We start from the raw sequence: 70,988 nt of genomic DNA, 5'->3' as shown, positions 1-70,988 counted from the left end.
GGAGGCCGTGGACCCCGTGGTTCAGGGAAAGACCAAAGCTGAGCAGTTCTACTGCGGAGACACGGACGGAAAAAGAGTGAGTCTGACAGGAGGTACTCGGATACTTTGAAGTACTGATACTGCACTGTGAAAAATACTACATTACAGGTCCAGGTAGGGCTAAAGGTAACCATAGAGAGTTTTTCCAGCTCAGAACAGTCCTCAGGTAAGTGGCTGCAGTGAAGACAGAGATAAATAAAACTTCAAATAACAAAATAGGTTAAAAATGAATTTTGTGAATGTGTTTAGGAGAACTCTCGAGAACAATCACAGATTAATTTAGTCAGGATGATCAAAAAGTCTGAAGTTAAAACAAGCTTCTAAAATGTCATTTTTCTCATAAATGCACTGCAGGTCTTCAGTTTTAGGCCAGCAGGCTCACAGAGATCCACTTCACTGTGACGTGTAGCAGCTCTCATACCTGTGTGCTCTGTGTCCAGGTGATGTCCATCCTTCTCCACGGAGACGCCGCGTTCGCTGGTCAGGGCATTGTCTACGAGACCTTCCACCTGTCTGACCTGCCGTCCTACACCACACATGGCACCGTGCACGTGGTGGTCAACAACCAGGTAACCTCACAGTTACAGTTACATACACAACCTGCTAATGGGTCACACGGTTTGCCGAGCCATCACCTCCCTGTCGTCGTGTCCACAGATCGGCTTCACCACAGACCCTCGCATGGCCCGCTCCTCGCCGTACCCAACGGATGTGGCTCGCGTCGTCAACGCTCCCATCTTCCACGTGAATGCCGACGATCCCGAGGCCGTCACCTACGTCTGTAAGGTGGCGGCTGAGTGGAGAGCCACCTTTCACAAAGACGTTGTGGTCGACCTGGTCAGTAAAAACATGCAAACTGCTTTAAAGGGGCAGTTCACCAAAAGTCAGACACGTTCCAAGTCAGTGGCTGTAGAGACGTAAGCAGCGCTTATTTGTGTATGGAGAAAAAATCTGAACGGATACATAAACATGTAACTCAATTTCATCATTAATAAGTTAATAATTTTGATCCTACCAGTGATGGTAAAGTAAATCTCTGCATATATTAAATTCTTTCAATACATATTTTTATTTCCTTATATATTCATATTTGCATTAATTCCATCATTTATTTACTTTACCATTTAATTTTACAAAGTATTTATACACATTCATTTTTACCTAATTTATTTAGATTTTATTTTCTCCTGTATTTATTTCCCCAAACTTATTTATTTCTGTGCACTTTGCTCATAACAGAGAAATTAATGCATAAACGCATTAAACTCTTTATAAAGGAATTCATTAATGTTGGATACATGTAAAAGTATATTAATTTACTCATTGATTTATTTTAATATGAATTGTTTATTGGTGGTTTTTATCCTTCATACTTGGACACAAACGCCATCATTTTCATCTCGTTTGTTCAGCTCTTTATTTTTATAATCTGTACGTGAAGGTAATGAAAAAGCTGAATTCATCTTTGAGTTTTCTTTCATTGTTTTTTTTTCTTCTGTCCATTAAGTTCTTTGTTTTTGCTGTTTTTAGGCCTCAGTTTGACTATTTATTCTTTTTCATGTCTTTTCTTTAACGTCTTCAGCCTATTTTAAATGTATTTTCCACCTTGCTATAATTGTTTTTAAAAATATTTTTCTGTCACTTAGTGCCTTGGACCTTTTGTTGGGTGTATTTATTTTTATGTTAGCACATTTGCACTTTTGTACATGTACATATGTTTTGCATATAGGTATGAGCATGTGCATTTTAGTTTCTGTATTTGTTCCCCTGATATTATGCAGTCATATTATATTAATTTCATGACCCCTTAAATCATGACCGCAGCAAACAGCTGACTCACAGAAGCTCAGATGATTTCCATGATCTTGAATTTATTCTTACCTGTTCAGACACCTGGAAGCAGTCTTTACAGCGTGTCTGTATGCGCAGGTGTGTTACCGTCGGATGGGCCATAACGAGATGGATGAGCCGATGTTCACTCAGCCGCTGATGTACAAACAGATCAAGAAGCAGAAGCCTGTTCTGCAGAAATACGCTGAGAAGCTGATCGCAGAGGGAGCCGTGAGCCGGCAGGAGTACGAGGTAAAGCTCGCAGCGACACACTCGTCCACGCGGTCAAGTATTTGTTTTCAGCAGAAAAGCTTCAAATGATCCAGCAGCTTCTGCCCGGTAGCGGAGCCCAGGAGAAAGATGTTATCACTGACGCTGGTGACCGTGAAGTGAATCCTGCTGAGCTGTTTAAAGGTAACAGGTGAATGCTTGTCTCTCTGTCTGTCTGTCTGCAGGAGGAGATCTCCAAATACGATAAGATCTGCGAGGAGGCATATGCTCGCTCCAAAGACGAGAAGATCCTCCACATCAAGCACTGGCTGGACTCCCCATGGCCCGGTAAGAGAAGAAGAGGAGGGAGGGATGAGTCTGACTTCCATTCTGTGGATGTTGTAAAACTGATCCAGTGAAGTAAAACGTAAACAAAAAGCTGATACAAGTCTGAGGCGATGAAGAGAAACTTGAGAGTATTTCAAGTCTCTGGCGGGAGCGAAAAGATCCTGTTTGAATCTTGAACTACATCAGGCTGCATGGGTGTGGCTACTGTGACATCACCCATTTTAAAGCCTCTATTTTAGCTTGATGGCTGCTACTGTTGTTTTTTACAGCAGTAAATATATTTAGACAAAAGGGGGCATCACACAGTCACAGATACCTGCTGATTATTTCTTCTTCTTCTTTCTTTATTTTTCTTTCAAATTTCAAATTCAGATTTTATTTTTGGGTTTTTTTGCCCTTGACAGTTCAGCAGTGAAGAGTAGAACCTGAACCCGGGCCGCTGCATTTTGGCCATAAGACACATGGGCCCTACCTGCTACTTATTTCAATGTAACATCTGCATAAGATCATAGAATTTCACCAAAACTGGAGCTCAGCCTTCGTGGACAGTCTGTTAGTACAATTAACTGCATAGCAGCCATATTATTGGTCAGATAATTGCATTAAAAATACAAAGATGTGACTTTAGATGGAAGTATTTCCCACAGACTGTCGGAGGCAAAGACCAAAAACACTCCTGCAGTTGCGTTTGTGTCAGTAAGGTGAGCTGAAACTTGGCACGATTAGAAGCAGCGCCCCTTTTTTTGGTACTTTTGCACACCTCGTTTACCCGCTGCCATTAATCAACAAACGTTAGCAGCATATTTTAAATACAGCAAGATGAATATTATTCTTGCTTCAGTTTTTAAACTTTTGTTTTCAGGTTTTTTCACTCTGGACGGTCAGCCAAAGTCGATGAGCTGCCCCTCCACCGGTCTGACTGAAGAAGACTTGAACTACATCGGGCAGGTGGCCTCGTCCGTCCCCGTGGAGGACTTCACCATCCACGGAGGTCTGAGAACAGTGTGTGTTTCTGACTGAATAAACAGGAACAAACAAACAAAGCTGCGTTCCAGTGATGATGATCGTTTATCGCCGCAGGTCTAAGTCGTATCCTGAAGAGTCGGGCCGAAATGGTCAAGAACCGGATGGTAGACTGGGCTCTGGGGGAGTACATGGCCTTCGGATCGCTGCTGAAAGAGGGGATCCACGTCAGGCTGTCAGGGCAGGACGTCGAGCGAGGGACCTTCAGGTAAACCCGGAGACGGGCTGTGCTGGGCTGGGTCCAGGGTTCTGCTAGTCTTCAGTGATTCAAATATCTTTTTATGGTAAAGAACAAAGCTTAAAGTTGGAGAAATATTTTTGTAAATGAATAAAAATGTAAAAATAATGTTTAAGAAATAAAGTGAATTGAGCATCTGCTCCTCATCTAAAGGAGGTAAGAAAAGCTCCCACAGTCAGTTTGATGATCTCAGATCAGCACTGTTTATCCCCAGAGTCCTGCTGTAGTAGCTTTAATGAACACAAAGACTTCAGAAAGTAAATTTGGTCAAAAAGAAACAAGCTCAGTTAAACGGGGTTAAATTCAAGTGGCTCAATAACTACAAATCTCAGTAATGTGCGATAAAATGGTGCCTTAGATGAAATGAAGAAGAGGAAGAAGAAAAGCTCAGTGAGACGTTCAAGAGCAACATGAACAGCGCAGGGTTAAAATCCAACAAATATGCTTTACATAGTAAATTTAACGCTGCTGTTCTCTTCACAGCTTTCAAGAACAAATCAGAAAATAGTACAAATGAAGACAGATGTGACCATAACTCTGGCCCCTCCAAACCCTTACCTCGTTTATAATTTGGCTGATCTCCCTGATCACGCTTTTATTTTTTACTTTCAGCTGCAGTGGATTAGTAGATCTCGTACGTCTGAGCTGTCTGTAGCACGTTAGTCCCCGACTCTAATCAGAGTTCATATGAGAATGTTCACGGACCCTTTCTGTCCCCTCTCAGCCACCGTCACCACGTCCTCCATGACCAGAACGTGGACAAGAGGACCTGCATCCCCATGAACCACCTGTCCCCGGACCAGGCGCCGTATACTGTGTGCAACAGTTCACTGTCGGAGTACGGTGTACTCGGTGAGTCCTCGCTCTCTAAAGGTGAAACGTTGCCGTCATCATTGGCGGTTTTGTTTTTTGGGGGTGGATCATTTTTGTTTTTCTGATGATTGTTTCTGCGTCTGCAGGCTTCGAGCTGGGTTTCGCCATGGCGAGCCCGAATGCTCTGATCCTGTGGGAGGCTCAGTTTGGAGACTTCCAAAACACGGCACAGTGCATCATCGACCAGTTCATCTGCGCCGGTCAGGCCAAGTGGGTGAGACAGAATGGCATCGTGCTGCTGCTGCCACACGGCTTGGAGGGCATGGTGAGGACGCCACCAACGCAACCACAGATACATAAACCTCAAGTTTCCCCTGCTCCAGGAAAGCTCCTTCTCCCTTTTCTCCTCCCTCCTCATCTCAGACTGTCATTAATCAGATAATCAGAGGTTTGAGTCTGAATGTTTCCTCTTTTATTGAGTAAAAACTAAAATAAAATAAGAAATCCGGGTTGATTGGCGACAGCTCTGAACAACTTGAATATGGCTTTTCTGTATTTTGATATTTCCGTTCATTGATTGAGGATAATCAATACATCTTCCCTGGTCTTTCTTCTCTAACATCTGTGTGACTTCATGTTCACTAAATAAAGGAAATTTTGTCTTCAGGGTCCTGAACACTCTTCAGCTCGTCCAGAGAGATTCCTCCAGATGTGCAACGACGACCCAGATGTGTTGCCTGTGAGACAGACACACACACACACACGTACATACACATACAAACACAGCAGTGATGTCAGAGAGGGTTGTGTATTACGAAGCTGGTTTCTCTCCCTTAGAACATCACCGAGGACTTTGCCGTTCGTCAGCTCTACGACTGTAACTGGATCGTGGTGAACTGCTCAACTCCTGCAAACTACTTCCACGTTCTCAGACGGCAGATCCTGCTGCCCTTCAGGAAGCCCGTAAGACTCGTGCACACAGACACGCATTAAAGCTAATGCCAACCTGAACCTTTAAAGCCAAGTATTAACCAGCTTTAAAGTTTAAAGACAGAATAAAAGTGCTCTTTAATAACCTGTCATGTTTGTGTCTCCAGCTGATCATCTTCACTCCCAAATCTCTGCTCCGTCACCCTGAGGCCAGATCGAGCTTTGACGAGATGCTGCCCGGTAACCTCTCTGCTCAGACCTCTGCAGCTTTAACAGCATTAACAGAGACACACAAAGTCTGACCGCCACTGTCTGTTCTCTTCACCGTCCTCCTCTTTTATCCTTTTCCTCCTGCTTTTCCATCTGCTTTTTATCTCCTCCATTTTCTTCTGCTTTTTGTGCTGTTTCCTTTCTTCCTTTTTGTGATCCTCCTACTTCATCCTCCTCATTCTTTTCCTTCACCTTCTTTTTGTCTCCTCCTCCTGTTTCCCTTTCTTCCTCCTCTGCCTTTTTCTTCTCTCCTGTTCTTCCTCCTTTTTCTTTCTTCTCCTTCCACCCTACTTTTTCCATCTTCCTCTTTTTGTCCTTTTATTTTTATTCTTCTTCTCTTTTGTGCTGCCCCCTCCCTTTTCTTTCTTCCTCCTCCTCCTCCACCACCTTCTACTCGTCATTATCCTCATTCTTCTCCTGCTGCCTCTCTTTCCTTTCTTCCCCCTTCTCCTTTTCTATTCCACCTTCTTCTTGTTGTCGTCCTTCTCCTCTTCCTCCTCTGTGCAGGAACTCACTTCCAGCGGCTGATCCCTGAGGCGGGCGGAGCGGCGGAGCGTCCAGATGCGGTGACAAGGTTGATCTTCTGCACGGGGAAGATTTACTATGAGCTGACCAAAGAGAGGAAGACCAGAGGCTTGGAGGACACGGTGGCCATCACTCGCATAGAGCAGGTACACACACACACACACACACACACACACACACACACACACACACACACACACACACGCACGCGTGCAACAAGGAGGCTTCTGATTGGCTGCAGCCTGGTTACATTTTGGGAGAGGGGATTACGGAAAGTAACAGTAATGCACAGCGGCGTTACAAATGCAGCAGGCAGTAACGTGCTCGCCGTCTCTCCCCGCAGCTCTCCCCATTCCCATTCGACCAGGTGAAGGCAGAGATAGAGCGCTTTCCCAACGCCCACCTGATCTGGTGTCAAGAGGAGCACAAGAACCAGGGTTACTATGACTATGTGAAGCCTCGCATCAGGACCACCACTCTGAAAGCCAAGCCCGTCTGGTAAACCATCATCATCAGGCATCTGTCTGTCCACGATGGTGCAACCTATGGCCTTTGACCCCACCCTCTCTTTGTTTCAGGTATGCTGGCAGAGACCCGGCATCAGCTCCAGCAACAGGAAACAAAAACACTCACCTGACAGAACTGCGGCGTTTCCTGGACACCGCCTTCGGCACAAACGCATTCAAAGACCAGCAGTGAACATGTGAAATGTAACACCTGGAATCAGCCCTCATTTGTCTCACCTGAATTCACGCACACATCATACAGTTAGTCCTTTGTGTGGCTAATCACACTGCACAGGAGCAAACAGGAAAACAGCAGGAACTCCATCCAAAAAATCAGATTTAACAGATCACAGCAGGAGGTGGAGCGTCAAATATCTCCTTGGATTCAAATTTAAACTTTATTTTTCTGGTCTGTAACAGACAGAAACAGCTAACAAAAATATAACTGTATTCACATAATAAAAATAATAACAGATGAAATGAGCTGCAGTTTGTTTTTATCCTGATTTCTTCAGTTTGATGCCGGTAAAAGTGGCTGAATTCTCCATCAGAAGCTCCTCAGGTTGGGATCACGGTGCCGCTGAGGAAACCTTAAAATCAGTCAGATTCTCAGTGAACTCCTGAACTAAGTCTAAATATTTTTGAATGAACTTTGGTATTCTTCTACTCAGTCAAAAACGTCTGGGGAAAAATCTGGAAGTTGAACCTCATTTCTCATAATGACTAATAAAATTTTTCAGCTTTGTGCCGGGGACAGGACATTTGAGTTAGCATTGTTAGCGCTCCCCATTCAAAACTGATGGGAGCCCGGCTAGCTGCAGAGAGCAGGTGTTTTTTTGTTTTTTTTCCCCCACCTTTCAGCAGGTGTGTTCACTCACTGAAACTCAAATTAAGCCGACGACACAGAAATCAGACGTTTCAGAAGTCCATTGAACTGTCTGATTTTAGGCTTCCCTCAGTGTCACAGTGATCATTTGTACACGTGTTCATGTGAAAAAGGAGCTGTTGATGGAGAATTCAGCTGCTTTAAAAGCACCACATCAGGGTAAAAACAAACCCCAGAGAGAAAAATGGGAGCTCATCAGACCCCTTCCCTTTACTGGCCCTCATCCAATCTGAGTGAACCGGTACGGTATTAGTGCTGAGGTCAGCTTCAGGCTCAGCTTCACCACAAACAACGAGGCAACTCAGCTTCAGCATCTTCCTTTGATTCAGGATAAACATTCTGGGGAGTTTAAACTTTTTTTTAAGGTGATTTAAAATAAGAGGTTCTAAAACTCTAAAACTCTAAAACTGGAAAGCAAAGAAAGGATCGTGACACTGACAAAAACCTGTGAGGGTTTCAGAGGTTTAGGTGTGTTTGTGAATGTCCAAATGATAAAAGCTGGTCAGATCAGATAAGTGCTGAGTAAAATCTACTCTTAAATGGACAAACTGTTTACTGAAGTCTGGAAGGTTTCGATCAGAAGTCAGATTCATGTGCAGAGAATATGAATTTGTGACTTATAAAGTCGGACCTGAGAGATAAAAGATGAACAACATGTAGTCTTAAATTGGATGATTTTTCAATAGTTTGGTATGTTGTGCTCAAATATTTGAAATATTTGGCTAAAAAGCACTGTTGTAGTTACAGTTGGGCTTTTATTTATTCTTTATAGCTGATCAAATCCAGCTGTGGGGACACTTTTGTTTCCAAAATTTAAACACAAGAAGCAACGTGAGACCTAAAAGTCTAAAATTGGTAAAAATTTTCTATGAGTTCTGGTCTTTTCACCAGAATTCGTAGAAAATTTTCACAAGAGTGAAAAGGTTAAGCAGCCACGCAAAGATCAAAAAATAAGAATTTTGAATGCAAAGGCTAGATGCTCAGATCAAGTCTTCCTCAATAAAATGTCTTAAATTGGGGAAACTTTGAATGAAGTCTGGTGCAATTAGTTCAAGACATTTTGGTGATCGATATGCAGCCTCTGTCAACAGTTGCAACAAAAAGCTCCTTAGGCAACATTAAGTTTTTTTTTTGTTTGTTTTTTCCTTACTGATGCAGCTTTGCTTTAGAAAATGTTCTAGTGGAGTTGAGCCTGAACGACCTTTGACCTCACCGTTCTCACACACACACACACACACACACACACACTCTTTCACAATGTCAGGAGGTAATTACAGAACAAAGGTTTCCTCTCTAGTCCACCTTCATCCTCCTCATCATTATAGGAGCCGTTCTTCTTCTTTGCACAGAAATCCTGAAGAGTTGCAGAAACTTTTGATTATTAGCTTTTTAAAGTGCTCGTTGGCATCATCAGCGCCACCTGATGTGAACCAGAATCACTAAAGGCGACAGGTGGTGGTTTTTTACCTGTCGGCAGGTGTGTCCGTGTGTCATTAGAGGCAGCGCTGAACATAGATTTTATTGTCTTTTACTTTGAAGGGTTCTTTTACGCACTGCTGATAATTGATTTGACCCCCTGGCTTCTGTCCCCCCCCCTCCGCGAGCGTGCATCCCGTGCCAAAATGGACCGCGAGCGTTTTTAGTGTTTTTTGGCGTCCGGCAAGCAGTTGAGCGATTAAATGGTCCGCTGCTGGTGGCGTTCTGCGAGACAAAGAAAATGATTTATTTATTTTCATAAAAGGGGATTGAACTTCTCTGCATTATATTGCTTCATTCAATAAAGAAATCTGTATGTACTGAAGAGCTGCGCCTCCCTGTCCTTACACACTGCACACATCACGTTTCTGCACACACTTCAGTTTCCACCAAACAAGCTGCAGGAGTCAACATCTGACGGCGGTCACACATTGTACGTTTATATTACCACCCATATTTATTCATATTTTATGAATTAAGTCTAAAAAGTACAGCGCTGTGAATGAACTCTGGTGCTGTGGTTAATGAGTGTTTGCTTTCAGCGTGACGTGAAAATTAAAAAATCAAAGCTTTTTAAAATTTTTTACAGGAACTGACCGGGTTTCCAAATGAACTTTAGTTCCATGTGAAGGATTTCATGTATGAGTCCAAACATGTCAAAACACTGAATGATATCTGGTAATGTTTGATGAACAAGAGTGTAAAATATTAATTTTTACACCTAATAATCTGCTGCAATTCAACCAAAACTGCGAGGTTCCCTGAAGAAAGACGTATTTGCAGTTGAAAACAATCTGGTAAGTGAACCTTCACTGTGGACTATCTGACCTCATAAGTTTGCCATTTACACCGCAAAACAGTGGTTATAAAAAACAAGCAAATTCTTACTTTGCGAGTATCCTACACACAATTAAAATAAGTTAAAATGAAAGAATAAGCATATAAATAAACTACAAATACAGATGAAGGGTAGAGTGTGGTCAGAATTTAAAGTGTAATTATGCATACTATTAGAATGGTAAGACATTCAGAATGTACGAGTGTTACATAGGATTGTATTGTGTGCAAAATTGCAGGTGTGCAGGTCTGTTTTGAGAGTTAAGGCAGGTAATCGCAGTTCATTAATCAGTCAGTGGTTCAGCAGCCTGATGGCCTGTGGATAGAAACTGTTCTTTACTCTGGTTGTCTTTGCTTATACACTCCTGTAACGTCTGCCAGACGGCAGGAGTGTGAACAGTGTGCTGTCGGTGGTTACAGTCCTTCATGATGATGTGTGCCTTCTTTATTATCCAGGCATTATAAGTGCCTGCAGTGATGGGAAGGCAACTCCACAGATGAATTATGCTGCTTGATGACACACGAGGGCCTTCCTGTCCTGAATATTGCAGTTTCTATACCACACTGTGATTGAGTTTTACAGGAAAATCAGTAAGTTAATAATATATAAGTCAATAAGTTACTTTGCAGAGAGTTTGAGGGTTAAGAACAGGCGATGTGTTAGAAGTGAATCAGCTTTTGTTTGGCACAGTTTGAAACTGAATAAATCACATGCTACATTTTTGGAGAGTAGACCTTATTTACTTTGTTTATACTCCACTCTGCATTTAATCATTAATTGATATTAATCTCTGGGTCTCTTCCACAGCATGTCTTTCTCTCCCCTCAGCCCAACCGGTCGCAGCAGATGACTGCCCCTCCCTGAGCCTGGTTCTGCTGGAGGTTTCTTCCTGTTAAAAGGGAGTTTTTCCTTTCCACTGTCGCCAAGTGCTGCTCATAGGGGGTCGTTTTGACTGTTGGGTTTTCTCTGTATTATTGTAGGGTCTTTACCCACAATACAAAGCGTCTTGAGGCAACAGTTTGTTGTGATTTGGCGCTATATAAATAAAATTGAATTGAATTGAATTGAATAGTTCCTGCTTTCGCCTCATTTAAAGTCCAGAAATGGCAAAATTATGAATGAAGTCCTCTCCAATCAGTATGCGTCGGGATTTGATATTCGATCCTACGACAGTTGATCTTGAAGTTGTCGAGTATGTGAACAGTTTGTTGTGTTGAGGCGTGAGGCAAACTGTCTCCCAAAGCTCTGGAAGTTTGAGGTTGTGTCTCAAGATTCTTTATTGATTAAAAACAAAGTGCAGGAGGCAGCTTCTTTTTTTAATCTAAAATTAGCAAAATTTTGAAGGAAGTCTGGCACAGCTTCATAGCATGATAAATTAGGTTTGTATACAGTTATATAAGTGCACCATCCTTAAATGGCAAATTTTTGAATGAAGTCTGGCACTGTTTTGTGCCCATGGTTAGATTGGTGTGCAAAAGGACATTAATTTGTGGTTTCCAAAGTTGAGGTCAGGGATAAAAGTTAGAGAACTACACGTGAATAAACTTAAGTCTGAAATTAGCAACATTTGCTTTCAATAATTAAGTTTTTCTATAAAATAGTTTGCTGCATAATTAAAATGATAAATTAAACTAAGTCTAAAATTAGCAACATTTCAAATAGAGTCCTATGATTGTATTTCAAGTTGATGGATGGATGTACTGATTATTTTTGTGAGGACCTCATTTAAATCAAGTTGGAAAATGGTTAAATTAGGATGGAGTCTGGTAAAAGTGGATCAGCAAGTGTTGGTTTTTAATAATTCAGTTTTACATTAAGTCATTTGCTGTATTTAAGCCAAAAATGTGAGTTTTTATTCCCTAAAATAAAATGTGAACATGTGTATTTTACCAAAATTGTACCTGATTAAATAGAAATGGAATTCTAAAAGAAAAAAAATCTAATTTTGAATGAAATCTTGTACTACTGGAAGGACTAAATGACCAATCCAAAATAAACAATCAAAACATTCAATTAAGTTCGGTAATGTTTAGTTGGTGAGTGTCACCTTTAAATAATTCAGTCTTTCACCAAAATAAATCTGGCTTTTTATTGTTTAGAGTACAGGCAACTAAGTAGAAATGATGTGGTGTGAAAATGGGTAAATTCTGACATTTTGAATTCTGGTACTATGTCTATCTAGATTCCCAACACAAACATAACTAAATGCTAAATTAATTACATTTTGAATGAACTCTGGTGTTGCTTTGAAGATCAGCTATGCTGGAAGTGGGCAGAGATGATGTCAAAGTGGTTCTCAAGTTCATCTCATTTAAATAAAGTCAAAAACAGGTTCATTTTGAAAATAAAATCACATAATCACATAAAATTGTTGATAAATGAGCCCCGGTCAGGAGTTCCTGGTTTTACCGTTAGTGAAACGTCTCAGAGCGTCTTATTTATACACAGCCTGTAAAGAATCCTTAAAGCTCACAAGTCCAATGGAATGAAGTGTTTACTGCCACCTGCTGGGCACCTGATCCACCCCTAAGTATAAGCTTGATCAAAAAGGAAAGTTTTAAGCTGAATCTTAAAAATAGAGAGGGTGTCTGTTGTTGTGGAAATTTTAGTGCATTGAATAAAAAAAAAAAAAAAAAGAGTCTACTGCCAGAGTTGTCTTTAGAAAGTGTATTCTTGCTAGAAGGAATTCAGTCAATACATTGTTCAGCCCCTTCCAATAATCCTGTACAGGCCACACACAATTCAGCAAGATATATGCAGCAGTTTGGGCACACAGGTCTCATTGGTGTTGCAAATGGAGGTACCAAGACAGAAACCAGGACTCCCTCTGTTAGGGAGGTCCCACATGCCTGCATCCCCACTACATCCAGGGTCAAGAGATCAAACACAACAGAAAGTATCAGAAATAAAAAACCTGAACCCTTGGACATAACAAAGCAAGCTGGTTCTGTAGAAGAGGGGCCTGAAAACTGCCTCCCATTCTACTCTTAAGAACCACAAGTAAGCCAGCAGTCTGAGAGCAAAGTGCTCTATTGGGGTGATACGGTATTATGAGGTCTTTGAGATAAGATGGGGCCTGATTATTCAAGACCTTGTATGTAAGAAGAATTTTTAATTCAATTCTAGATTTAACAGGGAGCCAATGAAGAGAAGCCAATATGGGAGAAATCTGCTCTCTCTTTCTAGTCCCTGTCAGTACTCTAGCTGCAGCATTTTGGATCAGCTGAAGGCTTTTCAGGGAGCTTTTAGGACAGCCTGATAATAATGAATTACAATAGTCCAGCCTAGAAGTAATAAATGTGTGAATTAGCTTTTCAGCATCATTCTGAGAAAGGATGTTTCTAATTTTAGAAATATTGCACAAATGCAAAAAAGCGGTCCTACATATTTGTTTAATATGTGCATTGAAGGACAAATCCTGGTCAAAAATGACTCCAAGATTTCCCACAGTGTTACTGGAGGCCAAGATAATGCCATCCAGAGTAAGTATCTAGTTAGACACCATGTTTCTAAGATTTGTGGGGCCGAGGTCATCCAGGCCTTTATGTCTTTAAGTCATTCCTGCAGTTTAACTAATTGATGTGTGCCATCTGGCTTCATTGATAGATAAAGCTGAGTATCATCTGTATAACAATGAAAATGTATGCAATGCTTTCTAATAATACTGCCTAAGGGAAGCATGTATAGTGTAAATAAAATTGGTCCTAGCACAGAACCCTGTGGAACTCCATAATTAACCTTAGTGCGTGAAGAAGACTCCTCATTTACATGCATTTAAATGAACAAACTGGAATCTACTGGATGAATATGATTCAAGCCACTGCAGTGCAGTACCTTTAATACCTATAGTATGCTCTAATCTCTGTAATAAAATGTTATGGTCAACAGTATCAAAGCTGCACTGAGGTCTAACAGGACAAGAACAGAGATGAGTCCACTGTCAGAGGCTGTAAGAAGATCATTTGTAACCTTCACTAATGCTGTTTCTGTACTGTGACTGAAACTCTTCAAATAAACCGTTCCTCTGCAGATGATCAGTTAGCTGTTTTACAACTACTCTTTCAAGAGTCTTTGAGAGAAAAGGAAGGTTTGCCTATAATTAATTAAGATAGCTGTGTCAAGTGATGATTTTTTAAGTAACGGTTTAATTACAGCCACTTTAAAGGCCTGTGCCACATAGCCAGCTAAAAAAAGACAGATTGATCATATTTAAGATTGACTCATTAATTAATAGTAGGACTTCTTTGGGCAGTCTTGTAGGAATTAAACCTGCACATGTGAACCACACCAGGGGAAAACCAACCAGACTTGGAATTAAACCGACTAAACCCTGCAGATGTAAAAACACCCTCAGAGTATCACACAGACAGGTCACATGCTGCTCCCTGGTGGTGAATGTTTGTCACATAGTGAAGATGGAAACTACACAACGTACCTTTAAAGTGACATCCGCATAATAAATAAAAAAGATGATCTGCATAATGAGTGCTTTTACTATAGGTGTACTTTGATGCCAAACTGTTATACTATTAATTAAGTTGGCTTACAGTGTCTCTTGGTTTTAGGAGGTAAGATTGCAGCTTTGGGTGTGAGAGGTCCCAGGTTCAAACCCCACATGAGCCCCTGATGCTTAAACCCAGCCACGGGTGAAAGCAGTAAGGCAGGATCAGGAGAGATCAGGCTCACCTGTGTTCATCTGGAGAGAAGCCTTTCAGCTTTCCAGCTGATCTGGATTCAGTTTTAAAGGCAGCTGGTAAAAACTCCAAAGTATACTGACATCTGCACATCCAAAAGCTCGGCTTAACCTTTTTAAACAGGTATGATGTGAGCGCGTCCCTCCATGTTCACACATTAAGCAAACATCACATACACTGAAGCTGAAGACGAGGCTAACCGTGTGTTTGGCCTTCTGTGAACCTCTCCAGGTTTCTTCTCAGCAGACATGTTAAGCTGAAAAGCTGCATCTTATGTGTACCTTCAGCATGCAGACAGCATCTCACGGGAAATATCTGAATACGTCTGGAGAGACCCTCATTTTAAAACTCCTGGAAACAGCCCTGATTCAACGCACACCTATGCAGTCAAATATCTGAGATCTAAATGCCTGGTGTCTGACTGCTTTCTGCTGCTTGCTCTTTGCTCAGGTTCAGTTTGCAGGTTACTCACCTGTCTAGCCAGCACAGGTAAGTCTGATGGAGTCTGTGTGGATGTCTCTCTCTTTGTCTCTCCTGTGTGTGGATGTAAATGGACTAGTTCTTATGTAGCGCTTTTCTATTTTTCTGCGCTTATACAACACGTTTACATTTACTCCATTCACACAAGCACTTCCATGATTAAAAGCTAAGTGCTTTTTATTATATACATTCACACTCCAACGCTACCGCCGACCTTCCGATCAGTAGGTGACCTGCTCTACCTCCTGAGCTACAGCCACCCCATAATCTCTCTCTCTCTCTCCTGTGTGTTGATGTCTCTCTCTCTCTCTCTCTCCTGTGTGTGGATGTCTCTCTCTCTCTCTCTCCTGTGTGTGGATGTCTCTCTCGCTCTCTCTCCTGTGTGTGGATGTCTCTCTCTCTCTCTCTCCTGTGTGTGGATGTCTCTCTCTCTCTCTCTCCTGTGTGTGGATGTCTCTCTCTCTCTCTCTCCTGTGTGTGGATGTCTCTCTCTCTCCTGTGTGTGGATCTCTCTCTCTCTCTCTCGCCTGTGTGGATATCTCTCCGGTTTAACCTGCTGGCCGGCAGCGATCAGCGATGCAGAGGAACCAAACTGAAACGGCTCAACAGAGTAATTAGGCCCGCTGGATCGGCTCTGCTCTCCCGTGTGAAAACCTCCTGGAGCTGCGGGGGATGGTGTCTCCTCCTCAAACCGGATAATTGGACGCAGAGGCCGGCGGCAGGCAGCGCTAGCTGACCAAGCTGCGGGCTTTGAATCTCGGCCTCACTGCCAGGATTTTATTGGGACTTTTTTGCCGGATATTTGGGCCGTCTCTGGGGGAGCTCCCTGGCCGTGGACGCTTCGGGAGGCCGCAGTTCTTAATGCTCCGGAGGCTCCGAGAAGAGCAGATTGCGGAGCCCCGGAGCAGGGCACGGACAGCGGGGGAGTAAGGAGGTAGGCAGCTGCGGGGACCAGCTGTGACCGTACGTGTGTGTGGGTGACAGGCACGCGGCCTCGATCAGGGAACCGTATCGATAATCGGATCACTTTGGGGCTAATCGGTGCGTAGGTGCACCTCGCCGACCGTCAGGTGAGTGTTCTGTGGAGGAAGAAGCTAGCATGTGTCTTACAGTTAGCCTCGCCGCGTTCCATTGTCACAGATAGCTAGGCTAACGTGCTAGCTCAGAAGCAAGTATGGAAACGATAAAAATTCTTTGTTCCTGTTGGATTAAGAACACCAGCAGCCGTTTTCTGCCTCACGCTGCATCCATTTTAATAGCAGAACTCTGTGAAATGTGTCCCACTGCTTAGACGCAGAGGACTGCTGTCGGTGTTAGCAACGAATGCTAGGCGGCGGTGCTAACGAGCTGCGGCCGGAGGAGCCGCACTTCCAGGCGGCTGGAGCAGCAGCTGCCTGCTAGTTAGCATGTTAGCATCAGCGCCCCTCCTCCGCCTGGTTGCAACACCGCGAGGACTCAAAATGTCTTCTGACACTCATTTTGTTTCCATCCGTGCGGGCGGAGGGCTGACGGAGCCAGCGACAGGCGTTCGGCATGTTTTAGCACGAATTTCAGTCTTTGACCAGTTATTAGGCGCTTGCGTGCGCAGCGTGCACGCGAGCAGACTGAAACCGGTTTAGCTCCATTCATATTGTTCACAGCTGCAACCGCTTCAGGGCCGGAGCACGAATGTCAGAGACGCTGTTTAATAACTGCACTCAAAAGTCCATTAGCATTTAAATGGGCTGCTCCGCACAGGTGGAGGTACCTTTTAAAACTAGCACCACCCAAACACCTGCCCGCAGTTCCTCTGACGGCCAGCAGAGGCGCCACAGTGAGCCAGTCCCCATAGACTCCCATGTTAAAACTTTCCAGCAGAAATAAACAGGTTTACATCCTGATACAAAAACTGCTTTGGTCTCTGCAGCTAATTTCCCCCTTCATAACAGCTGTATAGGGAGAATGTGTCAATAACTCACCTGTTTAAATAAAGTTTGCATTATTGGGGTCGTGGCCTCTCTGATTGACAGGTGTATGGCGACATGGGCGGCTGTAGCCGCTAGCTGTCTGCTGGGCTTCACCTCAGCTAACTGGACTTCTGAACCGTGTTTGTGCTGTTGGGAGTCTTTTGTTGCATTTTTAATGCAACTATCTGACCAGTAATATGGCTGCGTGCGTTTCATTGCACTAAGAAGGCAGAGCTCCAGTTTGGCGCACAGTGAGATTTTAGGATTTGATTGTATGTGACTGATCAGCAGGTATCTGTGTGTGCGAGAGAGATGGTCCCAGCTAACTGAAATCATTCCTGATTTCAAAGTCTTTTGTGTTTTAGATTTAAGTGTGATTTATCTTTGAGGTATGAGTGAGAGTAAAACTGAGCTCAGGTGAGTCAGTTGCTGAGATAAACTGCTGTAATCAGATGGCTTCACCTGACTGAGTTCAGGTGTGTTTGTCAACTTTAAACTTTCCAGTCGTGTAAATAATTGCATTCATCCTTTTCCTTGCTGGACTTTGTTTACGTGTGAAACAAGCGGCTTGTTAGCTCAGGCTAATCAGAATTACTGACAGCTTACACACCTGGGTAATGTTTGTGACAGCGTGCTTTGTAGGCGAAGCTAAACTGGTGGCGTTGTCAGTTGTGCGGTGCCTTTGTGTTTTTTTAAAAAAAGTCAGGGTTTGTAGCACTCTTCCTGTTGGACACCTTCACACCAAAGTCCACGCTAATCTGCCAGTTAAAGGAGAGCGTTATCAGCAGGTGACTCCAGGTGTGTTTTTAACTCTCAGCTGTTCCTCTTCAGATAGTCTGCAGGGACAAAAATACTCTCACCAATCCAATGAAGCTCCAGCTGTTTTCTGCAGCTGATAATCAGTTACAGATGGATTATAGGCTGACATGTGGCTCTGGTGTTTGATGGCTCAGAATAATCCAGAGTTCAGCAGGTGAGTGTGAGGAATCAATGAGGTAAACTGACTGTGATCAACTGAGGAAGTTGTGAGAAATTAGAGCACAGAAACAAACATTTTCTACCTGAAGCTTCTCAAACCTCAGGATTTAAACCCAGGGCTACTGTGGAGAAAATTGTGATGACTGTAAGTGACTAAAAGACTTTATTTCACCCTGCTGAGTTTCCTGTGAATGTGTCAGTGGGTCAGGCTGACTTCAGTCACTCCACCTCCATCCTAGAGATTCAGAGAAACGAGGAGTTTTTATTTACCTGCCGACCCTCCAGACGCCTCCAGTGTACATCCACCAGCTCTTTGTTGTGGTTCTGCGAGGGGCAAACACCTGGAAGGACTTTCTGTCTCAGAGGCAGCTTTTACTCACTGGATGAAGATCTGCTCTCAGCCTTTTTTCTCACTGTAGCTTCACATGCTGGTTTCCTTTCATCATTGCTGGGGACACATTAAGGTTTTTGGGTTCTTCCTCCGGAGAGTTTGAGCATCAAACGTGTTGTTTCCAGCGTTCTGTTGAATTTCATGCATCAGTTTATGGATTTATTCAAACAGAAAAACCAGTTTAACCTGCACTGGAACCTAATGCAGTGATGCTCACAAGCTTTGTGTATTGCTCTGAAACCAGTGCACTTACAGTGCATCAGGAGCATTGGGGGGAACAAACATTAAAGGGTGTTAAATTCAGAGGAAACACTGAGAATTTTAACGGTTAAAGCTGTAAAAATGAGAGCGAGCAGGCACATTTACAAGGACAAAAAAGTCAGATTGTTTTTGATCCATGATGGGTTTTTTTTTTTTTTTTTTTTTAAGCTGAAGGGACTTTTTGTCGTGATAAACACTGTTTTGTCGAGTGTGTGGCGTCAGCCTGACCCACAGAGACACGCTGATCAGATTATTAAGAACACAGCAGAACAGTCCTTTAATGTATCGGCCTCAGGACTTATCTGTTTTTCGCTCTATCAGATTCTCAGCACCTTTTTCTCACTGATGTTAGCAGCTCCTCATGTGTGATCAAGAGCTGAGAGGTTTTCTTTTTTACAGTGAAGATTTCTTTGTTTCTCTGCCGGCTGGCATCAGCTGAAGTCTGCACACCCAGACGCTTCTCTGCCTTTGAATATTTGTTGAACCTTTGCGTGTTCTACTGTTGCTCCTCCTCTGCGATCTTTAATCATCTCCTCAAACCTCAGTTTGTGACTCAGGTTTCTTTCAGAGGAAATTCACCCATCATGCTGAAAGGGATGATGAAGGTGGTGGTGAATCACTGGTTATGATGAAGTTCAGGCCGAAATGCTTGAATTGCTGCTTCCTGCTGGTCTTATCAGATGTTAGAGACACACTTTTGGTTCTGGTCTGTCACCACATTACGTGACAAATCGTCTGTCACTGCCCACATTCCATCTACGGGGAAACAACATTAAAAAGAGTTTTCCTTTCATTTCCATCGTGTAAAACTTTCACGTTACAAACACACAAAAGTTTTTTCCTTTTGAACCCCTCTCCTTATTTTTCCACTTTTCCACCATCATGCTCTCCTCTGGGGGAGACACACATCCCTTGGGAGTTGCATCAGGAAGCATATCCAGCGTAAAAAAAAAAAAAATCTGCCAAATCAAATATGGAGCGACCTGCTGTGGATAAGGGAGCAGCTAAAGTAGCTTAAACTTTTCCACTAATTTATTTCTGGCCCCATCTTGAACCGGAAACACTTCCAATAAACGGAATCACCTTTTTGGCACCGGAAAGCTGTTGGACCCAAAGCTGGAACCTCTTGAGTTCCTGTTGAAAATGTGGGCTGGTTCCACATCTGGGCGCTCAGCCAGGAAGCAGCTCTGAGTTTGTTAACCCAGAGATTAGAGAATCTCTGGGTTTCCTGTTCCAGAAAGAAGGTTAACTTAAACTCTTGAGTCAGTCACCTTAGTAACAGACTCTGTGAACTTAACCTGCTCGCTGCCAGGTGTTCCTTCTGACTCCTCCCCCTCCTGCTGTACCTGAACTGGCTAACCGACACTCGGTTTCATTTCATCGTTGATAAGGTTGCTGTCAGAGTGGAGAGAATTCATCTGCACGAGTTTCTACAAACACTGAAACCCCATTTAGACGTTAGTCACGTGATGGCTTTAATAATCAGTCATCAGTGTACAACAGCAGTTCCATCAGTGATTATCAGCTAGACCTCTAGTTTCATCTTTGTAGCTGTGAGACTCTGGAAAGTAATGCAGCTGATTGTAATCTGATTACATTTAATGTAGAATCACTGTTTACATCACACTGATCTGAATAACACACTGAGACACTCCTGTCTCCCTCCCCTCACCCCCCAGCTGGTCGTTGCAGATGACTGCCCCTCCCTGAGCCCGGCTCTGCTGCAGGTTTCTTCCTGTTAAAAGGGAGTTTTTCCTTCCCACTGTCACCAGTTGCTTGCTAATAGGGGTCTGATTGTTGGGTTTTCTCTGTATTATTGCAGGGTCTTAACAATATAAAGTGTCTTGAGGTGACTGTTTTTGTGATTTGGTGCTATATAAATAAAACTGAATTGAATTGAATCAGTGACCGATCATCAGTCACACTGATGGATAAACGTGTGTGTGCTGGATCTTGGAGATGAAGATCTGAGTGAAGATGAGGCTGAAATGACTTTCAGACTGAAACTACAGTAAATGGATATAAAGTGACTTTTTAAAGCAGCTGCAGACAGTGTGATTGTAATCTGATTACATTTCATCTTGAAATCTGTTCATAGTCTGAGATTCAGATAAAGGTTATACAAGTCTGAACCTCGACATATTCTCAGTGGGTCGACCAGAACTGAATCCACCCGAAGGAATCATAGGCTCTATAAAGGGGCAGCAGACAGGGTCCAGGTTGGAGTCCGCCTGGTTAGCAGGACAGATCCAGTTCAGCTCTGGTCATTTCTCAGCTCGTTCCATCCCGATCCGTTCATAATGGTTTCATTTTTCCTGACACGATGCATTTTAAAATTTGTCATCCTCCCAAATATTTAAACTCTGTAACAGCTGACATGTTTCTGCTAACATGTTTGGTTCACTCATCAAATTTCCATTCATTACTGACTTCTGACCTCAGAGAGCTCAGTGATGCTGTCAATAGATCACATTAGAAATGTTCTCAGTGGAACATGAACTCAGAGTTTATCCAGTAATGGCAGAAATAATGAGAGCTGGATAAAGCGAGGCTGTTGCAGCCCATCAGAACATTCAGAGTTACTGAATAATTACTGAAAAATGAAATGCTCATAAACTGCTGCACAGACAGATTTATTGGATCAAACTAACTGGGAGTCTGCTGCTATCTGGGTCTCGGCATCCGTCAGTAAAGTGTCTGAGCCGTTTCTCTACATCTTGCCCCGTCAGCTCACAGCTGAGTCTGATTAATCAGATTCAGCTGACAAAATCAACTTTATTCAGCCTGTGATGAGGACAGAGCCACCGAGCTGCTTAAAATGACTCTTTCCTCCCCTCCCGTCTCTAACGTCAGAATCATGGTCAGCACTAGAGGCTCTGTTCTTTGTTTACCCGTTACCATGGTGAATACTCACAGCAAGAAGATCTTGGGTTCGAATACACCATCTGGCTTTTCTGTGTGGAGTTTTCATGTCTCACCCCCACCTCGTTAGCCTGAACTGGAAAAGTGGAGTTTGTTGATGCTCGAACCCCGGACTGCAGTGACGTAAATGTGGACCTGGTAGTTTCTAGGTTTAGGTTCAGGTGGCTCCTGTCAGGTGTAACAGGTCTGCAGGTAAATTTCAGCCAGGTGTTTCTACCTGTTCTGCAGAAACACCAGAAAAAAAAAAATCTGCTGTCTGTTTGCTTTTGGGACCTGAAGGAACATTTGGACCTGGAAATTATTTAGACTGGATGATGTAAACTTTATTCAATGTGGATGCTGCGTCATAGCAGCCAAAACACTGAAGAGCACCTGTAGGGACAGGTAATTGCAGCTTACTGTGAGCTTACGGAGCTCATTCAGCGCTCACAATCAGGCCCCTCCCTCACAGCTGGCTCCCTGTTGGCTCCTGGTACAGAGGTTTCACTCTCGGTGCTGCTCGTGAATCAGGTGCTTTCTTCTTTCACCAGGAATCGTTGGATATGTGAAGATCGTGCAGCTCTGATTGAAAGCAGAAAATCAGGTTTTTGTGTGTCTGTGACTCGCCGTGGCTGTGAGTCACACGAGCAACATGCTCCTTCGTGGTGCAGTCATCAGCTCCAGCGTTTGTGGACTGAATGTTTACTCTGTTAGTCATTTGTGCAGAAGTTTCATGAAATCAAAGCAAACAATGCCCCACCTCACCCATTCACCCATTTTTCTTCTGGGAGACACCAAAAAAGGTGAGCTGTGACTCATACCTCACCTGTATGAGCATCAGCGTTCAGCCCTGACAGGAAGCGATCATAAAGAAAAAAAATTACCTGCAGATTCACAGGAGATTGAATCAATCAGTGATCAAGGATAATCAGCCACCGCCCATCAGGCGATCAACCTCAGAGACTCAAACGCTGAAGCTGGTCATTGGTGAAAAGTCTGCAGAGGAGCTCGCTCAGCAGGTTGTAGTGGAGAAGGTGCCGTTATCTCCTAAATAAACGGTGCCCTCCTTCTCCTCTCAGATGCTGAAGATGGCGTCCTGCTCACGTGATCGGACTGCAGTGTGTCAGGGTGTCGACAAGCCTGACTTCTTTAAGTATGGCTGAGGAACGCTCACTGCTCCGATTCTGATCCTGCTCCTTTTGGTTTCACTTTGCACTGAAGAGCTTTACCTGGCATACCTGCAGCCTGTCTCTCTCACCTGTGTGGGCTGAGTCTCAACATACCTGACACTGATTGGTTCACCGACAGGTGTTTCTGAACCCCTGGAGAGGTTTTAGGAAGTTTTATAATTTGGCTTTCGTTAACTCAGTCATGGCGACATTTCAGTTCATCCGGCAGTCACAAATAACCATCTTTGCCTTCACTGATCACTGTGTACCCCCTCCTGCACCTTACCTGCTGTGGTAAATGTGGGTTTCATGATTGAAGTTGAACAGACACTGTCAGAAATCACAGGAACCACAAACCCAAAAGGCAAGTTCTGAGTCAGGAGAAGCATCAGCTCACCTGGCTGAAAGAAAAGTTTCACTGGCTGAAAACCAGTTTAACTGGATCATAAAGCAGATTAAATTATTCCATGAGTTATAAACGTTCAGCACACCCATATCAAAGACTGTGTGCATCCTCCCAGGCTGGTTACCTGAGTTCACAGTTAAAAGGAACTTCCTGTTGGATCTGATCAGACCGTCTGCTCGCTTTCTTCTACTCTCCACAGTGACTCGTGGATAAACATTAAAGCAGAAACATTTCTGTTCTCAAACTAATTTTTGTCTTTTTTCATAGGAAATCGGTAATAATTATTGATGATCAGAATATTGTTTTTTGTGTAAATCATTAACCCACAGCATATAATCACTTCCCTCTGGTGTATTCTGATCAATCGGTAAGGGATTAGCGAGAGAATGGAGCTCGTGAATGTGATGTCCATTCCTTCCTGTGTGCAGAGAGGCAGATGGGAAATGTAGTTTGTACCTGAGTCTGAATCAGCTGATTGGAGACAATGTCCATCTGTCTTTCAGGACTCTGTCTGTTTCTGTCTGATTGGCTCCGCCCACCATGAACCCTCTAAACCAGATGAAGGCTGGACTCCCCACCAACCCACACAGGTATATATACACGCGCACACACACACACACACACACACACACACACACACACACACAGAGCTGTCTTAATTACACATCTTTATTTTGTATCTCATATTTGAATCAATAAAAAATTCTTAGGCTTTAAAATGTTTGATTTGTATCCTGAAACTATTGAGACAAAATTCTGTCTCATCAGTTTTTAATGTCATAAATTTGATTTTAGATCCCATAAAAGTCAACACAATAAACTGAACAAAGTCAGTTTATTTACAGCAATAGTCTGTTTTTGTCAGATTTTGTTAGATTCAACTCATTGTCACTGTGCCCACAAGGCACACAACGAAATGATCGTTCCAGATCACTCATCCAGAGACGAGCATCTGCAGTCATGCAGCCAGACCGGCGCTACCGTTAGGCAATGTGCTTTAAGTGAGCGCCTACCCACTGCGCCACTGCCACTATTGTCTGTTTTATTATTTCATCTCATCATGTTTATCTATTATTAAAAAAAAAATCTCCATAATTTTAACTTTTTATCTCATAATTTTTGGTCAAAATGGCTCGTCAATATATAGATGAGCAATATCTTTGTCTTTTTTCTTTTAATATTTTGATCCCATAACTGGTTTGTTGGGTAATTTTTATATTCCAAAACCACCTCATATTTTTGACTATATAGTTTTTATATATAGCTATAGATAGATAGATAGATAGATAGATAGATAGATAGATAGATATCGTAAATGGTCACCATTGGCTGGAGTCTAAATATTATTTATTTACATCCATAAATCATCTTAGCTCATAATTGGACTGTTTGTTTTGTTTGGTTTTTTTTTTAACCTATATGTGTAAATTAGGGTGCTCTGTCTGCTCAGCTGCTCTTATAAAGGAACAGGAACATCCTCTCCTGGAATGAAAAAAACAAACCCTGGGATGTTTTTCTGAGGCTCAGACGTCGCTCTGATCACGTGATTAACAAATGCCGCCTCCCTCTCCTTGTGTCTGCAGCGACGGCTCGTACCCCTACGACCCCTCCAGCTGGCAGCAGCCCACCAATCAGCCCACAGGATCCCTCTCCGTGGTCACCACTGTTTGGGGAGTCACCAATCCTTCGGCCAGCCAGGTATGACATCACCCAACAGAAAGGCCGTGACACCTTTGGAACAGCATTAAAACAGATGTTTATAGATTTCACATCCCGTCTGATGAATCTGTTTCATTTATCAGGGTCTGGGTGGAGGTGTGATGGGACCCGGGGCCAACCCAGGTGGGGGGCCCATGATGCAGGGCCCTGGGGGGCCAGGCATGGCTGGCGGACCCGGAGGCTACATGGGCCAGCAGGGCTACGGAGAGCCCAGCAAAGGTTACATGAACCAGGGCATGTATGGCCGGACCGGTGGAGGCTACGCAGGAGGACCCGGGGGGTACACGGGGAGGTGGGTGTTTTTATTTCAGATTGATTTATTCATTTAGCCCATTTTACCCAAACTCACTGCTGGAGCCTCTGGTGGAAATTACAGGAGCTGCATTTTTCAGTCCTCAGGGTGGTTGTTTGGGGGAAGTTTACCAACCACGCTCCACCCTCTCGTTCAGATATGATCAAGAGTAGATTTCAGGCAACGCCTCCGATCATCAGTGATTTTATGTGTTTACTGCAGTAGAGAAGCAAATAGAAGTTCACTCACAAACATCTAAACTGTTTCCAGCTATCCATCGAACCCCGGAGGCTCCAGAGGCTCCGCCGACTTCACCCAGGCTGCTGCGGCCGCCGCCGTAGCTGCTGCTGCCGCCACAGCAACCGCCACTGCTACAGCAACCGTCGCTGCCATCCAAGAGAAACAAAACCAGGAGATGAACTACGGACAGGTGAGCCAAAAGGAGGGGTCACTGGCTGCAGGGGCCAGTGCAGGCACCTTTAGACTGGGTCAGAGCTCCCTCTGCTGGTCACCCCTTGGAGGTGGTGTTGATTTTACTGCAGATTAAAACTGCAGACTAAACAGAGAGACCAACAGCAACAAGACATCAACTGCATGATTTGGGGTAAAATCATCTCCATAACTCAAAACTCCAACTCCTTTCAGAAATATGGGTCAGCTGTAAGCAGCTATAAAGACAGCCTGAGCCTGTTTGACCCGAAATTTCAGAATTACCTCATAATTTGAGTCAGTTAGCATTGTGGTCGGCGCAATCTGTGCTGTGAGGGAATTCATTTTAAAACTGTGGGTCCTGTCAATGTGGGCGTCACTCTGTCGACAAACATTCATTCAGATAAAGTCCAAACGCTGTGATTTAAATATTTAATGATGTTTCTGCCATAAATGAAACCTGAGTTAGTTTTTTTTTTTTTTTTTTTTTTTTTCTTTTCCCACCCATTTTTGCTGATAATTATTTTTTATTTATGGATTTTATAAATGTGGTAAAACTAAACAGTGCCAAAAATTAAAGCATACTGGTCAATGTTTTGATGTATTTTTTGTGTGAATTTTCTCAAATGTCAGCATCAGAGCAGACGCCATGTTCATAACGCAAAGAAAAACCAACCACGCTTCAGGATATCATGAGTCATCACACAGTTTCCACCTTATGGTATAAGGTCACCTGACCACCATGCTAACATGGTACCATGCTGACTCACACCTGCAGCAGTCCTGTGTAATGACATCACTGATAAATTTGTTTTTGTCTCAGATGGGTGGTCCGCCCTACAATAACCAGTTCATGGCTCACTCCGGCCCTCGCGGCCCTCCTGGCATGGCTCCTGGTGGTATGGGACCTGGTCCAGGCCCTACCAGAGGTCCCCCCTCAATGGGCCCCATGTACGGACCTGGAGGGGGCCCACAGAGGGTCCCCCAGCACCCAAACTATGGCCCTGGACCACAGCAGGGACATCTGAGGCCCCCGCAGGGCCTCAAACGGCCGTACAGCTCAGAGGTGAGACTCGTCTGCTTGGTCATCTGAGTTTACTGTGTTGGAGCACATTTTCAGTTTATACTGTGTTAATGAATTCACACTGAATGAATACACAAACACCTGTGTCCGAACCTGTCCCATCTTCAGTCGTTCCCAGGAATGTCACAGCAGTACGGCGTTCCCGTCGGTTCCAGCGTGAATGTCATGCCGGGTCCCGGAGGCGCCGGTGGCTCCATGCCCGGTGCAAGTGGAGGAGGACATGCCGGGCCTGGCCCCTACTCGGGCCCCAACATGCAGTACCACCCAGGTAGGACATTTGCAGACAGGTTAAGGGCTCCTTAAGAGGATGCCATTTGTTTTATTTCACATGCCTCTAACATCAGATTTTAATCAGAAAGAGAGCAAAACCTGCAACCAACACTTACAGTCCCAACTATTACAACATAATGTCCAGGAGACAGGAAGTGACCTCAGCGTGGTTTTTGTACTAATCTCCAGCTGTGAAAGGCCGGTCTGTATTCCAGATGGTTACAGAGGCGGGTGCAGGTTGCATAAACGACTCCTACAGCGGAGTTTAACCCTGCTCAGAAATGAGAAAAGAGGTTGAAGAACATCACTGAGAAGCAGCAGCTTTTTCTGGTTGTCTGTGCAGTTAATGAAAAATGTCACACAGGAGCTGCTGCTGGATAATTGGGCATATTTTACAGAGCAGCTGGTTTGGAAAATACTGAACGTGCTGTTTCAGTTTGGACTGAGACGGATCTTCTTTAATGTGGTAACATGTTAAAGTTACATTATTCAGACATCAGGATCCTTATTGTTGTAATGTTGTAATGTCTATTATTGGCTCACTGACTGTCTGTTGTTCTGCTTTAAAATTTTCTGCCTTTTCTTTGAGTTTTGACGTGAAAGTAACCATGACAGAGGTCACGTTTGGTACTGTGAAAGTCTGAGGGGATCTTATTAACATCTTCTGACCTCCATCATTAATCTGCTGAGAAACAGGAATGGCCTGAACTTTAATTTCACAAAATCCCGACACACAGGATTATAAACTGACGTGTGTGTGTGTGTGTGTGTGTGTGTGTGTGTGTGTGTGTGTGTGTGTGTGTGTGTGTGTGTGTGTGTGTGTGTGTGTGGTGTGTTTTCCAGTTGGTTGAATGTAGGTTTAAATAAATGTAGTTGCTTGGTTGTGAAAAATCATAAACATTTCTTTAAAAGTTGTTTTTACCATCTTTGCTGCATGTGTTAATTTTACCGGAACATGAAAATGAGTGAAAAAAGATCATTCAGCTCTTTATGGACCTTTTCACTTATTTACCTGCAGGTCCCGGTGGTCCAGGCCCCGCCCCTCAGCGCTCTGGCTCCTCCCCATCCTATCAGAGCCATAAGATGCCCCTCCCCCCGCAGTACCCCCCCTCCGGACCTCCCAGCTCTCAGTACTACAAAGTGAGCAGCTTTAACAGTGTTGTTTTCTTGATAATCAGAGAGCTAGTAAAGTGATCAATTGATGATGAAATAATCAATAATCACAGCACTGAATACATGAATAATAATCCAAATGTAGTGATTAACAGATGGTTGATCAGTAACTGAGTTTTTGCGCTGTTTGTGCAGCAGGACCAGTTTAACGGTCAGGGAGGAGGTTTAAACACTCTGACAGCAGGGGGCGCCGGTGGAGTCTACAACTCCTTTAACCAGCCGTCTGGGGTGAGAAGACCTGTGTGTGTGTGTGTGTGTGTGTGTGTGTGTGTGTGTGTGTGTGTGTGTGTGTGTGTGTGTGCATGTGCCTGTTTGTGTACACGCTGTAACTTTTGTGTTTACGAAGATGGGAAATATCAGTCACTCCCACTTTGATTTAATGTGAATAAAAAGTTTTTCACACCCGGCTCAATGACATGATGACATCATACAGATCCCACAGCAGAAAAATACTGTGTTAAACTGACTGTTTACTGTTTAGAGCAGCCTGAGCTTTGCTGCGCTCACACTGAGCTCACTTTGAGGTCAGATTTTTGTTTTCTCTGTGTCCCTCTCCTTTAGCCGGGGCGAGGGTTGCCAGGTTACCCCTCATCTCCGGTTCCTGGAAACCCGACTCCTCCCATCACCCCCAGCAGCTCCATGGCTCCACCCTACATGTCGCCTGGCAACAACGACGTCAAGCCAACGCCCACTTCCTTTCTGCCTGACATCAAACCCAACATGGCTGGCCTGGCCCCTCCCCCACCAACAGGTATACACACACACACACACACACACACACACACGATCAATAATCAGTCTCAATCTGAAAGGGGTGGAAGAGGATGGATGGATGGATCACTAAACTCAATCATCAATCACAAGGAGTCTCTTTATAGTAACATCAGTTCTTGGCTGCAGCCTTATTGATTAGCCTGCGATGCCAACTTCTGATTGGCTGAGTGTTGTCTATCATGTTGGTCAGGAATGAGTCATGGACATAAATTGTACAGACTATGACTCATCATTGAGCAAAATTAAAGCCATACCTACTGCTCAGCAATATTACTCAAAAATAAACATGTTTGCATTGTTTTGTACATGTTGCCTTAAGATTATAGTGATGTTACACATAATGCATGATATAAGCAGATTATGTAGTATGGGTGCATTACGTATGTATTATGTATTATGATGTGTATTCCTTGTATGTGTGCACTGTATGTGGCTTTTTGCTGTTGATTATTTAAACAGAAAGACTTTATGCAGTGCAAGAGTGCAGTGTGTACTTTCTCTGATTTGTTTGATATGGAAATGCTTTGTGTTTGTTCCAGGATGTGGTTACCAAAATGTATTTGTAGATAATCACAGAATATCAGTCTCTTACAGCATGCTTAAAATTGATCTGATTTACTGTGTATTGTTAATATTAAAACCATATTTTTGTTGGAATATGTATTATATCTTTACTATGACTAATAATAACTGGGAACTAATAGTATTTAGTTAAATGTTTAGGGCAAATTAAGGCAGAATAGTTTTGCAGAAGCTAATAAAATGTCAGCTGAAGGGTTTTCTGTTATGACGTGGGCCTGTAATGTTATTTTGACCTCTGCATTTATGTTATGTCTGTGTAGATTCTCAGTCATCCAGGGCATAGTAGTCTCTGGAGCTTGGAAAAAAGGGCGACTGAAAAGAAGTCCAGTTGCCCTTTTTTCAAGCTCCAGATACATTTATTTTGTTTTCATTAATCAGTCATGATTATAAAATAATGATCAGATTACTGTAAAACAAAGATTCAGACTATTATTAGTAAAATTGGTCAAATTAAGGGATCTTTTGTGAAAGAAATCATTTTTACTTTTACTAAGAGAACCATTTATTTGTATGTTTACATTTCAGTCAGATGATTTCAGTACTGTGATCTGGGTATTGTCAAGGAAGTAAAGTCATTTATATATATATATATATATATATATATATATATATATATATATATATTATACTCATGAAATAATCAGATTAGCAGTAAAATAATCTGATTATTTTCAGTCTTCTTTTTTCTTCTGTTCTGTGTAATGATGTCAGCAAATGTTTGGGTGTGTGACTGATGACTTCCTGTTTGCAGGTAACCCCAGTGATGACCTGCGGCTGACCTTCCCAGTGAGGGACGGCGTGGTCCTAGAGCCATTCAGATTAGAGCACAACCTGGCCGTCAGCAACCACGTCTTCCAGCTGAGAGAGTCCGTCTACAAAACACTCATCATGAGGTACACACACACACACACACACACACTTTTCTAATCTGCACTTTAAAGGTCACTGTTTCCTTCAGAGAGCTAATTTATTTTCTGTGTGTGTGTGTGTGTGTGTGTGTGTGTGTGTGTGTGTGTGTGTGTGTGTGTGTGTGTGTGTGTGTGTGTGTGTGTCAGACCTGACCTGGAGCTCCAGTTTAAGTGTTACCACCATGAGGATCGACAGATGAACACCAACTGGCCCGCCTCCGTCCAGGTCTGACCTCCTTCCAGCAGTTGTTAGAATTTATTCTAATTTTCAGGGTTTTTTTTATCCTCATGTTGATGATTTTGGCTAAAATAATCAAAATCTGCATCATGTGATCCACGGTGATGCCTTCAAGGTTCAAAGGTCTTAATTTGTCCCCAAATCACTCCAGAGCCTCAATTATGAGAGAGAATATGAAAAGAGAAGAGTCAGTCAGTTCCAGTTTATTTGAGTTCATGAAGATGATCCCTCAGCTGTTTGCTCCTCTTCAGGTGAGTGTGAACGCGACTCCTCTCACCATCGAACGAGGCGACAACAAAACTTCCCATAAGCCTTTGTACCTGAAACAAGTGTGTCAGCCGGGCAGGAACACCATCCAGATCACCGTCACCGCCTGCTGCTGCGTAAGAGCAGCACATGGACACTGACACACACACACACACACACGCTCCAGTGTTTATGTACTAATGATAATGAAACATTAATACATGAATAAATTAAATAAGAAACAGTAAATGTGACATTGAGAAATTTTCACAAAATTATACATTCTGACATAAAAAAATGAAGACCTATATAATAAAGTAACATGCAAAAAATTATTTAAAAAAAATTAAACTAAACAGTAAAAACTGGGAAAATAAATTTCAAAAGGGAATTTAATCAAAATGAATTTAAATACAGAAGCAAATTTAAAAAGCTGATGGATGAATGAATGAACACCTCCTTTTATTTTTAATATTTTCATTTATTTTGTATTTTTTAGTGTATTTATGTATTTTTATTTGATTGTAAGACAACAAAATAAAACAAAACACTGAAATAAATTCATTTTTAAACTACCAGCATGAGGAACTTAACCTGACTTTCGTGGGTGTGGGTGTGTCTCCTCAGTCTCACCTGTTCGTCCTCCAGCTGGTTCACCGTCCGTCGGTGCGTTCAGTGCTGCAGGGTCTGATGAAGAAGAGGCTGCTTCCTGCGGAGCTCTGTGTCACCAAGAGTGAGGATCTTCTTCTTCCTCTTTTTATTTCAGTGTTCTCGTCACTCGTTCGCATGTTCCTGTTAGAATAAAGCTAAAAAGGTGGAGAATGGCGGTGCTGCTCCGGCTCAGACTGGTGCAGGAGATGAAGCTTCTGATGCTCCAGATTTTGATGGGATGATCCCGCCTCGACTCGATGTTAGCAGCAATCCTCTGAGTCAGCAGCTCATCCTCATCTGGTTCCCGGACCTCAAGATCGGTTTTCCACTGATGTTTTTTTTTTTGTTTTTTGTTTTTTTTTAAATTCATCTCTCTCTGCGTCTTTCAGTAAAGAGGAACTTCAGCAGTGGTTCGATCCCCGGGACCCCCGGGTTAAATGGAGAGGACGGCGTGGAGCAGACCGCCATCAGGGTCTCGCTGAAGTGTCCCATCACATTCAGACGCATCCAGCTGCCCGCCAGAGGCCACGACTGTAGACACATTCAGGTCAGAGTGACAACCAATCACAGCTCTCCGCTTCCTGTCCACTGGAGCCAGCCTCTGGTGGACGTTAGAGGAACTGCAGGTTTGGTAAACCGGAGGTTGCTGCTTGAATCTGACCGACAGCCTTTTTTCTCACAGTGTTTTGATCTGGAGTCGTACCTGCAGCTCAACTGTGAGAGAGGAACGTGGAGATGTCCTGTGTGCAAGTATGCAACACACACACACACACACACACACGTTTGATTTTAAATGTAGAGAAGCCTTAAAGGTGTGAAACCTTCAGGTGAGGCGGAACAAACTTAACATCCACATCATCGCCATAATGTTACTTCACATGGTTTTGTTATTAAAAATGGTTGAGCAGATGTTTTTAGAGCTGTTAAAGTGGAATTTGGTCATTAAGGTCAGGCTGGAGAAGGTAGAAACAGGGACTATTTCTTCAGTAGAAAGTAGTTCCAGTTAAAACCAGAAACTGAAATTTAAGCATCAGTTGTGTCTGAAAAAGCCCAACGAGGAGATGGGATCCTGAACTTTAACTTAACTCTGTGTGTGTGTGTGTGTGTGTGTGTGTGTGTGTGTGTGTGTGTGTGTGTGTGTGTGTGTGTGTGTGTGTTTGCAGTAAAACGGCTCTGTTGGAGGGTCTGGAGGTGGATCAGTACATGCTGGGAATCCTCATCTACGTCCAGAAGTAAGAAACTTTATTTTAGTTCAGAGTGCTGCAGAATATTAATGAATTACAAAACCCTGCTGCTGTTACATGTAGTGCTGTAGTCTGTGTATATCATACTGCATGTAGCCACGGTTTATCACCTAATTTTCCTCCGTTTTTTTTTTAGTACATTATTTTTACTTTTCCTTGTTCTGTTGAGTTGGATAAACTGTGCTGAAAAATAAATAAAAATAAATAAAAATTAACATTTTAAAATGATGTACATTTCCCAAAAAGTATCTTTAAGAGTGCAGAAATAAGTCTTAGCAAATTAAATTATTTTTTCTTTAAATCAGTTTTGTGTCAGTGGGAAAGCAGCCAAGCCCGATTAACTTCAAATTATTTTGTCCTTCAGTAATTAATGAACATATGTGGAATAAAATCAAAATTCTAACCCTGTTCTAGTTAAAATATTTTTTATAACAGAGTGCAGACTTTAAGTCCACAGAACAGAAACAGCTGGTTTATCCATCCACTCTCTGTCCTACAGAATAAATGTGGAACAAAAATATTTCAGCACAAGAGCCGGCATTGATCTCTGGGTGTCCTGAAGGTATCCACAGCCCTCGGCCTGGAACTGAGGGCTCATTAAACCCATTTAACTCTGCAGCTAATAGAGACTGAGGAAGTACATCGTGATAATGCATAGCAGATTTGACCGAGTCTAAAAGTGTTAATGCAATGTGACAAAATATAAAGTGATGGGAATGGGAGACAGCACAAGGCAGAAACTAAGAAAGCAAACATTTATTGACCTCAGTTATACCGTTTATCCTGATTTATTTCAAACAGCTCTGGTTGATATAATTTCATATTTTTAGGTCCTAAAAGCATTAAACTATAATATGATAATGAAGCGAGAGGCTGTAACAGGAGCTTAAAACCATATTTTTAAAGCTTCTTGGAGAAAAAAATCATCAGACTGTTGATTCTGACTTCAGACGTGCCGCGGGGTTTCATATCTCTGAAGAGCTTCAGAGTGGGCGTGCCTTCAAACGAGCCGATAAATGAGCCAATAACTGCATCTTTCCTCAGTTCGGAGTACGAGGAGATCACCATCGACCCCGTGTGCAGCTGGAAGCCGGTGCCCGTGAAGCCCGACCTCCACGTGAAGGAGGAGCCTGACGGCCCCGTACTGAAGCGCTGCCGGACGCTCAGCCCCAGTCACATGGTCCTGCCCAACGTCATGGAGATGATCGCGTCACTCGGCCCCACCCCCTCCTCTTCCTCATCCTCCTCCACCACCACCTCAGCAGTCCCCCCTTCCTCTTCCTCCTCTTCCCCGATGCCCTACTCCTCCCTGCCTACAGGGGGCAACAATAATAGCAGTGCAACACCCGAGTACCCCGGATCAGGTAAGATGTTTTCCCCTCACAGCGGAGTATCGGTCACTTCCTGTTCTGCTCACATGTCTCCTCCATGTCTCCTTCTCAGCTCCGTCCTTTCCCGCTTTGTCGGCTCCGTTCTCCGACTTCAGCGCTCCCGGGACGCCCGGCATTGGCAGTGACTTCTCCTCCCCCGGCCCCCCGCCTCTCTCCTACCAGTCGGAGCTCTCCAGTGCCCTCCTCACCCCTGAGAAGCCCCCACCTCACCCGCTGGCAGGACAGGTAAAATAACATCTTCATCATCATCACTGCTTTAGATTCATTCAGTCTGTTAATAATTAAAAAAAAAAAATCTCCTCTTACATCTCCTTCCTTCCTCTGTCTCCTTTCCTCCTTCCTTTGTTGTCCTCTCACATTTCCCGTTTACCATCATGTCTTTCTCCTCTCCTCCTGCTCTTATTTCCTTTCCATCCTTCTTTCCTTTCTTCACCCCCCCCCCCTCCTTCCCCCCTTGTCTCATTCCCTCTCAGATGTCGGTCTCAGGCCGTTTGGACTCCGCTTCCCATGGTGCTCCTCTCCAACAGCATCAGCAGCAGTCACAGGGTCTCCATGGCAACTCTCAACCAGGGGGTGGCAACCAGATGATGCAGCGTAGCAACCAGAATCCCCGTCTCCAAGGCGACGGCTCCTTCGCACTCGGGGGCTCTGCTGATGTTCCGGAAACTGCTTTGGATGTGAGTAGAAAAAGACGACTCAGCAGATTCTACTGTTGTACTTGGCTTTAACATCAGTAATAATAATGATGATAGAAGGAAACTATAATAATAAAATGAATGCTAATATTAATAAATGAGAAGCTAATGATAAATATTAATTAAATTCTATAGGTACAATAAAAAAATACAAGAAATCATAAAATAACAGTAACAACGAAAGTAGTAATAGATTAATAACTGTTATAAGACATTAATATTAAAATGGTATTAAAGTAATAGAAAAGTAAATGGGTAATATCATTACTGTAATTTTTATATTTGGTAACAGAAAGGGGCAGCACGGTGGCGCAGTGGTTAGCACTGCTGCCTCACAGTTAGAATACCATGTGGAAGGGTTCGATTCCACCTTGGCCTCTCCGTCTCTGTGTGGAGTTTGCATGTTCTCCCCGTGCTTGCGTGGGTTTCCTCCGGTTACTCCGGTTTCCTCCCACATTCCAAAGACATGCACTTACTGGGGTTAAGTTAATTGGCTACTCTAAATTGCCCATAGGTGCGAATGAGAGCGTGAATGTGAGTGTGAAAGGTTGTTTGTCTCTCTGTGTTGGCCCTGTGACAGAATGGCGACCTGTTCAGGGTGTACCCTGCCTCTCGCCCTATGACAGCTGGGATAGGCTCCAGCCCCCCCGCGACCCTGAAAAAGGATAAGCGGAAGCGGATGGATGGATGGTAACAGAAATCCTTCCAGTAATAGTAGTGATTATGATAACTCATAATTGAGGAAGTGCATAAATATTCACATTTGTCCAGTGAAGTTTTGAGTTTTAGAGAAATGAATGCGTCTGATTAACGAAGCGTGATGCTGATAATGTCCTGATTGAGCTCATTAACGTGTTCAGCTCAAGCTTCCGTACCTCTGAGCTGGTGGAGTAAACCGAAGTGTTTCAAATAAAAACCGCAGCGGCCCGGGCGCAGAGCCCTGCAGAACACCACGCTGAATGTAACACACGGTTGTCCTCGTTGCTCCTGCAGTTGCTTCCCGAGTTGACCAACCCAGACGAATTGCTGTCCTACCTCGGCCCTCCGGACCTGCCGACCAACAACAACGATGACCTGCTGTCCCTGTTTGAGAACAACTGAAAGCACTCGCACGGCTCCAGGGTCAAATGCGCAGTGACGTCACTGCAACATCCAAACTTAATTTTTTGTCCTCGCCACCAACATGGCAGCCGAGCCGACAGGGCTGCCGTCTGCACAGGAAGGAGCGGACGATAAGAAGGAAGGAAAACAAGAAAACAACAACTTTTAAATATAACAAATCTCTTTGATGTGTGATTATGAACTTGATGGTAACTTTATTCGTTTGTTTTTTTAAATTCTCTTGAACTGTATTTTGATGCTTCATCCTTCATTCCCTGTCACAGCTGACAGCCACTATTTAAAGTGACCACAGTGCTGCTTCCACATCATTTACCTGCTCATTACACTCACCTCTTCCTTTTGGGCTCTACGCAGATCCACCCATACAGAGGTAATCCCTTCGCACTTCATCCTGCGAACACTAACAGGCCGTTCTTCAAATCAGACAAAATGAAAAAGTCCACATTGCACTGAAGTCTGAAGGACGTTTACGCCTCACCTCTTTGCCCACACTGACAACACAAGCTGCTGATATCGCTGACAAAAGCCTGATATCATTTGTTGTTATATCGAGTATATTTTGGATCTAACAGCAACCAGATGCAGTCTTTTAATTAGACCATAATTCAGGTGTGAAGTGTATATTTTTGTTGTATAAAAAAAGAATATATTTGTAGTTTTGTCTAATTTGGTCCAAAGCACGGCGTGGCAGTGTGCAGTAAATGAAAGTGTGGCTGTTTTTTCCTGATGGTGAATGTGGTTTGTGGCTGAGGGTCTGAGACACCTGAAGGCAGCACTGCGGTGCTTTACAGCCAGAATATTTCTGGTCTGAATGAGTTTAAGTGTAATGGTACAAATGGCTGAAGATGAACTTAAAGGAGCGTGTTTTTGTTTTTCACCTGAGACCCGTCGAGGCGCTGAAGACAGAAACGGGATTTACGTCCGGCCATGGCGTGTGACTCGGACCTGATTTAACGCAGACCTGCCGATGATCAGTCGGAGAGTGGTGAGAGGCTGTAGCTGCTCGCCCCCCCGTACAGGCGAAATGAAGGGTGGAGCTGATTTTTGTTGCAGGCTGTTCGAGGTCTCACTTTGACCTGGCTTCGGTCTGCACGTGGCTTAGTGTAAATCACAGCTGAGGTTTCAAACTGCCACTGAGCTCGACCTCGAGAAACACTGGTTCATCTTCATCCTCCTCCTGCTCATCGTCATCATCATCGTCGTCATCCTGTGTGTTGTAAAGTGACTAGAGTCCAGACAGTCGTGGTGTCTCCATGGAAAAATAAACCTGTACATGATGATTCAGTAACGATGCTCATAACATAAAGTTTGTAATTTAATAAACAGACACTGGAAAGACACACAGAGGCTGCACTGCTTTCATCACACGTATGAAGAGTCAGCGCTCTTCCTCAGACGCCCACAATCAGCAGAGAAAACAGTCCGTGTGGCATGGTGGGAACACCTTCAGGTTCACATTTTATTCATGGTGACCTGCGTCACAGTGAGTAAAACGGGAAATAAATGTTAAAGGAACTGTGGAAGAAAACCACAAATCTAGTTTTATTGTGCTTAATGTCAGCTGCTCATACAAGAACTTAAAAAGCATAAAATCAGCAAATGCACAACTGCTTCATAAAAAGCTGGATACATTAGATTCAGATACACTTATAAAACTGCACCTTCCTTAAATCAGCAAGTTTATGAATGAAGTCTGGTAGAAAATTTCATATTGGTTGATAAATAGTAACAAATTACTTTACAGAGATATCAGTAAAAAGCAGGACAATTAAAATGGACACACATGAATCAGCCAACACAAACAAACCCTGCCCAGATACAGGTCTGAACAGGTGAGTTTTACAGGATGCTGCAGAGTGAACACACAGGGGCCGGTGAGCTGTTTTGAAGCGGACGTTTGAAAGGCGCACCCCCCTCAGTTTTCAGGTGGGTACGTGGGATCACAAAGAAGACCCCTAGAATCGGGATGGAACAAGGCCATAAAAGTCAGAACCAAGATTTTAAATTAAAATCTGAATCTTTTACTAGTGTGACTATTTTGAAAATTGGGTTCTCGTGTAGAGATCAGCACTTAGTGACTGACCTAAAGGTCAGAAACGGGAAAGGAAATTTCAGATTTTCCATAAAACATCACTTTGCAATTTCAGTTCCTGAACCAGTCAGCTGGTAGATCAGGTGAGAGCCACGCATGTGCAGCCAGGCCAGTCCTGCAGGCAGTCACTGGGAAGAACCACGGGACTAACTGGAGAACAAATTAGGAACTATTTTAAAGATTTCTGAGAGAGAAAGAAACGGATATTAAACACATCCTGACCAGCTCTGCACTGTTTGTCTGTGGGTGGAGGAGGCATTGAGGACGGGGGGGCAGCAGCCGTCATGATGCCAGCACGTGCCGCTGCTTCCTCTCTCCCAGCATCGACCCGTGTCATCAAAGGTCATGAAAGGTCACTGATCAATGGCGCACTGAACAGATCACCTCCACCTGGAAACCAGCTGCGAGCAGCTCAACAGCTTCTGTTTCATCAGCAGCGGGTAAAAGGTCAAAATATTCCACGCTTATAAAGCTCCTTCAGGCGACTTTTTTTGTGGGAGAAGCTGAGAAGCTTTGTGTGGTTCACGCAGCACCTCAGTTCATCACTGTAGCTCCTGACTCTGCAAGGCCCACCTCCCCAAAAGCCCACTTTCTGCTGCTTGGCTGACCTGCCGAAAAGTATGGAGGGGCGGGGCCTGTGAGCTGGGTGAGATTTTGTGTGACAGACATATGAAACAATCTGTGATGTAATCAGAGTATCCTGCTGACCCACTCGGATTACTTACACCTTACACATGTTAAACTTTCCAACATTTACTACTACTGGCTACACATTTGTTTCGTAACCTGTGAATGAATGTTAAATAACATGTTACTTTTAACTAACCATGTAATGAATGACTTAGATACAGTACTGTTCAAAAGTCTTGAGCCGTACCTCATTTCTTTACATGTTGCTTCTGAGCAGCCAGACCTTCTTATAATGCTTTACAGTGCTCTTGAGCAACAGTTCTCCAGCTTTGGTTCTTTTTACATCTTTGGTTGATTTTTCCACTCGACCTCAGTCCAGTCGTTGTACCCGAGCATTTTCACAGGAATATTTTTGTTAGTTAAGCCTCTGAACTCTGACCTGTGAATCATTCAAACATAAAAAGGCTCCAGACTCAAAGGGTGAACCAGTGTTGTGTCGACACATAGCAAACAGAGCAAAGAACTAATTTAACTGTATATTTAGGCTCTTTCTTACTAGCAGCCTGTCACAAAAACACATCATTTGTTCCGTTTCTGTAGTTGAATCAGTAAAACATACCAAAAGATAACTGACAGCATAAAACAGGATTTGTCCACCAACAAGGTGATTCCCAAAGAGCCGTTAGCTGCAAACTTGGCCTATCTCAGCATGGTGTGCAGCTTGTCCTTAAAAATCTGAGGAAACTGGACACATGGAGGACAGAAGAATAAGTGTGAGGCCTAAAAAAACTGTACAGCACATGAACATTCTCTGAAAGTCACACCGTTAATAAACAGGAACAGATCCAGCAAAGACCTGACACAGGACCTGAGAGATGCATCTGGACCTTCATGGATTCATCTACTGTTCAATGATGCCTCAACAGAAATGGTCTCAGTGGAAGAGCAGCTATCAGGAAGCCATTCATAAAGAAACAGGAAGGAAAGGCTGAGGTATACCACAGTACACAAGAACTGGACTGAACATCAGTGGCAGCAGGTCTGATGGAGGGATGGATCCATAGGCGTAGGAACCGGGGGGGGGGGGGGGGGGGGACGTGTCCCCCCCAATATTGGAGACAGGCGCATTTGTCCCAACCAAAAAATACACAGCAGAGGAGAAAAATACTTGATATTGAAATCTTTAACTCGCGTGCTTTTATTTTGAAGGCACAACATGCGCTCCCCCCCTTCCTCTGAATGGCTCTGAGTGGTTGGGAGGTGGGAGACAGCGGCACGAGTCAGAAACTCTTGAATGAGGTAAAACAGTCTGTCGGGATCGTTGCCATGACCAGAGGCATAGGCGACATATGCGGCTACCACCACCAGGGGGCCCCCAAGCTCACATACATTTGTAATGAAACTTTATGCTAGTGCACTGGTAACATTTGTCTATGCACTGGTAACAATTATCTGTGCATTGGTAACATTTATCTGTGAATTGGTAACATTTATCTGTGAATTGGTAACATTTATCTGTGCATTGGTAACATTTATCTGTGAATTGGTAACATTTATCTGTGCACTGGTAACATTTTGTCCCCTTAGAATTATAAGGTTCTATCTACGTTCTGACCAGTTTTGAGATATTGAGCTTTAAAGATTTTGCACTCTGTATAGCAAAAATTACACATGGAATAAGTCTTGTTCACACATGATTATGAAACACATCCTATATGTATTCTAAATCAGTAATATCAAAATCCTATTAAATGTGCAAATAGGTTTTTTGGGGGTTTTTTTTGAACAAGTAGAACCTTCTCATTCTAAAAACTCCTTTTTTGTTTGGAATTATAAGTTTCTATCTGCAAAATGTGATAACTACTACTGATTTTCAAGGAATGAAAAATAGTTAATAGTTTTAAACCATAAAATTATAGATATAATAGAGTGTCCACAAGTATGGTTAAATCAAATTTAATGAATTCTGTGACATGATCTGTTAAGTTTTTTCTTTCATGGCAAACTGTTTTTACGGACACATTCCCTTCCCTTTACTAGAAGAAGATGATGCTTGACAAAGTTTTATCTTTGAATGTTTCAATGCTACAACATCTCCATCCATCCATTCTCTTCCGCTTATTCTGTTCAGGGTCGTGAGGGGGGGGGGGGTCTGGAGCCTATCACAGCTGACATAGGGTGAGAAGCACAGTACACCCTGTATAGGTCGCCAGCCTGTTGCAGGGCTAACACAGAGAGACAACTATTCACACCTATGGGTACTTTAGAGTGACCAATTAACCCAACCCCAGTAAGTCCATGTCTTTGGACTGTGGGAGGAAACCCACACAGACACAGGGAAAACATGCAAACTCCACACAGAGAGACCCGGGCCAAGGTGGAATCGAACCCAGACCTAGATGTCAATCTAGCTGTGAGGCAGTAGTGTTAACCACCATGCAGCCTTGCTTCACAACATATGTTGCACAATTTTAAAATTGTACAATTAAAAAAAAAAAAAAAAAAATCAAACTTTTCATTAAACTCATGTTGGGAGACTGAGCCCTCTTTTTTCCCATCCTTTATTTTTCCAAAGTTTTCTTAAGATAACTCAACATATAATTATATGAAAACCAACAAGTAAAAATAAAATTTATAATAAATAAATACAACAAAATAAAAATTTGATATAAATTTAGGAGGCGTATACTTTGACATATAAATAAACTCAAATTTCAATAAAAGTCAATAATTTACCACAATGTTTTTTTTTTCCCATTCAGCCTAGATCTTTTAAAATTTTACAAGCTGCAATCTACCTGAAAAAGCATTCTTTAAAATACTGTATAAACATTTAGATTTTGAGTCTGTGTCCACTGAGTACAAAAATCCAAATAAAACTTACCCCACTTAAAAGGTAGATTTTTTTTAAAACTTGGATCTTTAATTAAAATCATTCTGCTATAAAAATGTCACTGACAATGAACTGTTTTCTTTCAGTTGTATTTATTCAGGAAAAATGTAACAATTTCTTTGCCGTCCCTTTTCTGGTGTTTTTTCTTTTACTTGCTCTTCTGGAGTTTGATGACAGAAATAAAAATAGACAGAGCTCATTAGCATGGAACCACTGCTAAGTCATAGAATATATTAAAATCTGAAGTCATTCTTCAATCAATAATATTTTGTGCATGAGGTAACTTATATTATGACCTTTGACTATTCTCAATATTACCAACTACATTGTTTGTTTTTTATGTTAGCACTGACCACAGACAAACAATACAAAACTAGTGTTAGCTCGCTAGCTTCGTAGCTAACAGTGCAAAGAAACAGCTCAGTGCAATCTAAAAAAAAAAATCAAAAGTTAAGAATTTTCCTGCCATTAGTACTTCTGTCTGTTGTCAACTCATTTTTGAAATCCTCAAGCTTCAGATGTCTTGTAAAGAGCCCCAGCTTACTATGAAACATTTTCTCTAGCATCTCCTTTGCTCCTTTGCTTGACATTGTGCTGGGCACCAACATTACAAACAAGAAGCAACCTGATTGGCTCTCTTGTGAACATTTCAAGTTCCTATTGGTTCATAGATAGAACCTTATAGTACCAAGCTAATGCTTGATTTTGCAGATAGAACCTTATTATTTTGTGAATAAAACGCCCAAAATTATATATAATTGAAAAAAAATCTCTTACATATTGTTGAGAAGAGGTCAGCAAATAAGTATATGACAATAACTCAGTTTTGTCAAAAATGTCAGAACCTTATAATTCTAAGGGGACAATTTATCTGTGCACTGGTAACAATTATCTGTGCACTGGTAACATTGATCTGTGCATTGGTAACATTTATCTGTGCACTGTGCACTGGTAACATTGATCTGTGCATTGGTAACATTTATCTGTGCACTGTGCACTGGTAACATTGATCTGTGCATTGGTATCATTTATCTGTGCACTGGTAACATTTATCTGTGCATTGGTATCATTTATCTGTGCACTGTGCACTGGTAACATTGATCTGTGCATTGGTAACATTTATCTGTGCATTGGTGACATTTATCTGTGCACTGTGCACTGGTAACATTGATCTGTGCATTGGTAACATTTATCTGTGCATTGGTGACATTTATCTGTGCACTGGTAACATTTATCTGTGCACTGGTATCATTTATCTGTGCACTGGTAACATTTATCTGTGCACTGGTATCATTTATCTGTGCACTGGTATCATTTATCTGTGCACTGTGCACTGGTAACATTGATCTGTGCACTGGTAACATTTATCTGTGCACTGGTATCATTTATCTATGCACTGGTAACATTTATCTGTGCACTGGTATCATTTATCTGTGCACTGGTATCATTTATCTGTGCACTGTGCACTGGTAACATTGATCTGTGCATTGGTATCATTTATCTGTGCACTGTGCACTGGTAACATTGATCTGTGCATTGGTATCATTTATGTGTTCACTGTGCACTGGTAACATTGATCTGTGCATTGGTAACATTGATCTGTGCATTGGTATCATTTATCTGTGCACTGGTATCATTTATCTGTGCATTGGTATCATTTATCTGTGCATTGGTAACATTTATCTGTGCATTGGTATCATTTATCTGTGCATTGGTATCATTTATCTGTGCATTGGTAACATTTATCTGTGCATTGGTAACATTTATCTGTTCATTGGTAACATTTATCTGTGCATTGGTAACATTTATCTGTGCATTGGTAACATTTATCTGTGCACTGGTAACATTGATCTGTGCATTGGTAACATTTATCTGTGCATTGGTAACATTTATCTGTGCATTGGTAACATTTATCTGTGCACTGGTAACATTGATCTGTGCATTGGTAACATTTATCTGTGCATTGGTATCATTTATCTGTGCATTGGTAACATTTATCTGTGCACGGTGCACTGGTAACATTTATCTGTGCATTGGTATCATTTATCTGTGCACTGTGCACTGGTAACATTGATCTGTGCACTGGTAACATTGATCTGTGCATTGGTAACCATGCACTGGTAACAGTTATCTATGCACTGGTAACATTTATCTGTGCACTGGTATCATTTATCTGTGCATTGGTAACTATGCACTGGTAACAGTTATCTATGCACTGGTAACATTTATCTGTGCACTGGTAACATTGATCTGTGCATTGGTATCTATGCACTGGTAACATTTATCTGTGCACTGGTATCATTTATCTGTGCACTGGTATCATTTATCTGTGCACTGTGCACTGGTAACATTGATCTGTGCATTGGTATCATTTATCTGTGCACTGGTAACATTGATCTGTGCATTGGTATCATTTATGTGTTCACTGTGCACTGGTAACATTGATCTGTGCATTGGTAACATTGATCTGTGCATTGGTATCATTTATCTGTGCACTGTGCACTGGTATCATTTATCTGTGCATTGGTAACATTTATCTGTGCACTGGTAACATTGATCTGTGCATTGGTAACTATGCACTGGTAACAGTTATCTATGCACTGGTAACATTGATCTGTGCATTGGTATCATTTATCTGTGCACTGTGCACTGGTAACATTGATCTGTTCACTGGTAACATTGATCTGTGCATTGGTAACTATGCACTGGTAACAGTTATCTATGCACTGGTAACATTTATCTGTGCACTGGTATCATTTATCTGTGCACTGGTAACATTTATCTGTGCACTGGTATCATTTATCTGTGCACTGGTAACATTTATCTGTGCACTGGTATCATTTATCTGTGCATTGGTAACATTTATCTGTGCACTGGTAACATTGATCTGTGCATTGGTAACTATGCACTGGTAACAGTTATCTATGCACTGGTAACATTGATCTGTGCATTGGTATCATTTATCTGTGCACTGTGCACTGGTAACATTGATCTGTTCACTGGTAACATTGATCTGTGCATTGGTAACTATGCACTGGTAACAGTTATCTATGCACTGGTAACATTTATCTGTGATCAAGCCAGTTTGGCCACGTCCTACGATTATAAAACATATACATATGTAAATTATACATGCAATCATATAAGTGTACACAACACTTTTTCCAAGAAACATTTGAAAAATAAGAAAGTAAAAGATCAAATGGCATTTTTTTTTAAATGCTTTTCTCAGCGTATTTATGGATCTGTCAGGTTTCTGATATGTGTCCCCCCAAATAGGAAACTCATTCCTACGCCCCTGGGTGGATCCACATTTGACATTTCTGGTTCAAATCATCATCAGGAGAGGTCCAACAGTGAAGCACGGTGGAGGCTCTGTCATGGTTTGGGCTGGATCACAGCCAGTGTTGTTAGAGATCTTGATGCAATTATGAACACAGAAAAATGCCATCAGATTTTGATCCACCATGCAATACTATCTGGAAAGGTTCTGATTGGCAGCAGCTTTATTTTTCAGCATGATAATTCTTGCCAAACACACTGCCAGTGCAGTAAAAGCATCCCTGTATAGAAAGACACACAGTGGGAAAGCTATCGGTCAGCTTAAAGCAATGACAGAAAGCTGCCTCTGAGTTCAGGCTGTGTTGAAGGATAAAGGAGGTCACAGCAAATAGTGAATTTGTCTCATAGGGGAGAGTGGGGTAAGATGAGCCACTTTTTACTTTTTTGGTTCTACTGACAAAATTAAATGACACAGGAGTACCATGAAAACATAAATTTATAATTTGGATTGTTGTCTAACAAATTAAAGTATAAGAATGAGTCTATAACAAACAGCTTTGGAAATATGACATCACAAAACAAAGTTTTCCCGTGGCTCAGTTTGCCCTTGGGCACGGGGTAAGTTGAACCAGTTCACAGGGTAAAGTGACCTGTCTATTTTTTCCAGTATTAAAACAGACATAACAAAAAAGTGATTCAACTCAGCTGAACCACTGGTTCAACTTACCCCATGGCCTTTGGCTCACTTTGCCCCATAGCAGCCATTTTGGACAAAATGGTCCAATATAGCTAATAAAGTCTAATCTTTAACAAAATGATTGACATGGTTTTATAATTTGGGAATCCACCAATATATACCATGGATAATAATACCTTAAAATAAATTCATCTTGATATAATGTTCATACAGGAAATGCTAAAAATTTACTTTGACATGGAAAAATTGGTTATTTCTGGAAAAAAAAAAATCTTACTTGTCACATGTACTCCTGTCTTTTTCAGTTTGATTGAAATGGTGTTTGCCACCTAAAAGCAAGGTCACGCGACCCTAGACAAGGATAGTTGCTAATATACAGGGGGTGGGTCATCTTACCCCACTCTCCCTTATGCTGTATTTCCAATTATGGTGGCATCACTACTATCTATTTCACATTTTCCTGCAAAATATAAAGAATGAGGACTTTTGGCTCAGGACTTTTGCACAGTACTGTAGGTGGTATTTAGCATGAATCATTTAATTCATGCTAAATACTAATTTTGAGCACTGCTGGGGCGTGTTCGCTGCTTCCACGCACTCTCGGTCTCAGCTTACAGCTGATTTCCAGACGGCTGCAGCGGTGACGGAGCGCTGAATTCCGCTGCTGTGCCTCGTCTCGAGCTTCCTCCGGCGCAGGGAGCTGAACTTTTACGCGCGCAGTAAACTTCCACGCAGTAAATTTCCACGATGAGTAACTGCGTTCTCTGCAGGAAACATCGGACCGCGCCCTGACCGCGTGACCGCGCTCCCTCCCCAGCCGCCCGCGCTCCGGGCAGCGGCAGCGCGTTCCCGTTGCAGAACTCGATATTCACCACGTCCGCTCCGTCGAATTGAACTGCTCCCATTGGACGCCCGCCCTGTCTGTTTCTGTTATGCGCTGCTTTGGCATTCAGGAGATTGGCTTTTTTCTCCAACTTGGACACCGAAACGGGGCGGTGCTTCACGGAGACAAGGCTTTCAAAGAGCTAAACTAGGGCGGGAAAAGCATAAACAGAAATCAAACATACCGTTAAATATGCTCGCCCCCTTAGAGACCGGACCTTTTTATTCTCGCTGCTGATTGGTTAAAACAAGTTTCAATCTAACACACATGCGTTACCGATTGGCTTGCGGTGACTTCGTGTCTCCCATTCGCGTCTTATATAAATTTTATCCACATCCGCCCATCTTTTTCGGTCCCTGGCAGCCCGTCGTGTTCGTTAGCCGGAAACTCCTCAGCGTCTGTCTCCAGCTCACCTGCTGAAATGGCCAAGCCTCGAGTTTTCTTCGACATCACCGCTGACGGAAAGTCCGTGGGCCGGATTGTGATGGAGGTGAGGCGGCTGCTGCGGTCGCAGGCCCATGGTTGATCCCGGGCCTCGCAGGGGGTGGCTGCTACTGATTTTAGCCGGCCAGTTACCCGCTGCGGTGGGCTGCGGCGCACCGGACCGGGGTCCAGCTTCCGGACGGACCCTCCTTTCTCCTCGTAGCATCACGGCAGCTCGCGGAGCTGTCACACGCGTGTCGGAGGGGCTGTGTGCACGTGTTTGTAGCTGCTCGCTAGCTCGGTGCGCTGGCGGGTCGGAGAGGGCGCTCCAGGGCTGGTTGTGTAGCCACAGGGCCCCCGTTAGCGCTTCCAGTACAGCTAATCTATTAATCTACTGTTTAGTGTTCATGCGGGTACTAAAGGAGCGGACACGTGATTGGCAGACCAGCTGTATTCATTGCGCCGTTGGGGTGTGTGTGTGTGTGTGTGTGTGTGTGTGTGTGTGTGTATTTTTTTTTTTTTTTAATTTAAATTAATCTGGCTGGGGGGTTGTAGTCGGAACGTGCCCCAAACTCTGGTCACATGGAGGCGCAGAACCGCCTCGCTTACCCGTCGGCTAACGGGCGAAGCTAATGCTAATTTTATGGCAGGTTCTTTGTTGCGGCTGCGCAGGCCTTCGAGCGGAACCGGGAAATCGCCGCTGCTCGCCCGGAACTTTCTCCTGCGTGCGGTGAGAAGGAGCGTGTAGACGCGTTCCAGCAGCTCGGCGTAAAACCCCGGTAAGTGGCGCTCCAGTTCGTTAGCCTCTAACTGGGCCGGTTCCTTATTGGTTGGCCGTGGAGACTTCTGGAAGGGTCTTCTGGTTTGGCGGGGGGAGGGGAGGGGAATGCGGATGTAGGGTTCCCGTTCAACCCTTTGTTCCCGGCGTGAACAGAGTTGCACAACCCGAACCGATTTGCGGCTCAGAGGTGCTCTGTTGGCGGGTTCGTGATCGTTCACCCGGGATCACCGCAGGCTAAATGGGGCTAGCGTGTGTGCTAGCCATCCAGCCATTTTGTGCGCACAGCGGCAGCGCGCTATGGGCGTTCCCGACACATGGCGCGGGTAAAAGCTGGCCAACTGGGACAGGCGTAGTAGTCCCGGCGGGTGGGAGTAATCGGACCTTCCTGAGGCTCACAGCAGATGGCTGCTGCATTATGAATGTGTGGTTTGTGTTATGGCTGAGCAGGTGGACCCGCTGCAGCCCTCACCCTGCTGCACCCTCCTCCCCCTGTCTCCGTGGTGGCGTCACTGCTGAGCAGGGCATGCGGAGACTCCATGTGCTGCAGTGCTGCATTCCTGACTTGCAGCTCTTAAGCACATAATAATCTCAAAGTCAGGCTGCAGCTGGGTTTGACTTGAGCGATTTGTCGCACGGTTGCTTGTAATACTGGTGGCGATGTCTGCCAGCAGCAGTTCAGGTCTGTTACCCCACAGTGCAAAGTACAGCATTCCTGATAAACCTTTCCTGGTTCTGGCTGGTGGCCTTGCTTGATGGCAGCAAGCCAAATGTTAGTATCTGCCAGCCAAGCTGATTTCACAAGATTAAAATCATTTCTTCTTTCCAATGACTGAACTTTTTCTGCAGCTCCGTGCAGATGTGGTGCCCAAGACTGCTGAAAACTTCCGTGCCCTCTGCACCGGTGAGAAGGGATTCGGCTACAAGGGCTGCACCTTCCATCGCATCATCCCTGAATTTATGTGCCAGGTGAGGTCACAGATGGAAAAGTTGTTTTGAGAAATTATAGTAGCTGTAAGAAGACAACCCAGTACTCTTTTTCCTCTTTGCATTACTGAACATGTGATCTATAAGGTGTTTCTGCTGTCCTAGGGTGGCGACTTCACCAAGCACGATGGAACCGGAGGAAAGTCCATCTATGGCAACAAGTTTGCAGATGAGAACTTCACCCTGACACACACCGGCCCAGGAATCCTGTCCATGGCCAACGCTGGCCCAAACACCAACGGGTCCCAGTTCTTTATCTGCACTGTCAAGACAACATGGTACTCGCACACTTGGGCCAAAGCTTCAGAATCAGTACTATGTAGTACTAATACTTCTGTGTTATATTCTGGAGCATAAAATACATTTTTCTCAAATGACTGAAGGTAACAGTAAAATGCAGAAATGGGCCTTGTATCGTCCCCCAGAGCCCCATTTTTAAGCAAGAATGTCTGCGTGACATTTTATTTCTTCAGTCAAAAGACTTCAGAAGGCCAGAAACTTGATCCCAACCAGCAGCAGAAAGTTGATTTTAAATGTAGTCGAATAACCAACACAAAAGGTTAAATGGGTTCAAACAAACTGCTTTAAAGTAACTAAGAGGTAAAGAGCAAAATAGGGCTGCAACGATTCATCGACGTAATCAATTCGTCGACTACAAAAATTCGTCGACGTGGAATTTCAGCGTCGAAGCAGCATACTTTTTTTTATTTTTTTTTTTCAGATTATTCGATTACCAAAATAATCTTTAGTTGCAGCCCTAGATCTAAACTACAGCTGAGGTAAATGTAAAAACATTTTTTATGGATGCCAAACTATAAAAGCCTTAAAACTGATATCTTAAAGTAGAGAAGTTTAAGTAGGATTAAGTCACTCTACAGAAGATGGGTAAAAATGATTTGTAGGGGAGGTGTTAGTAAAAATTTAAATATATTAGGGCTGCAACTAAAGATTATTTTGGTAGTCGACTAATCTGTCACTTTTATCGATTATTCAGCGATTATTTCAATCTTAACTCACCTGTTCAAGCCTGCCCACCTGTTAACATCACCTTTTCCTCTTATCACAGGTAAAATAATGACCCATAAAAATACGAGTTTGAAACTAATCCAAATATTTTAACATTAATGTGACCATCGCAGTAAATATCAAATAAACAATGCATATTAAAGTGAATGCAACTTTTATTTTTAAATGAAAATATAATGTGCAAATAAATAAAAATGGCCTCTGTCCAAAAGTTCAAATAAGGCTTAAAAGTAAATCAAAGTTGTTGTTTTTTTGTTTTTTTTTTTTTTTTTTTTTTTTTTTTTTTCTGTCCAAAACAGCTGAAAAGTTTACAGGTGATTCAGTTCATAGAGGTTTACTATTCAGAACTAAAGCTGATATTAATGCAAGAAAAAAATATAGGAGCCAACCTAGCCGCTCTTATTGTCCTTCACTTGTTAGCTAACATAACTGAAATGGCAGCGCTTGGAAAACATTATCCACGAGAGTTCGTTTCCGACAGCTAACCTAACTGAAACATTAACAGGTAACAGCGACGCACTAACGTGCCCATCCAGTGCTGACGTCTCAGCTCCAGGGTGCCGGCGTTTTAAACGCTCAGCACTGCAGCAACGCTGCCGTGGAAGGAAAGCTCTGCTCTGCACATCTGCATTGAGCTTTATTTTAGTTTGTCAAATGCTCCCACACCTTTGACAGTATCTCCATTTTCTTTCATTTTCTCCACCCTCCTCTCTGTTCACATTATTCTCCTTCGTTGGTGTTGTTGGCAGACAGTGGAGGCAATACTGCCGCATATCTTCCTGTAGTGTATTGCAGTTACAAAAATCACATGATAAGCAGAACAAAATAGATGAATGGGTTTAAATGTATAATGCTTCAATGATGAAATTCCACATTGGCAAATTTTTGTAGTCATTGTCGTCAATTAAGTCGCTGAACTGTTGCAGCCCTAAAATACATTGAGCTAATTTAAAAGGTAAAACAAGCTGAGAAGTTAAACACAACACATTAATGTCTTACAGTTTATGCTAAAGTGTTAATGCTTATAATTATGACAAACACCACTCAATGAGGTCAAGGAGCAAAATAAATCAAATGCCACCAAGTTTCTAAACGCAGTTATTAAAAGTGTAAGACAATAAAGGTTTAGATGAATATAAAGCAGAAAAATGAGTGTCTCCAAATGACCACAGTGCACCAAGCTTCAGTAAATCATAACTGTAGCTCCACGCTGAAGGATTTTAACCTTTTAAACTGAATCCAAGCTGCTTGGCCACGATTCACGAGGTTTAATCGCAAGAAAAGAGCTCGATTTAGAAGTTCATTGCCATCTCAATGTGACGTTTTAATCAGGCTTCACATTCAGCTAATTGGGCTTTAAACAAGTGATGAACTAACAGGAACAGAAGAATGACTGGTCTGTAGAGTCTATGGCTGTAACACGAGTCTGCAGCTTCCTATCAGATCAAGCTCTGAAGGGTCGAAGAAACACCAGTGAGAGTTCAGTCAGGTGACTTAAAATAGACCTGGTGACAGACAGCAGGTGGAGATACGACAAAAGCGGGAGGCGAAGAAACATTAGACTTCTTCCTGAGATGGAACATCTGGGCCAGGATGACCTGCCTCCTCTTAACAATATGTAAATCATGAGTTTGAGGAGAATTGTTAGGAAAAAAGAAATGTGGCATGTGGATAATCAGACTGCACTGATAGGAATCTCTAACATCGCACTGAGTGGCCGTGTCAGATCTGCAAAGTGCAGCACGTTCTCACCTGGTTTTATGTCAATCATATCAACAAGAAGAAATGTGTGAATTTTAGAGAAAAGGGAACATTTAGGGTCAGTGCTCACATTCACAAGGCTCTGCCCCTCAGTAATGAAGTGGAGTGGAGCTGACCACCTCAGCAGTGTGAACACCGCGACTTTCTCTGGGATCAGATCCTGCAAACCAAGCTGTTGCCGTGCAGCTGTTTATCAGACTGTCAGAACACACTGAGGAAGAAACCAGAGCAGCGTACACATTTACCCCTTCATGAGCTCAGGGGCGGCTCCGACCTGACAGTAGATCATATTCGTGCTGCAGCTTGGCTGGTTGTAATGATGCAGCTCTCCTCTGGATATTTCCTGAGTCTTAGTCCTTGGGACCTCACAGTCCCAGCAGCTTCTATCAGCACAAGCACACTGAGCCTCCTGCAGCCTCCCCTCTGGTCTGAGCTGCTTTCACACACAAACGAGTAAACCTAAGTTTCCTCTGCTTTATTTTGAGTGGTGAATGACTTGCTCCCTCAGTGGGTCTGCTGGTCTTTGAGCTGCTGGTTATTACTGAAGTGAGCTGGTTGTCTTCATGGCACACAGTCGGCAGGTCAGCTGGTGGTTGCGATCCAGGTTCTCCATCCAGAGCGGCACCTGGAACCAGATGTTCCAGCGGTGAGACATTCAGAGTCCAGGCTGCTGTTCAGATTTGGAGTTTCAGCAGCTTATGGCATGACTGAAATATTTGATGTGCACCACTGTTATCTGTGTTATCGGTTTTTGTGAACAGTCTGATGGGATGGAATTATTATCGCTTCCTAAAGGATATTTCAGCGTCTCCTAGGGCTGCAACTAAAGATTATTTTGGTAGTCGACTAATCTGTCAATTATTTTATCGATTAGTCCACGATTATTTCAGTCTCACCTCACCTGTTCAAGCCTACTCACCTGGTAACATCACCTTCTCTTCTCACAATTAAAATAATGACCCATAAAAATACAAGTTTAAAACTAATCAAATATGTTTTTAACATTAATGTGACATCAAAAAATATACAATAAACCATGCTTATTAAAGTGAATTCAATTTTTATTTCTAAATTAAAATATAATAAAAAATGGCCTCTGTCCAAAAGCTCAAATACGGCTTCAAATTCAATCAAAGATTTTTCTGTTCAAAACTGAAAATTTTACAGATGATTCAGTTCATGAAGTTTACTATTCAGAATGAACGCTGATATTAATGCGAGAAAAAAATGGGAGCCTATGTAGCTGCTCCTACTGTCCTTCACTTGTTAGCTAACATCACTGAAAATGTGCCGCTTAGCAAACATCATCCATGAGAGCTTGTCTCCGGCAGGTAAACGAACAGAAACTTTACTGTGCAAACATTAACAGGTATCATTGACGCACTAACGTGCCCATCCAGAGCTGACGTCTCAGCTCCAGAGTGCCGGCGTTTTAAACACTCAGCACTGCAGCGACGCTGCCGTGGAAGGAAAGCTCTGCTCTGCACAGTCTGCATTCACACAATCACATAATTGGAAGATGGATGGGTTGTAGACATTAAAATTCCACGTTGACTGTTTTATCGTAGCCAGATGAGCAGGTGTGACGATTTTACTTTAAAATGAAGTCAGTTTCATTTATTAGGCTGCTTGAAGCTTCTGTTTGTTGCCGTGTCCTGACGGCGTTCTCTTCTCTGCACGCAGGCTGGATGGTAAGCACGTGGTGTTCGGCAGTGTGGTGGAGGGCATGGATGTGGTAAAGAAGATGGAGTCGTATGGCATTAGCAGCGGGAAACCCAAGGCCAAGGTCGTGATTGCTGACTGCGGGCAGCTCTGAGCTCATCGCCCTTCATGCCTGCCCTTTAGCCACTCCCTCTTAGGCGCCACCCCTCCACAGTTCAACATTCCTATTGATGGAGATCCCCTTGGCCCTGCCCCTTTTATATTCTGTTGAAATCTTGTTGCTGCATTTGTGACTTTGCCTTTTGGAAGTTTCTTTTGCATTAACATTTTTTTCCACCAAGTCCTGATGGTTTTTTTGTTATATCAAAAAAAAGAGAGAAAATAAACAAATGATGCCTTGACAATTGAAATGTCTGTTCTGGTGTTTGAGTCTCGGAGCTTGCGGTCTCAATGCCACCACCCTCAGAAGGGGCATAACCCTGTTAAATGTAACCTTCATAAAGGCCTGGTGTGATTCTGAATTTTAGAAATAAACCTAAGAACATGTTCACCTGGGAATGTGAGGTCTAGAAACTCAGATTCAAAGCCTCCTGAGCTGTGACAGGAAGTGGTGTTGGCATTTAAAATGCAGCCAGAATGACTGCTGCAGAGATGGCTTCCAAATAAAGTTAATCTGGTGAATTACTGCTGAGCTTTGGGGCAAAACTTGTAGGTGATCAATCTGTAATCCGTCTACACTTAGTAGTGCAGCCTATTTTAAAGTCTTTAACTGGTTACACCTGCTGGTAAACCTGTGGTACTGCACCTGTGCAGGAGCTCAAGCCCACAGTGAGGAGCAGGTGTGAGCATCAGAGGTGGCAAAAGCACAAACATTCTGTACATCAGAAGTACACATGCTTGTTTTAAAACATACTCTGGTAAAAGTTAAAGTACTGATTCAGCTGCTTTACTGAAGTAAAAGAAGAACAGGCTCTGAAATGTACCTAAAGTAAAAGTAAACTCTTTGGAGGACGTTTCTACCAGCTAGTTTTGTGTAAACTAACTGATGCTGTTATATAATGGTATAAACTGAAAATACAAAGATTATGCCAACCTAAATTCTAATGAATGTACTCGGCTTGAATCTGTTACCTACATTGAGGGTGACTCTGCCTCCACACAAACACAGATATTAGAACAGTCAGGGGTTAAAGTGTGTTTCAGCAGGTGGGGGAACTCTAAGATCAGCTGTGGTGGCTCAGTATTTCACAATATGAAAAAAAAACAACATATATACAGATCAATATCTGATTTTTTTTTTTAATTATTACATTACATATAGGTTTTAAATTTATAGTTTATCAAGTGTCACTGAGCAGTCCTTACCTTTAAATCTAACCTCTGCTTCCTCTTTCTTACACCTTTCTCCATCTCTGAGTGAACTTCTCTCTCTCTCTGGGAAATACAGCAGCTTTAGCTAGCAGACACTTACAGCATTATTACAGTATTACAGTACTGTTTGTACTTTGTTACTTCCCACCTCTGGAGGTGACACAGCTCCAAACTTTGCTCACAAAGTTCAATACAGCATTCAGGCCGAAGACAGTGACCCACGTACCTGAGTTACATAATGTAGGAGGGATATGTCACTGAGTGCTTTTTTAAGAAGCCAAAAAATGAAATGCAAAAACTGAGAATGTGCAGGCTGATGTGTGCAGATGGATATAATATACACTGCTCAAAAAAAACAAAGGAGCATTTTTTAATCAGAGTTCAGCATCAGGTCAGTTAAACCTCTGGGATATTGATCTGGTCAGTTAAGTAGCAGAAAGACTTCTGGATTTCTCAACACACGCTCTGAAGCTTCAGCACAACAGTCCCATCAGTAGAAGGTCCTTAACCCATCAGCAGGACCGGTATCTACTCCTTGGTGCAAGGAGGAACAGGATGAGCACTTCTAGAGCTACAAAATGACGTCCAACAGGACGTCATCTGTTGTCTCACTAATGGCCCTAACATTGTCAGGCATGCATATGAGCACGTGGAGGCAGTGACGCAAAAAGTGGGTATGCAGTATATGCAATGCATAGGGGCGCCGCACAGGGGAGCGCCAAAGCAATGAAGGGAAATTATTTCTCTAGTGGGTATTTTCTGTATTTAACAGCTGTGCATATGATATGATCAATAACAGAGGCACGGCGCTGATTAGGCGTCCCTGTGCTCCTTCAGGCGCACAGAGAACGCGCTCGATCGCGACTGTTTTCATTTGTATCAAGAGGAGGCTTTTAAATACTCAGGTTAGCTTAAGTTACTAGTAGTAAAATAACAGGTCACTGTTCTGCAACTGTGTGCTGTAGTGAGGGTGATGATTTGGAGTTGCTGCAATGAAACTGGACAAAGTGTTCTAGCCTGGTGCATCACTGTCTTAACATCGTTTACATTTACATTTTCATCTCCATCAAACGATGTGGCAGCCTTTCATTCCTAACACATTACCCAGTCCGCATCAGTATAGATATCAGCAGGATTTTTTTCTTCCATTGAGATTCATTTTCAAAGCGTTCCTTTCATTTTTCAGATCAGTGTATATGAATAGATATATCTGTGTGGAGTTTGTAGGTTCTCCCTGTTCCTCCAGATTCCTCCCACATTCTGAACCACAAACCACAAAGAAATATTTCTGGATCTTCACATATAAAAGCCAATTTCACAAAAGCAGTAAGAGAACCTGAACAGGTCTCACCCGAACACCTATTTTAAAGTCCTTCAGCAGAGGGCGCAGCTTTCAGCTTTCTGTGTTCTGGATGATCAGTCATGAATCAATAAATACTTTCCACTGTTAGCAGAGCAGACCAGATCAGATCAGATCAGGGTGGCTGTAGCTCAGGAAGTAGAGCAGGTCACCTACCAACCGAAAGGTTCACGATTCGATTCCTGGCTACTCCAGGCTGCATGCCAGTGGCGCAAAAAGGGGGTATGCACTATGTGTGATGCATAGGGGCGCCAAAACGATGTGGGAAAATATTTCTGTAGTTGCATTTTCTGTATTTAACAGCTGTGCATATGACATGATCAATAACAGAGGCGCTGCGCTGATTAGGGGCCCCTGCGCTCCGTCACCTCCCCTCCTCCTGTCCCATTTAAAGACAGTCCGTAAGTTATGTCATAGAAGTCTTGTATTTTATAAGTCCATGAATAAGTGATCTGCACACATGAACACAGTAAACGTTGAGAGGATGCGGATGGTGCGTTTTGTGTGTGTGTGTGTGTGTGTGTGTGTGTGTGTGTGTGTGTGTGTGTGTGTGTGTGTGTGTGTGTGTGTGTGTGTGTGTGTATGGTGTTCTAGCTAGCGGTTGATCGCAAGGCGCCGCGCCGGTCTGAGACGCTTCACTTTCGGAGCTCTGCTGTCTGTGCATTTAGCAAACAGGAGCCCGCCCCGCGGACTCCGCACCGGCTAGATCGCTGCTTTGATCGCTGCTTGCGCCTGAATTATTTCACTGCAATTTACAATCTACCACAGCGCAGGGGAAGTTCACAATGTGCACGTTTGGTGTCCCTAAGGTCACGCGCACTTGATTTCGCGGCTGCAGAAATCGAAATGACAGCCAGCATGAATGAGAAGTAAGAAGAAAAACGAAGATCAAATGGAAATTTCAGGAATGAATTAACAGGAGTGGATCATGCTGACAAGTTTTTTCCACGCCTCCACTGTCTGTGTGGTTTTACTGGCTGTGCAGAGAATGTCAGCTGCTATTTTTTCCTTGCACCAGCGGTGGAGACAAGTTATCACGCGGTCCAGTCCCCAAAGCTGCAGGGACGCATTATGATGCTTCATGAGAAAAGTCGACTCAGCCATCTTTCATCCCGGAGCCCTGCTGAGGCTTTTCCTTCACTTTCTATGAACTGACAGATTTCCTCAGGCAGCTCATCGCACCTGTGTAATAAGGCGCGTCACCAAATTCCGAAGCTATTTACTTCAGAAAAGACTGAAACTGCCTCTTACAAAGTTCCCTGTCTGTGTTACGGTGTTTATGACGCGTTCTGTCTTCAGGACTTTGCTGCGCAGCGTTTCCTGCTGTGTGACGCAGTGATGCACTGTCAGCTCACCTGTGCAGGTCTCCCTCTTCATCTTTTCCGTATCTGTCCCACCAATCCGCTCTTTCCCACGCAGCGCAAGTGAGGAAAAGAGACAGATGGTTTACCTCCGATGTCAGCGTTCAGGTCTTTTGCCTCCCACCTGTTTGGAAAATCCCTGTTTTCCACTTTTCGTTTGGTCATTTTTTGGGGAGTCAGGCAGCTTATGTGTCACTGTAAAAAGTGCTGACCGATGTTTTATCCGCTGATCACTGATCAATCGGCAATAGGGAAAACGGGTGGGCCTAAAAATGTGTCCGCATACACCTCAGAAAGTATATAGCTGCGCCCCTGACACAGACACACAGTGTTGTTATCTCACATATGTGATGTTTTGAATATATAGAAAGTTTGGAAAGAAGGAAATCTTACTGTAACATATTTAATGTATACAATTCAGATATATAAAACAAACATATAATGTGTCACATTATGTCACAAAAATGTGATTGGTCAGTTTCAATGAAAGTGGAATGTCCTGGAATAACATTAATTAGTGTTTAATAATTCAAAATGAGTAATCAGTATAAAATATGGAATATGTAAGAGAAGGAGAGACACACTTCAGACTTTATGGACCTTTTACTGCAGTGGCCACCATCGTTGTTTGGTGCTGATTGTACTTCATGGTTTGTGCTGCTGTCTTGTGGTTGGTATTCAGAAATGTCCTGCCATTGAATAGAATAGAATGCCTTTATTGTCATTATACAGGATGTACAATGAGATTGGAGGGCCACTCCTGTTCAGTGCCATGTAACAGAAAATCAAACTCTCTAAAATAAAAATATTATAAAAATATTATAATCTAGTATGATCAATATAATCAAGAGATATACAGAAATAAACAATGTGTAAAATATACAAAAAATAGAATGTATAAAAATATATACATACATTGGTGCATCTGTACATTGTAAGAAAAGTAAATATGTGTATACATATAATAATGAAGATGATGAATGAAGATGATGGATATTGCACTAGTGAATGAATACTGGATATTACACAATATAGGAATGTCAGATATTGTTCAGTATGAATAATATAATATTGCACAGTTACAGTGGGTGAGTGTGAGAGTTCAGGGTGGTGATTGCTCTGGCGAAGAAACTGTTCTTGAGTCTGTTTGTTCTGGCTTTGATGCACCTGTAGCGCCTGCCAGAGGGCAGCAGCTCAAACAGGTCAAAGCCAGGGTGTGAGCTGTCCTTGATGATGTTCCTGGCTCTGCTGATGCAGCGGGAGGTGTAGATGTCCATCAGGGAGGGGAGAGGGCAGCCAACGATTCTTTGTGCTGTCTTGACTACCCTCTGAAGCCTGACCCTGTCTGCCTCAGTGCAGCTGCCGTACCATACTGTGATACAGTACGTCAGCAGGCTCTCAATGGATGAGCGGTAGAAGGTCAGCAGCAGGTTTGAGACCAAGTTGTTCTTCCTGAGGACCCTCAGGAAGTGAAGTCGCTGTTGAGCCTTCTTGATAACAGCTGTGATGTTATCTGACCAAGAGAGATCAGCAGAGATGAGGACACCAAGAAACCTGAAGGTGTGGACCCTCTCCACATGCTCGCCGTTGATGTAGAGGGGAGCTGGGTCAGTCCTGTGCTTCCTGAAGTCGATGATGATCTCTTTGGTTTTCATGGTGTTCAGTACCAGGTTGTTCTCTGAACACCAGGCTGTCAACTTCAGGACCTCCTCTCTGTAAGCTGCCTCATCTCCCTTTGAGATGAGTCCGACCACTGTGGTGTCGTCAGCAAATTTGACGATGAGGTTGTTATTGTGGGCCGGACTGCAGTCATGGGTGTAGAGGCAGTACAGGAGGGGGCTCAGCACACAGCCCTGTGGGGAGCCAGTGCTCAGTGTGCGGGTGGAGGAGAGATGGGGGCCAAGTCTCACAGTCTGGGGCCGGTTGGTTAAGAAGTCCTTGATCCAGGAACATGTGAGAGGGGGGAGGCCCAGGGTGTGCAGTTTGGTGGTGAGAATGTCCGGGATGATTGTGTTGAACGCTGAGCTGTAATCCACAAAGAGCATGCGAGCATAGCTCTGCTGCTGCTCCAAGTGGCTCAACACAGAGTGGAGAACTACAGCGATGGCGTCCTCTGTGGATCTGTTTGCACGATATGCAAACTGATGGGTGTCGAAAGTGGGGGGCAGGTGGTCTTTGATGTGCTGGAGAGCCAGCCTCTCAAAGCACTTCATGATTACCGGTGTGAGGGCCACAGGGCGCTAATCATTTAGGCTGGTGACAGATGACCTTTTGGGGACGGGGATGATTGTGGCTGTTTTTAGGCAGGGGGGGATGACTGCTTGGGCCAGGGAGAGGTTGAAAATCCTGGTAAGAAACAGGGTGAGCTGGTGGGCACACGCTCTGATCACCTTGCCAGGTACTCCGTCTGGTCCGGTAGCCTTCCTGGGGTTCACTGCCAGGAGCACGCGCCGTACCTCATGCTCCTGGACGGTGAGTGGGGTGCAGCCTGGTGGGGGGGGGGCAGGACTGGAGCAGATGGGTGGTCCTGAGGTTGGTTTATGAAATCCTGTCAGTTGCTAAAGTGTTTTCTTTTTCTTTGTGTTTTGAAATTTTGCTTAAAATAAAGTTTTGTTTTGTTTTTGAAAGAAATGTTTGTGTATTTTATTTTTGGAGTAACCAGACTGTAATATTATGTTAGGCCAGCTTGCTGTCAGAGAAGAACAATGAGTGAGACCAACAACTGCAGCAAACTGCGCTAACTTCATATTTGAAATAGCATAACAGCTGGGCCCACTGGAGCCCACAGTGAAACATGAAGTTGACCCAACAGCCAGAATAAGGTAAGGCAAGGTTTAATGCACCTATTTATGTCAATGAAAAGTGACGCCTCTTTAGTTTCATTTGTAAACCTCTACATTTGACTGCAATGGGGCCCTATTTCAGGAAGCTGGTTTAGCTACCAACTCTGGGTTTGCTAACCCTAAAATGAGGAAAACTCAGGTTTTCACTTTCAGAAAGAGCATTAACTTCAACTCTGGGTCAGTTTGTGGGGCTCCAGACTCTGTGAACCTAACCTGCTAGCTGGTAACCATCTCACTGGCATGTTTTATCTAACACACTGAGTGTCTCTCTGACTCCTCCCCTCCTGCTGCACCTGAAGCACCTGTTTAATGTTCCAATTCATTTCCTCATTCATAAAGTCGCTGTCAAAGCGATCATAGGAGCAACTTAATTTGCAGACATTTATGTTTTTTTAAGCACTGAAATCCCAGTGAGACATTAGTTTATTTTTTGTACGTAACATGAGAGCTTTTATAGTCATTGTCAATATGGCAGAGACAGCGATTATATCACAGATTTATAATCAGCTCAGCTGCAGCTGTCAGACTGTTAGTCAGTGTCTCTAAAATATATAGTGTATTTTACTGCAGCATCACAGTTCAATTTCAGTTCAATTTTATTTACATAACGCCAAATCACAACAAACAGTCGCCTCAAGGCACTTTATATTATAAGGTAAAGACTTACAATAATTACAGAGAAAACCCAACAGTCAAAACATCCCCCTATGAACAAGCACTTGGCAACAGTGGGAAGGAAAAACTCCCTTTTAACAGGAAGAAACCTCCAGCAGAACCAGGCTCAGGGAGGGGCAGTCATCTGCTGCGACCGGTTGGGACTGAGGGGAGAGAGACTGAGATTAATAATAACAAATGATTAATGCAGAGTGGAGTATAAACAGAGAAAAAGAGGTCAATGAAAAGAAATACTCAGTGCATCATAGGAACCCCCCCAGCAGCCCAGGCCTATCGCAGCATATGTAAGGGATGGCTCAGGGTCACCTGATCCAGCCCTAACTATAAGCTTGATCAAAAAGGAAAGTTTTAAGCCTAATCTTAAAAATAGAGAGGGTGTCTGTCTCCTGAATCCAAGCTGGGAGCTGGTTCCACAGAAGAGGGGCCTGAAAGCTGAAGGCTCTGCCTCCCATTCTACTCTTAAGTATCCGAGGAACCACAAGTAATCCAGCAGTCTGAGAGCCAAGTGCTCTATTGGGGTGATACCGGAGTATAAGGTCTTTGAGATAAGATGGGGCCTGATTATTCAAGACCTTGTATGTGAGGAGAAGGATTTTAAATTCAATTCTGGATTTAACAGGGAGCCAATGAAGAGAAGCCAATATGGGAGAAATCTGCTCTCTCTTTCTAGTCCCTGTCAGTACTCTAGCTGCAGCATTTTGGATCAGCTGAAGGCTTTTCAGGGAGCTTTTAGGACAGCCTGATAATAATGAATTACAATAGTCCAGCCTAGAAGTAATAAATGCATGAATGAGCTGTTCAGCATCACTCTGAGACAGGATGTTTCTAATTTTAGAAATATTGTGCAAATGCAAAAAAGCAGTCCTACATATTTGTTTAATATGTGCATTGAAGGACATATCCTGGTCAAAAATGACTCCAAGATTTCCCACAGTGTTACTGGAGGCCAAAGTAATGCCATCCAGAGTAAGTATCTGGTTAGACACCATGTTTCTAAGATTTATGGGGCTGAATAGAAGAACTTCAGTTTTCTCTTAATTTATAAGCAGCAAATTCTGAAACCTGACTGAAACTGTTGAAATAAACCGTTCCTCTGCAGATGATCAGTTAGCTGTTTTACAACTACTCTGTCAAGAATGTTTGAGAGAAAAGGAAAGTTGCAGATTGGCCTATAATTAGCTAAGACAGATGGGTCAAGTGATGGCTTTTTAAGTAGCGGTTTAATTACTGCCACCTTAAAAGTCTGTGGTACATAACCAACTAATAAAGACAGATTGATCATATTCAAGATTGAAGCATCGATTAATGGAAGGACTTCTTTGAGCAGTATAGTAGGAATGGGGTCTGATAAACACGTTGATGGTTTGGAGGAAGTAACTATTGAAGTTAACTGTGAAAGATCAATTAGAGCGAAAGAGTCTAAACAAATACCAGCAGTGCTGAAAACAGCCGAACATGAAGATAAGTCTTTGAGATGGTTATGAATCATTTTTTCTCTAATGGATAAAATTTTATTTGTGAAGAAATTCATGAAGTCACTACTAGTTAAAGCGAAAGGAATACTCGGCTCAACAGCGCTCCGACCCATTGTCAGGCTGTTCAAATCAGTTTGATTTGAACAGCTGCAGAACACACTGATCTATGATCAATCATTTGTTGTTTTGTAACACTGATGGAAAAATGTCTGGATCCTGGAGACAATGTGAATATTGGAGTGAACATGAGAGTGAAATAGTTTTAAGGCTAAATGTGTTTGAAGTGGCTTAAATGTTGTCATCATTTTGAAAGTTGTGGTGTCTGAAATTGAGAACATTAATCACAACATAATTTCCACTGAAAATGACTTAAATCTGTGATTTTGGTGCTTTGCTGGATCCATCCGATGGGATCATCAGCTCCGTAACAGATCAGCAAAACATGTCCGAGTCCAGCTCCACAGAAGGAAGGATCCAAAGCAGACGAGGGTCATGGATTCAGACCGGATAAGTCCTAGATCCACTTCAGGCTCCAGCCATTTCCCAGCTCATCCCATCTGGATCCATTCATAATGGCTTAATTTTTCCTGACACGCTCTGCATTTGTTATTTTAAATGGCTCGTCCTCCCAAAACTGTACTGAAATATTTAAAACCTATAAAGCTGAGACATTTCTGATGTTTGACTTTTATTGATTTACCTTTACATTCTGTGCATTGTATAAAGTGCTTTGAGTGCTTAGGTGGAGTGGGAAAGCGCTATAAGAACCAGTCAATTGACCATTCACTATTACAGATTTGGAAAGCTGCTCTACAAGTTTTCACTTAAATATGAAACTGTGACTGAACTCTGACCTTTAACTCAGTGAAATATCTCCACTGTGGTTGTCAGACAGCCATCATGAATCAGTGAAGCTGAGATTAGATCAGTTGAGAAATGCTTATACTGAGGAATATTAAAGCAGTTTTTCTCAGCATTTTTATCCAGTAAGCATTTTTATCTAATGCTAGAAATAATGACAGATGTTTAAGAAACATTTTTAAAAAGTGAGCTTGCTATTCCATTAATAAATGAAATTTCTACTGAATAATGATTCAAACAAAGGAATTGTCATAAACAGGAAGAAAAAGTGAAAAAAATCTCATGTAAAATAGGATTCAGCTTCATCTGGTGAAAATTCAAGTTGGGTAAATGATGACAACAGACATTATAAAAGAAATTATATATTTGACATCAAACTTTTATGCTATGATGATGACAGAGTGGACCAAGCTGATCAAAATGACTGGCTGAAATGCAGATTGTTTTATCCATAGAAGCACACTGTGAAAGGCAGACTCTTATTTTTGCCTGATGTATAGATTTTTTTCCTTGTGACAAATCATTTATCATCCAAAGTAACTTTATCACTGATATCTTTTCTACAGGCAGCTGAAAGGTCAGAAGTGCTGCGTCATCCTCATAATTCCCAAACGGGTGTCTTCCTTTTTAACAACCCTACAGCCTCAAAGTACACTTGCTGTTTTACCAGGTTACAAGAGATTATTATTATTACCCAGTCCTAACACTAATACTGGTTTCCAGTTTATAGACAAACAGGCTTTACAGTTGCAGTTCTGCACAAAAGAAGACGCATTCAGAAAGAATTTGATTTTTTTTTTATGCTTATTTATTGAATGGTTAATATATACAATTGGTGGACAGAGAAGGGTTTCTGTGAGGCTGATGACTGAGCCTCCATGCTGCCCGTAAAGGGAGCGAGAAGAGAAGTGAAGAGAGAAAGAAAGAGGAAAGGGAGAGGGATCAGAGAGGGAGAGAGAAGAAAGGAAAGGGGTAGAGGAAAGGAGGAGTGAAGGTGGAGGTGGAGGGAGGATCACGGTGGAAACTACTGTCCTCCAGCCTGAGCAGAGCCACCAGCAGCTTCTTCCACACTTCTGTCATGTGAATGTTTCTTGTATCTGGTGAACCAGCGCCAGCCACCTCCTTTCTTCTTGTCTGCTTCTTCTTCCTGATCCACTTTTTCTTTAGCTTTCATGGCTTTTTTCTTGCCCTCTGCATCGCCTGACTTGGACCAGAAGAATTTGGAACGTTTTTTCTTTTTCTTTTGTTGCTCCTCGAGCTCCCTGTTCTTCTCCTCCAAATTTGCCACTTCAAGCACAAATTTGACATTTTCCTCCTCAATGTTTTGACATTTCTCCCTGAATTTGTTGAACTCTTCAACCACTGCCTGGAATTTTTCTTCAAGCTTGCTGTATTTCTGCTTGTTTTCTTTGGTCTCTTCCTGCAGTGCTGCTTTTCTTCTCTCCAGTCCCTTATGCTCTGTTTCAAGTTGAGTATATTTTTCCTCCCATTCCATGTTTTTCTCCTGGATTTCTGCATATTTGGCCTCCAGTTCTTGGTGCTTCCTCACCAGTTCCTCATAATCTTCCACTTCTTGCCTCTGCTTGATCTCTTGATTTCTTTTCTCCCCTTCTTGCTTCTGCTGGCGCTTCATAAAGTTCTGCTTTAGCATTTCGTGCATTTCTTCCGCATCTTTCTTATTCACAAATTCTTTGTCATTCTTTGCTGGATTTCTTTTCTCCCATTCTTGTTTCTGCTGCCGCTTCACAAAGTTTTGCTTTAGCATTTCATGCATTTTTTCTGCATATTTCTTAATCACAAATTCCTTGTCCATCTGTTCTGGACTTCTGCTTTGGACGAGAGCCTCTTTCAGTTTTGCTATGTCCCATGTCTCTTCCACCTTCACGTTTTGTTCCTTCATACTTTTGCTTTCCTCTTCCAGCTTTTTGTTCCTTTCCTGAAGTTGCTTCATTTCTTTGGTGATTGACTCAACTTCATGTAAGTGGACCAATTCTCTCCTTTCTGCTAGGAGCCCATAGATGCGTCCTTTCAGCTTGTAAGTGCTCTCTCGGAGGTTGCGGTTTTCCGTCCGGAGGCGGTCAATTTCATTAAGCGGAGGACGCTGTTCTCGTGTGCTCCACTGAGGAGGAGCCTCACCACTTCTCGGAAAGCTGGTTCCTCTGGACATGGCAGCAATCTGAGGCTCTGTCTTGTCGGAAATGTAATCGCAAACCAATGTTACGGCGTCAACTGTTTTTATTTTGTTAGGCACAAACTTGCTGAATACACGTTCAAACTGGAAACTCACGGTGAGTGTCTGTGTTCACTGAATGCTGCGTCCGAACAACCAAGTTTAGTGAAAACGTGTCAGATACAAAGTTACTACTACAGCTCCAACCTTAACTGCCTTTGATATTTGATCCGTCGTCATAAGGGCGCCACAGAACGTTGGAATCTTTTTTTACACAAAGTAGTTTAAATGGTGCGTTCCATTGCTACCACTTGACATTAATGATTAAAATGTATTCATTCACAGTATTTGCATGGCGGAAGTACCAATAACGTTTCAGTCTCTGGAAAGTGAAATATGAAGTAGATCAGTGTCTATTGCTGTGTCTTAATTTAATTTTTTTTTTTAAGTGACTGAAAATAAAAATGCGTTTTCAAATTCCTAAAAGCTGCAGATGTTATATCTACATGTCAGGATCTGGTTATTGTAGACATGATTACAGTAACAGTGTCACAACATTGGTAACAGAAAAACATTAGAAATACATAGGCTGCTCTGATGCCTGCACCCTAACATACGTGGAGTATTTAACATTTATAATGATCAGAGAAAGTTACGTTATTTTTGGTGCCTCTCACTTTCTCAGAATATCATCGTGCACGTATGAATGAGACGCATTAACTTAAAGAACTTTGTAGAAAGGCGCTTTATTTATGTATTTTTTATTTTTATTTTATTTTGATCTCCATTAGCTGTAACAATTACAGCTACTCTTCCTGGAGTCAGTCAAACATAGTGCTCCTAAAACAATGTCTTTACAAGCCGTCACCATACCACCAACACAGTGACATAATTCTACCAAAAAAATAAATAAATATATAAATGAAGTTCAGTCCATTTACTTGTGTTAGTTTACAGCGCAGATCTGGCGGACGCGCTGACGTCCCGCTCAATGCGGAGTAAAATCCTCGATCCACTGGATTAAAATAGAGGATGCTCGTTGCCACGGTGAATCCTTGTATCGGAGCTCCATTGATGATGGCTTTCTTTCCTTATATCGCGCACGCGCATATTCAGAGTTGATTGAACTGACTTTCATCAGCGATTATGGAACGGGAAAGTCAGTTATCGATTTCAGAGTTGATCAACTCAGAGTTTATTTTCAATTCAGAATTTGCTGAACATGCTTCCTGGAATAGGACCCAGATGTGTTGTGTTCAGTCGCACGCAGCATGCTTATACGGGCATAACTGAACTTTATTACTTTGTCTTCTGCATCAATCACCAGCAGTAGGTGTGGTTTTGGAGACAGCCAGAACCAGCATTCATCAGCAATACCCAGTTATTTGAGGGATGAGGGTAAAGAAAGTGAAAAAAAGAACTGCATATCCCACAATCCTTCGCCTTGAGATGATCCATATTTCAACAAGTTAGAAAATTTGAAACGACTGCTGCGTCCATAATGTAAATCACTATCTATTCACTAGCCTGTTGTTATTATTATTATTACTGTTATATTATAGAGCCCATCTTGATCACGTGAGGTGGTCCTGTGTTTGGGAAGTACGGTGAGGAGGAGGCGGAGCTGGGGCCTATTCCAGGAAGCATGTTCAACAAACTCTGAGTTTATAAACCTGCTCTGAGTTGATCAACTCTGAGATCGGCAACTCTGAGTTTCCTGTTCCAGAACAGCTGATCAGGGTTAGTTCAATAAAGAGCGGAGCCTCCATTTTAATCTGGTGGATGAAGGATCGCACGTGTCAGTGTGGAGCATGGCGAGTCACTTTAATCAGCCTGACCCACTCTGACATCATCATAGACAGAATAAAAGTTTGTTATCAAATATATCATTTCTTTTATAATGTCTGCTGTCCTCATTTACACAACTTAAATCTCCATCAGATGAAGCTGAATCCTAATTTTACATTTGATTGATAAAATCTAGTTATTCAGCCTGACGGACAAACTGCAGGAGACAGAAAGGGAAGATAAAACTGTGGAGAAACAGCTCAGACTGAGTTTACTGACCAACCTGTGTGTTAGAGACTGAGACAGCAGCAGACCCCGGGGGCGGAGCTGACCTCAGGCCAGTCTTTATTTAATAAAAACTGTTTTGCTGCAGTTTATGACAGTTCAGTTAATGGTTATTTGTTTAAATAATTGTACAGTAAAAATGGAATCTACTGATGGAATAGCAACCTCACTTTATTCATTTATTTAATTGAGGATTTCATTATTTCTGCCATTACTGGATAAAAATGAGATTTGCAGAAAAAACTACTTTAATGTTTCCAGTTTAACCATTTTAATCTGATCTAAGATCAGCGGATAGATGACGGCTCTCTGACAGCCACAGCAGAGATGTTTCACTGAGTTACTGTTAAAGGTCAGAGTTCAGTAATAGTTTCATATTTAGCTGAAAACATTCAGAGCAGCTTTCCAAGTCTGTAATGAATGTAAAGTTTTACCAGTAAAGCAAACATGCTGTGATAAATGTCTCAGCTTTATACGTTTTAAAATTCAGCACATTTTGGGAGGATGAGACATTTGAATTAAAGAATGCAGATCGTGTCGGGAAGATGAATCCATTATGAACAGATCCAGACTGGATGAGCTGCAAAATAACTGGAGCCTGAACTGGATCTGGGCCTTATCGCATCTGAATCCGTGATCCTGATCCATTTGGATCCTCCTGCTGCGCGGGTGGACTCGGACACAGTTTGCGGATCCGTTATAGAGCCTATGATCACCGATTTTGCTGATTTTCAGTGGAAAATATGTGGAAATTCACACTCTGAATTTCAGACAACGTAACCTTCAAAATGACATCATTTAGGTCACTTTAAATCCATTTAGTTCAGTTTTCAAGTCTTCAACTATTTCAGCCTCATCTTCACTCATTCACATCATCTCCAGGATCCGGACATTTTTCCATCGAAAGTGTGTTCTGTGTCTAAAGCTTCATCCAGATCAGTGTGATGTAACAGTGATGTTACAGTAACTACAGTAAATGTTTCAGAGGAACTGACTGACAGTCTGACAGCTGCAGCTGCCTCATTATAAATCCGTGACATCATCGCTGTCTCCATCCTTACAGCCTGACGAGTGAACGACTGTAAAAGCTTCATGTTACAAAAATAACAAACTAACGTCTAACTGGGATTTCAGAGCTTGTAGAAACACAAACGTCTGCAGATGAATTGGCTCCTCTGATCGCTTTGCAGCGTCTTTATGAATGAGGAAATGAATGGGAGTGTCAGACAGGTGGTTCAGGTGCAGCAGGAGGGGAGGAGTCAGAGAGATACTCAGAGTTTGTTGGATAAAACCTGCCAGCGAGCAGGTTCACAGAGTCTGTTACCTCGGTAACTGACTCAGAGTTGGAGTTAGCTCTCTTTCTGGAACTGAAAACCCGAGTTTCCCTCATTTTAGGGTCAACAAACTCGGAGTTATTAGCTAAACCTGCTTTCTGGAATAGGCCCCAGTTAAGAAAATGTGTGGCTAAAACAAAATACAATACAATACAATACAATAAAAAGTCAGTAGGCCTTGAAATTTCCTGTAAAGCAGTACCCTAAACAGACCAATAAATGGGGCTCTTGCACCATTGACTCTGTAAAGTATCTCTGCTATACCCATTTTTATACTGTTTATGATTATTTAGGTGCATTGGCCTCTCCTTTATGGAAGTGACAAAAAACCAGAATAAAGAGAAAAACTCTATAACATAACTTAGACAGGGGTAGATGCCAGAGATGTCCAAAATTTTAATAGTAGATGTTCATATATCTACTAAATCTTTTGAAATTGACATAAACAAAAACATAACATAAAACCAAACAATACAAGACACCCATGCACACAGACACACAGTGTTGTGATCTCACATATGTGATGTTTTGAATATGTAGAAAGTTTGGAAAAAAGGAAATCTTACTGTAACATATTTAATGTATACAATTCAGATATATAAAACAAACATATAATGTGTCACATTATGTCACAAAAATGTGTTTGGTCAGTTTCAATGAAAGTGGAATGTCCTGGAATAACATTAATTAGTGTTTAATAATTCAAAATGAGTAATCAGTATAAAATATGGAATATGTAAGAGAAGGAGAGACACACTTCAGACTTTATGGACCTTTTACTGCAGTGGCCACCATCGTTGTTTGGTGCTGATTGTACTTCATGGTTTGTGCTGCTGTCTTATGGTTGGTATTCAGAAATGTCCTGCCATTGGTTTATGAAATCCTGTCAGTTGCTAAAGTGTTTTCTTTTTCTTTGTGTTTTGAAATTTTGCTTAAAATAAAGTTTTGTTTTGTTTTGTTTTTGAAAGAAATGTTTGTGTATTTTATTTTTGGAGTAACCAGACTGTAATATTATGTTAGGCCAGCTTGCTGTCAGAGAAGAACAATGAGTGAGACCAACAACTGCAGCAAACTGCGCTAACTTCATATTTGAAATAGCATAACAGCTGGGCCCACTGGAGCCCACAGTGAAACATGAAGTTGACCCAACAGCCAGAATAAGGTAAGGCAAGGTTTAATGCACCTGTTTATGTCAATGAAAAGTGACGCCTCTTTAGTTTCATTTGTAAACCTCTACATTTGACTGCAATGGGGCCCTATTTCAGGAAGCTGGTTTAGCTACCAACTCTGGGTTTGCTAACCCTAAAATGAGGAAAACTCAGGTTTTCACTTTCAGAAAGAGCATTAACTTCAACTCTGGGTCAGTTTGTGGGGCTCCAGACTCTGTGAACCTAACCTGCTAGCTGGTAACCATCTCACTGGCATGTTTTATCTAACACACTGAGTGTCTCTCTGACTCCTCCCCTCCTGCTGCACCTGAAGCACCTGTTTAATGTTCCAATTCATTTCCTCATTCATAAAGTCGCTGTCAAAGCGATCATAGGAGCAACTTAATTTGCAGACATTTATGTTTTTATAAGCACTGAAATCCCAGTGAGACATTAGTTTATTTTTTGTACGTAACATGAGAGCTTTTATAGTCATTGTCAATATGGCAGAGACAGCAATTACATCACAGATTTATAATCAGCCCAGCTGCAGCTGTCAGACTGTTAGTCAGTGCCTCTAAAATATATAGTGTATTTTACTGCAGCATCACAGTTCAATTTCAGTTCAATTTTATTTACATAACGCCAAATCACAACAAACAGTCGCCTCAAGGCACTTTATATTATAAGGTAAAGACTTACAATAATTACAGAGAAAACCCAACAGTCAAAACATCCCCCTATGAACAAGCACTTGGCAACAGTGGGAAGGAAAAACTCCCTTTTAACAGGAAGAAACCTCCAGCAGAACCAGGCTCAGGGAGGGGCAGTCATCTGCTGCGACCGGTTGGGACTGAGGGGAGAGAGACAGAGATTAATAATAACAAATGATTAATGCAGAGTGGAGTATAAACAGAGAAAAAGAGGTGAATGAAAAGAAATACTCAGTGCATCATAGGAACCCCCCCAGCAGCCCAGGCCTATTGCAGCATATGTAAGGGATGGTTCAGGGTCACCTGATCCAGCCCTAACTATAAGCTTGATCATAAAGGAAAGTTTTAAGCCTAATCTTAAAAATAGAGAGGGTGTCTGTCTCCTGAATCCAAGCTGGGAGCTGGTTCCACAGAAGAGGGGCCTGAAAGCTGAAGGCTCTGCCTCCCATTCTACTCTTAAGTATCCGAGGAACCACAAGTAATCCAGCAGTCTGAGAGCCAAGTGCTCTATTGG

General features: G+C 42.7%; 3 protein-coding genes across 8 annotated transcripts in view; all 3 read left to right on the top strand.

Moving 5' to 3' along the window:
* Positions 1-9,414, top strand: part of LOC115777861 (2-oxoglutarate dehydrogenase, mitochondrial) — a 30,213-nt gene extending 20,799 nt beyond the window's left edge. For all 4 annotated transcript variants that reach the window (XM_030725875.1, XM_030725874.1, XM_030725876.1 and 1 more), the window contains 15 exons: positions 1-76; positions 480-608; positions 697-876; positions 1,969-2,121; positions 2,325-2,427; positions 3,290-3,418; positions 3,508-3,658; positions 4,413-4,540; positions 4,648-4,826; positions 5,169-5,240; positions 5,339-5,464; positions 5,599-5,671; positions 6,209-6,372; positions 6,570-6,724; positions 6,805-9,414. The exon at positions 1-76 is cut by the window's left edge and continues 104 nt beyond it. In XM_030725875.1, the coding sequence (XP_030581735.1) occupies positions 1-76; positions 480-608; positions 697-876; positions 1,969-2,121; positions 2,325-2,427; positions 3,290-3,418; positions 3,508-3,658; positions 4,413-4,540; positions 4,648-4,826; positions 5,169-5,240; positions 5,339-5,464; positions 5,599-5,671; positions 6,209-6,372; positions 6,570-6,724; positions 6,805-6,925 (1,939 nt within the window). In that variant the 3' untranslated portion in view covers positions 6,926-9,414. The remainder of the gene's footprint in view (positions 77-479; positions 609-696; positions 877-1,968; positions 2,122-2,324; positions 2,428-3,289; positions 3,419-3,507; positions 3,659-4,412; positions 4,541-4,647; positions 4,827-5,168; positions 5,241-5,338; positions 5,465-5,598; positions 5,672-6,208; positions 6,373-6,569; positions 6,725-6,804) is intronic.
* A 6,181-nt stretch (positions 9,415-15,595) lies between these two features.
* On the top strand, positions 15,596-37,316 carry LOC115777860 (zinc finger MIZ domain-containing protein 2-like). 3 transcript variants are annotated; one of them, XM_030725872.1, is made up of 21 exons: positions 15,596-16,040; positions 23,662-23,748; positions 24,742-24,856; positions 24,961-25,169; positions 25,440-25,599; positions 26,422-26,664; positions 26,791-26,950; positions 27,971-28,092; positions 28,261-28,353; positions 28,687-28,876; positions 30,233-30,374; positions 30,537-30,615; positions 30,879-31,010; positions 31,501-31,606; positions 31,914-32,071; positions 32,207-32,274; positions 32,688-32,756; positions 33,813-34,132; positions 34,212-34,384; positions 34,633-34,836; positions 35,848-35,955. In XM_030725872.1, the coding sequence occupies exons 2-21, from the start codon at positions 23,699-23,701 to the stop codon at positions 35,953-35,955; spliced, it is 2,901 nt and encodes a 966-aa protein (XP_030581732.1). In that variant the 5' UTR covers positions 15,596-16,040; positions 23,662-23,698. The 3 variants fall into 3 exon arrangements, with proteins under 3 accessions (XP_030581732.1, XP_030581731.1, XP_030581730.1); XM_030725871.1 differs by having other exon boundaries at positions 15,596-16,176; XM_030725870.1 differs by lacking the exon at positions 15,596-16,040 and having other exon boundaries at positions 23,699-23,748; positions 35,848-37,316.
* Positions 37,317-46,780: 9,464 nt separating this feature from the next.
* On the top strand, positions 46,781-53,500 carry LOC115777872 (peptidyl-prolyl cis-trans isomerase-like). Its single transcript, XM_030725895.1, has 4 exons — positions 46,781-46,943; positions 48,504-48,623; positions 48,747-48,919; positions 53,112-53,500. The coding sequence occupies exons 1-4, from the start codon at positions 46,875-46,877 to the stop codon at positions 53,242-53,244; spliced, it is 495 nt and encodes a 164-aa protein (XP_030581755.1). The 5' UTR covers positions 46,781-46,874; the 3' UTR covers positions 53,245-53,500.
* Positions 53,501-70,988: the final 17,488 nt, after the last annotated feature.

This window comes from Archocentrus centrarchus, unplaced genomic scaffold (genome assembly GCF_007364275.1).
Source record: "Archocentrus centrarchus isolate MPI-CPG fArcCen1 unplaced genomic scaffold, fArcCen1 scaffold_82_ctg1, whole genome shotgun sequence".
Lineage (NCBI taxonomy): Eukaryota > Metazoa > Chordata > Actinopteri > Cichliformes > Cichlidae > Archocentrus > Archocentrus centrarchus.
This window is presented reverse-complemented; position numbering and strand designations above follow the sequence as displayed.

What these genes read in the sequence shown, in the direction of transcription:
- LOC115777860 (XM_030725870.1), top strand. Translation starts at nt 23,699, where the DNA reads ATGAACCCTCTAAACCAGATGAAGGCTGGACTCCCCACCAACCCACAC. An exon ending in AACGGCCGTACAGCTCAGAG is followed by an intron (nt 26,665 to 26,790) that starts GTGAGACTCGTC and finishes TCCCATCTTCAG; the next exon opens with TCGTTCCCAGGAATGTCACA. An exon ending in TGGAGATGTCCTGTGTGCAA is followed by an intron (nt 32,275 to 32,687) that starts GTATGCAACACA and finishes GTGTGTTTGCAG; the next exon opens with TAAAACGGCTCTGTTGGAGG.
- LOC115777872 (XM_030725895.1), top strand. Translation starts at nt 46,875, where the DNA reads ATGGCCAAGCCTCGAGTTTTCTTCGACATCACCGCTGACGGAAAGTCC. An exon ending in TCCCTGAATTTATGTGCCAG is followed by an intron (nt 48,624 to 48,746) that starts GTGAGGTCACAG and finishes CTGCTGTCCTAG; the next exon opens with GGTGGCGACTTCACCAAGCA. An exon ending in TGCACTGTCAAGACAACATG is followed by an intron (nt 48,920 to 53,111) that starts GTACTCGCACAC and finishes CTCTGCACGCAG; the next exon opens with GCTGGATGGTAAGCACGTGG.